Genomic DNA, 61,534 nt, shown 5'->3' with positions numbered 1-61,534 from the left:
AACCACAATGCAGAAAAAATAATAATTACACAAATGATGAAAAAATGTTAAGGGTTGTAATGTAATGATGTAATGATAATACATAGGAAGCAAGTGCAATGTGTTTAAATCTGTCTTAAGTTATAATAATTGTTCCTGTAACTGCTTGTCATTTGTTTTCTTCGCTTCCTCTTATAAATGTTATGTTTTTGTTTAAATTTCCACAGCTACTGCGATTGGTTCTAAACAAATTACTGTAGCTTTAATTTCTAAGGTAATTGTAACATATTGGATATCATTGTAAAGAGAAATGCAAGCTCTTTATGAATATACCTACAGAAAAAAGTAACCGCTCCATAAAAAAAATCGATTTGTTTTCTGATGCTCTTTTGTTTTTATATCACTTGTTTTTTTGAATATGTAGCTTTATTAGAAATTGAAAGCAGAGTATTTTTACTTCTTACACTACAATAATAAAAGAAATACACGCTTGACCATCAAATAAGATGAAAAAGTGAGAATATCAGTGGAAACAGCATTTTAATAACTGTTTTCTAAGCAGAGATATGGCGAAAACACGAACATTGACTGAGTGACGGAAGTTTTTATTTTGGATTTAACTTTTCAATTATATCCCAGAAATAAGTAAAGTAGAAATCTGAAAGCTGAAAAGATCTCAAGGTTCTGAAATATGTTTCCAAACAAGTTTTGGTCGTGGCAATGTAAAGAATTTATCTGGATGATTGGAGTCAGCGATTTACGTGTCATTTTTTTTCAATAAGTTTTTGTGCATTAATTGTTCTTGGCGTCTAGATAGAGGGCGTAGGGTATACGATTGCAGTCGTTTTAGTAAGTGCTACCTTACATCATGTAATAGGTTCGTATGCTTCAGATGCAATTACATACAGCACACGTTGCGTGGACTTTTTTTTAAAATAAAACTACTTTACTCAGGGTTAAAATGCTTTAATACTCGATAAAACCCTTTGACGATTTAGAGTAGTTTAATCCAAGCTGATCTACAGCTTCTGCTATAACTTTCAGGGCGTAACCCAATTGTTCCTTCGAGTGTCCTGCCGAAAGACACACGCGCATGCGACATTCTAAAAATGGAGTAACCGGATATACAACACCCGCACTTGCTATATCTTTTTCGCGCAGAAACCTAATTAAAGCTCTAAAAGGAACAAGTTGATTGCGGGCTGGTATTGACTCAACATACGTACGCGGTTTTTGAGTAAAAACAGCTCAAAATGGGAACGAAAGCCGAGTCATCACGTCCGTAAGTAATCAACCCCATTTGTTCAACTCGACGTCTGAAGTACTTCGAGTTCCTGGATAGGGTGGATATCCGAGTCGTGCCCAGATCAGAACCGTCTTTTCCCATTAAAATTTTGAGGACGTCTACAATGTGGGCCGCGATCGATGGCGACATGGCGAACAGGTGCTTTGATATGTAGCTTTGCGAGCGCATGTAGGAAATGAAGTCCTTGTCACCTGCAATGTAACCACCCGAAGCTCCAAAGCTCTTGGTGTAGGTACCCATTAATATGTCGATATCCTTTGGGTTACAGCTAAAATATTCAACTACACCTCTCCCATTTTGCCCCACTGCACCAATGCTGTGCGCTTCGTCCAGGTACAAATACGCCTTGTACTTCTTTTTGAGTGCGATTATTTCGGGCAGTGGTGCCATGGTGCCTTCCATGCTATACACACCCTCCACGATTATAAAAATCTTCCGCCATTGCTCGTGTCGTGCAGATTTCCTTTGGCCGAAGTGCACGGCTTCTTTTAGGAGCAGCTCGAGGTGAGCCACATCTGTAACGGACGGTGAAAGAGCTTGACTCACTGAGGTTGTATTACCATTGTGCCTGAACACTTTAACTGTCGCACCCGATACTTTGACCCCGACAACGATCGAGGCGTGATTCATTTCGTCGCTCAAAACGAGACAGCCTTTCCCCATTAACGCGGGCAAATGGAGCGAATTTACCACGAAACCCATACCGCAAGCTAGCGAGTCTTCGGCGCCCACGAACTCCGCGGTGAGTCTTTCCAACTCGGCGTGAAGGTCAGTCGTGCCGTAAAGCTGACTCGTCGCTCCCGTCGACAGACCATACTTGTAGATTCCCCCAATGGAAAACTCCGCGCTTCTGCCTCGGTTGTCGGCAAATCCGAGGTAGTTGTAGGAGGCTAGATTGACGCACCTCCTCTTCTCACCGGTATATCTAGAGCAACACTCTTGAGCATGTTACTTACCGAAAGGTGCATTTACCTCGACGTGTTGCCATCGCGTTCCTTCGCCACTATTTCCGGACCCGGAACGCCACAGGTGGCCCCGGTGCCCCAACAATCCCGAACTCTCCTATATAGCAAAAGAATCGAGCGGACCTGTTCTTACCAAGTGGTAAAGCGGTGGGTAACCTTCGCGATTTGTCTCGCGTGCTGCTTGCGGCAGTGACCAGCACGGCGAAAAGTGGTCAGAAAGACCAGAATGTAGTATCCTAAGCTGATGGAGTTTACACTTGTAACAACGAAGGGTGCTTCATGGCCAACCTGCACAGCTAAATCGTGAGTATGCACGTAATGAAAAGACTGGCTTACCTTGGACTTCCAAAATATCCTCAAAAAGTAGACTTCGTACTAGTGATAACAATAATTTGTTCGTAGTGAAGAATTGATGGAACGTCACTTACATGCAGCGGTTATTCATAGGATAACTGCGAAAGATTTATCTGTGTCGGTGCCCCAATATTATTATAGTGGAGGTCGCCGGTGAGGTAAGAGATTGCGAACGAGAATTTGACTAATGTAAGGACACGCAAAAATAGAGGGTATCCTTGTTGTCATAAAACTGGGCAAAGCTACGTATTGTTGTCTCTTGTCTGACAAGTGAATGGAACCAGTTGAGTTAATGATTTACGAATGTTTCACTTACAAAGTTGCAAAAAAATAACGTATAAGTTATTTTTTCTACGAAAGTGTAGAAACTAAGTATATTTAAGATACAAGTGTATAATCAAGTCTTTAAAGCACGCGCAACGAGTTTAAGGCACGACGCAAAGCGGAGTGCCTTTAACGTTGCAAGTGCTTTAAAGACCAATTATACACGTGTATCTTATAGTATTTTTTATTATACCTGCAGTATAATCTAAAAATAGGAAATACAATGAAGTCATATTGACGTTATACTCGAATACATGTCTAATTAAGTGGGCTGGGTTTTCGTAATTTCACGATTGCCATGGAAATGTCACTTGACGTTTGCTTATAAAAATCATCGTCTTTGTGAATTAAACGATTTCCGTTGAAAAAGATAATACACCGTCTATTAAATCGATTGTTGTAAAATCTAAACAAACGTTGGTAGGTGTAAAGTCCAACTCCAGCAAAGCCTATTATAAAGAATATGAAAAGTTGTTTCCATGGATGAATAGGAAGTTACTTACGAATACAGCCTTAAATGCATCCATAATGCTAGCATATATGAAGGAAATGTCAAAGGTATTTAAATCTTCTATATTTTGGTGCATTCATTCAAAACTTTAAAGCAATGCTGCGATTAAAAAGTGGAAAAGATTTGGAAGCATACCCTAAATTACGCGCGTTTGTGAAAGCTTCAACCAAAGGATAGGTACAAAAACCAAAGAAATGTTCTGCATTTACAGAAAGCGACCTAAGAGGATTTTTTATTTCATCCAGATGACAGTTTCAAAAGTCATACTTGAAGTATCGTTACGTAGCAACTTTAAAGCACGTGTGTTTTAAAGGCCCTTTTTCGCACGCATTTGAGTGTTTAAAACGGAGATTGTGATTCAGGTATAATAAAAAATACCTTTTTCTACGAAAGTGTAGAAACACGATTGTTTTTGTAGGTAAATTGATTGTGAAAACAGGTCTTTGAAACACTAGTGCGGCAAAAATATTTTCTGCACGCATTTTCTAGACGCTAATAAACATATGCGAAGTAACTTTGTAATTGTATTGCTTTATTCACAGTTTCGTTATATAAGACAGACAATGGTAGAATTTTCTTTGCCTTCTGCTACAGAAAACGTTCTTGGGGCATGATTCTTGGAGTCAGGAATCGTTAGGTATCAATAAAATTGCATCTTGTTCCACAGCTTACTTACCACAGCTTACTTAGTAAGTAAGCTGTGCTTGTTCTGTGAAATCCGTTACAGTCATTTTACAACGTTCGCTCCGACGGCAAGCTCCAGCCACTCCAAGGACGAGAGCAACCTGTAATTAAATTATGCTTATTTATGATTTAAAAATACAATAAGAAATTCACAAACCTTCATCCTCGCCTTCATCATTACAAATGTTTCATCAGGCCCTTCTCTCAAAAACTTAGCGATTTGTTCTCTTATGAAAACGCTCCTTTCCGAAACGCTGCTTACACTTTTGGGGTAGCAATTCATGCGAAACCGCATTAGCCATTTCCGCAACGTCCGGCTGGGTGCACATACCTTCTTCATCTTCAGTTTCGTCAAAATCTATCTTAACACTTCTTCACTACGCCACAAATTGTTTGACTTAAATTTACGATTTTTCAAACAATTATGTTTTGTCATGGCAACCGGCTTACTTGATCATTTACAATTGAAACATCCAACTACGATCAGACTACACGATTTTCTGCCGTTATCTGACTAGTTTAAATTTCTAATTTCTAGAGAAGAACTTTTCACTTTCGTAGAAAAAATAGTATGAAACACGCATGCCGAAACGGTCATTGAAAAACTCGTATAATAGGAACACTCGCTGGCGCTCGTGTTCCTACATTTATACTCGTTTTTCAATAATACCGTTTCTGCACTTGTATTTCAATGTACTATTCCNTTCATCGCTCAAAACGAGACAGCCTTTCCCCATTAACGCGGGCAAATGGAGCGAATTTACCACGAAACCCATACCGCAAGCTAGCGAGTCTTCGGCGCCCACGAACTCCGCGGTGAGTCTTTCCAACTCGGCGTGAAGGTCAGTCGTGCCGTAAAGCTGACTCGTCGCTCCCGTCGACAGACCATACTTGTAGATTCCCCCAATGGAAAACTCCGCGCTTCTGCCTCGGTTGTCGGCAAATCCGAGGTAGTTGTAGGAGGCTAGATTGACGCACCTCCTCTTCTCACCGGTATATCTAGAGCAACACTCTTGAGCATGTTACTTACCGAAAGGTGCATTTACCTCGACGTGTTGCCATCGCGTTCCTTCGCCACTATTTCCGGACCCGGAACGCCACAAATCAAAGAAATTTGGTTGGTTTTTTAGTTTTTCAATCATATCTTTTTATAGGTTCACTTTACAAAAAATATTGTTATTAGAAATTGTAGAACATCAAATTCTTTATTTCAAAAGATACAGGGCTTGAAAGTTGTCCTTATTTTGAAGATTCCGAAATATCTGTGTATGTACATATTTTAACGAAATTGTATCTCTATAATGATAAGATTTATATGAGAAAATAACTCGATTATGAAGCTATGGTGGTATTAGTTTCCGTACCCTGCGCCCCTATCAAAGGGCATGATAGCGCTTCAACCCCTTGGTCGTAGTTGGTATTTGAATCATTGTGTGATTATGGAGCTTTCGAATACAATTATCAAATAAGAAAAGTGGTCTTACTTCATTTTAAACCCCTTCCATCTCTTACAACAAGGGATGATTACTTCAATCTCCTATTGTAGTGATTGTTCAACTATCTTAGATTATATATATAAGTTCACCTCAGTGAATGATATAGACCTTTTTCACGATCCCCTAAATGCAATAATAAATCAAATTAGATCTTAAGTTCTAATGTTTGTTCAGAGCCCCAGTGCCATGTAATTGGAATTGTATGGTGTCTGGTTAAACAAATAAATAAATAAATATCGCTTTCGAATGTACTTAAATAGTAAACATTTTTATTTGCAATGTGTATTCGGAAATGTGATCATCTAAGTGTGATCGAGCAATCAACAATCGAGGGTTAAACCACTCATTTCAGTTGGGGGTGGAAAGGGTTAAACTGGAACGAGAATATTAGAAAATATACGTAATAAGCGTTGTACTTACTCTCTGACTAACTTATCAATCGCCACAAGGGGTTGCAATATTCATCCCTTCCGAAGGGAGGGGGGAGGGGAGAAGACGAACTGAAGTGAAACAATGTTTTTTATTTCATACGTATATTACAAAGCCCTACAATCTCACAGTGATTCAAATATCCCCACTAGCAAGGGTTGAAAGTTGAATTATTATGCATCCCCTTTGGTAAGGGAGCAAGGTAGGGGGATTTATACCACGATACATTCAAAATATTTTCTCATAAAACTCTTAATTATAGAGATAAAGTATAAAATTTGGTTAAAACATCTACATAGAAATTTCAGAATTCTTAAAAATATAAGCAACTTTGAAGTTCTATATCTTTTTCAATAAACATTTCACAAAAAAAGTAATGTACATCAAAATTATGTAGAATTTTATGGTCTACAATTTCTGAAATCAATATTTTTTTGTAAAGTGAACCTATAAAAAGATATGATTGAAAAACTAAGAAACCAACCAAATTTCAAAGGTTTTGGGGGTGGTACGGGGGAAGCACAAGGGGTGGAAGGTCGAAAACTTAGATTCTTAACCACCAGATGACTATGACAAGCAAAAGAAATTGGAACTACTTCTCATTTTGCAAGTTAAAACCCTCTATTTCCTGGACTATTAATCCTTTGAAATTCCTTCAAAGAAATTATCCTTAGCACGCCCTGTACATAACTATTACGCTTGTCCCTGTATGTATTCTCACTATTTATGTGCCGTGCAGTCCAAGTTAGAATAATCATGGATTGAATAAGCGAACAACATTAGGAGAGAATATCGGCAACAATGAACGTGAATGTTAAAAAGCACCATGTCATTTCAGCGAATTTAATTTGTACATCTTCGTGAAAGCTTTCGTAGTTATCATGGTCTGCAACGTAAAATTTCGTCGTTCTTGTAGCTGCAAATCTTCGCAAAAGCTGAATAGCCTTCGTCGTTCATCAAGGTTATCGCTATCGCAAAACACAAACAAAGCTCCTTTGTCGCTATCGCTTATCTCCCAAGTTTGTTTATTGAACATGTCTCGAACAGTTACAATTGTTAATGGAATAACCCCCCCCCCCCAACCGTATTCTCAGCAAAGGAGGACTTGATTTTTTTAATATTAATCCTAGCAATGTTATGGTAACATGTGAAAAGGTAATCAAATCTTCGTAAGCTGGGCGGTATTCCTACACCCAGATCCCTCCCCCCCCTCCCCCAACCGGCTTCTTCCACGCCAATTATCGTATGAGTGCTAACAGTTGCATTTTTTTCTAGGACATAACACCGGAGGGACTTGGGGTAAGGAATACCCCCCCTCCCCCTCCCGTAGTATCTTCAGTATAGGAGAATTTGACCCCCCCTTTTAATATTGCCATATTACCTACATACCATCCAGACACCCCGGTACTACATTTCCCACAAGAGGTTTCGGTGAAGATTTTTCGCAAATGATAGTCCTAACCACTAGAGTTTATAGTGGAAGGATATAGCACCGGGGGGTTTGGGCGTATGGAATACCCTCCAGTAGTACTGTCAGCAAAGAAGACTTGATTTTTTAATTACTCCTAGAACTGTTATGGTAACCTTTGCGAAAAGATAAGAAAAGAACCAAATCTTTACGAAGGGAAAATATATTGAAATCTTTGTAGGCTGGGGGTGCTTCATACCCCCCAGATCCCTCGGTCTCTCGATTGCAATCATCCAGTTGTCACGAAAACCAATATTTTTTCTGGGAAATTATTTTCTTTTTCGCCACCAAAAAAATGCTTTACTGATTTCTGCAAGAAAAACTTGAACAAGGTACGAATAATTGCATACGATTTTCCGAAGGGGAATTTTTCTCGCTACTCAGCTCGCATTTGGAAACATACTGATGGAACTGATCCTTGAACCCGAAGAAATCGGTCGGCGAAGATTTGACATTGCTGTCTCTTTTCGTTCTAAAGTTAGACGATGAATAGACGGACAGACGGACGGAAATTCCTCTAAAAATTCAAATCCGCCACAACAGGGTAGGTATGTACGAAATGGAGAGCCATGAAAGCAATGTTAATGAAAGAAACTTGTGCTTGTTGAAGAGTATCGCGAAAGAGACCTAAAAAACAAGCGTAAATGAGCGCTAAGAAGGTACAAAGAAGAGCATTTAATGGTAAATAAAGAAAGCGAAGGGGAGAATGATAAGTGAAGTCAGCAAGAAAGCAGATGAAAGAGACGCATTAGGAGAGGATATGATGGAAAAGTTTAGTGGATGGAGGGGTACAGAAAAAAGACGTAAAGGAAGCTTTAAAGGGGACGTGAAAGATGGAGACGCAAAAGGAAAAGATGCGAAATGTAAATGAAAAAGGCGTGAGGCAGTTGCAGAGCATGATCATGAGGTGCTCATGAAGAGGACGTGACAAAGTGTCGAAGTAGGAATGAAAACAGATGGCATGGACAACAGATGTACTAAGGAAACTAAATAGAAGCATCGAGAAAGAACAAAGGAGGCGTTAAAAATATATAAAGGAGACATACAAGAAAAAGGCACAAAGGAAGCGTGAAATTAATTAGTTTCCACCTATGTAATGGCGGATCGTTAATTTCGACAGCCATGATTAATTGTTTATTGGTTAATGTCTTTTGTTACTACCAATCCCAGGCGGTTCTAGGGCACCTTAAAACTGTAGATTTCTTAGCAAAGGCCGACTTGATCTTTTTTTTTAATATTACCCCTAGCATTGTCATCGTAACATTTACGAAAAGTATTCTATACCCCTTGGTAACGTTCTCGCCGAGGTTCTCGCATAAGATGAAAGTAAGTTCGATGGCGTTTTCTCGCTAAGTATCGTATGATCATTAATCCTAACGCTGTCATGGTATCCTTTGCGAAGAGATAACCAAATCTTCGTATAGCTGGGTGATATTCCATACCCCCTATACCCCCTGTACTACGTTGTCCCACAAGGATAGAGTGAGTTGGACGGTGATTTTTCGAAAATTATCGTATGAGTGCTTACTATTAGATTTTTTGTAGAAGGAAATAGTGCCGGGAGGTCTGAGTCCCACCAGCCTAGGGGGAAGCAAGTACCATTTTTGGTGTACACCAAAAATTTAAATTCAAATTAATTCACGTTAATTCAAAATAATTCACGCAAAGTCATGCTAATTCACGTTTATTCAAGTTAATTCTCGTAAATTCAGATTAATTCACGTAAATCCAAATTAATTCACGTTAATTCAACCTAATTTACGTTAATTCAAAGTTATTCACGTTATTTCAGTTTAATTCACGCGTTAATTCAAATTGAATCACGTTAATTCACATTAATTCTCGTTAATTTTAATTAATTCACGTTAATTCAAATTAATACATAGGGGTGTACACCAGACAGATTTATTAATCTTAAATTTTCAGAGCGACATTTTCCGTAGGTAAATTTTTCGGAAGCGAATGTTTCCTAGCGAATTTTCCCAGAACAAATTTCCTTGGAGTTTTTGGGAGTCAAATATTCTAATAACCACTTTATTCGGTAGGCAAATTTTTTAGGAAAGAAGTTTTCCAGGAAGCGCCCGAACATTGTTGGGGAGTGAAATTTTCACGCAACGGGAGGAAAATTCGTAGAGGCGACTATTCCCTGTATGAATTTACGGGTTGAATCTTACAGGGAAGCGTTTTAAAAAGGCAATTTTTTCATAGCGAATTTGCCTTGTATATTTTTTTTGGAGGACAAGTCTTTAGGGGTCAAATATTCCAGGGGCGATTTTTAGAGTGCATAAAATTTTCTGGTAACGAATTATTCACGCAAGTATTATAGCGAAGGTAGATTTTTACGAGCCTTTTTTTATGAGAGCGATTTTTTTTAGCGAATTTCCAGATTTCTAAGGGCGATTTTTTTTACAGGAATCGGCGTATTTTCGAGAAACGAATTTTCCAGGGCAAATTTTATCAGGACGAGTGTTTGTGGGTCAAATATTCCAACGGAGATTTTTTCGAGACTAAATTTTCTGGTGGCAAACTTTTCACGCAAGTATTCCAGGGAACAGTTTACCGAAAACGATTTTTTCGTGTTTAAATTTTCAGGACAAGAATTTTTCCATAGCGAATTTTCCCAGGGCGAGACGTGTTTTTAAGCGTCAAGTATTCCAAGGGCGATTTTTTCGGAGCTAAATTTCCAGGACAAAAATTTGTTATACAATCATTCCAGGAAAGAATTTTCCGGTGCGCATATCCCCAGCGCGACTTTTTCAAGCCTATTTTCCGGAAGCGAATTTTTCCATAGGGAATTTTCCCAGAAGAAATTTTCCGGGAACAAGTCTTTGAAGATCAAAGTGATTTTTTTCGAAGCTACATTTTCAGGATGAGGATTATTCTACAGCGAATATCTCCAGTGAGAAACTTTTCCGGGAACAAGCCTTTAGGGGTGAAATATTCCAAGGGCAAATTTTTAAACGCAACCAAATCTCAAGCGATTTTTCTGGGGATTTACAAGGGCAGTTTTTTCAGGAATCGATGATTTTTAGAAACGAATTTTTCTTAAGGGGAACAAGTACCATTTTTGGTGTACACCAAACAATCAAATTCAAATTAATTTACTTTCATTCATCTTAATTCACGTTAATTCATGTTAATGCAAGCTAATTCAAATTAATTCACATTAATTCTCGTTAATTCACGTAAATTCAAATTAATTCACGTTCATTGAAATTAATTCACGTTCATTCCAATTAATTCAAATTAATTCACATTAATTCTAATTAATTCAGGCTAATTCAAATGAATTCACGTTAATTCAAATTAATTCACATTAATTGTAATTAATTCTCGTTAATTCTAATTAATTCAGGCTAATTCAAATTAATTCACGTTAATTCAAATTAAATCAAAAAAGTGTACACCAAAAATTCAAAGTTGTTTCCCCCTAGCCACCAGCAGTACTCTTAGTGAAGGACTTGATCTTGTTTTATTAATTTACCCCTAGCATTGTCATAGTAAGCTTTGGGAAATGATAATCAAATCTTTGTAATGCTAGGGGGTTTTGCGGGGTAAAAAAGCATTTTCAGAAAACAGGTAATGATGAAGCATCACGTTTTCCTGGGAATGGGTGCAAACGAAGGATAAATAAAGGAAGCGGTGATAGTGGAGGATGTTGAAGTAGTTTTGAAGGCTTACAGGAAATTAAAGGGACAAGCTGAGGAGATACGGGGGAGAAAGAGTTGTGAGGCGCAAACGAAAAGGACGCGACAAAGCCGTGAAGCAAGAGTGACTAATGCAAACAGATAAGGAGGAGGAGACTAGATTGAAGCATCCCTAGGAAAACAAAAAAGGCGTCAAGGATATATGAAGGAACCATGAAAGACGTGCCGTGAAGGGGGCATGAAGAAATCATGAGCATACCTGGGGGAAGGGTCAAAAAGTTGAAAAGGAATCGTGAAGTAGAACTGAAAAGTCAAAGAAATCAGGATGAACACGTAAATAACGAATGAATCTTTCAAGAAAACGAGAAAATGAAGTGTATTTTGGTCCTCTTCAGCTTTTATCTGTTCCCGGGGGAATTTCGGGAAGTGTTTTCGGAGTCTCGACTATAAAACAAAATCACCTTTATTGTCGTTCGTGGAAATTTGGAAAATCCATTCATAGTGCTCTTTCTTCTGCAATCCCAAAGAAAATTTTTCTAAAAACACACCACATTCGGCGAGGTTAGGTTTTCTCATTCAGGTCAGCGTCATCTTGAGGCAGGAATTTTGAAAAATATTTACAGAATCTGAGAGAAAATAACCAAACAGCCAAAAGGAGAAGCGAAAATTTTGAAAAAAATTTAATTTTTTGTGCAAATTGAATCAAAATCCTTCTCCGAAGTTCAGGAGTCATTTCGCGTTTCTTATGTTGAGTTCGGAAATGACTTGCGTCATGGATCAACCGATATGAGTTATACTTTTTTTGTTCGTTACGGTCAATCAACTTTTCCAATTGTTAGAAGCAATTAGTTTAATTAGCGTTACGATTCTGGTTTATATTGCATCCGTTTCTTAACGATTGGAAAGTCCATTAACTATTTACTTAATGCATGATTTTTAATTAATACCGCAAAGTTTTCTTATTTTAGAAATTCCCATTGCGGTTTCACGTCAACTCCTTATTAGGGAACGCTTTGATGCGTTTAGTCAAGAAACAAATCACCCTTTGCCCGTGCGATCGATTGGAATACTTTCAAATTGGAAAATTAGAGAAAATCGGATAGGTCAGGAAAAAAAAGTTTTTATTTGACTCTAATAAACGACTAGCTGTTTACTGGTTGGTTGCCTGGAATACTTTAATCCCAGTGGACCCGCTATTTCCGAAATAATCTTCAAAGCGTAATCCAACTGCTCTTTAGTGTGACTTGCAGATAGACAAATACGTACGCGACACTCCAGAAGAGACGTTACAGGATATCCGACCCCAATGCTCGCTATATCTTTTTCTCGCAGAAATCTGACCATAGCTCTAGAAGAGGTATTAAATGTGGCGTTCACTTCCGATCCAGGATACGTACAGCATTTTAGAGTAAAAGCAGCACAAGATCGGTACGACCGGCGAATCTTCGGATCCGTAAGTGATTAGACCTAGTTGGTTTACTCGGCGCCGGAAGTACTTCGAGTTCCTCGCCAAGGAGGCTATCCGCGCCCTGCCTAAATCGGTACCATCCTTCCCCATGAGAATGTTGAGCACGTCCACGATATGCGCTGCAATCGGTGGGGACATGGCAAATGGGTATTTGCACGAGTAGCTTTGCCTCCGCATATGCGAAATTAACTCCTTGCTACCGGCGATGTAACCTCCCGAGGCTCCAAAGCTTTTGGTGTAGGTGCCCATCAATATGTCCACGTCCTTTGGATTACAGCCGAAGTATTCTACTACTCCTCTCCCGTTCTTTCCCATGGCTCCTATACTGTGCGCTTCGTCAAGGTAGAGATACGCCTTGTACTTCTTTTTTAACGCAATGATTTCGGGTAGAGGCGCCGTTGAACCTTCCATACTGTACACTCCTTCGATTAGTATGAAAATCTTCCTCCAAGGCTCGTACGTTTCTCCCAAGGGGTTCCGTCCATAGTATATGGCCTCCTTTAGCAGTCGCTCCAGGTGGAAGACATCTGGATTCGGAATTTTAGAATAGTGTTAGTTTAAGGTGATAGTTACCGTTGTGCTTGAATATTTTAACCGATGCGCCTGAGACTTTAACCCCAACAATCATTGAGATGTGATTCTGCTCGTCACTAAGAACCAGGCAGCCTTCGGACAGGAGCATGGGTAAATTAAGCGAGTTAGTAGCAAATCCCATTCCACACGCCAGAGAGTCTTCGGCCCCCACGAATTCGGCCGTGAGCTTTTCCAGCGTCCTGTGGATTTCAACCGTGCCGTAATCCCGCGCGGTGGCGCCCGTGGACATGCCGTACTTGTGGATCGCGCCGATGGCAAACTCCGTACTCCTCCCGGAGTTCTCGGCGAATCCCAGGTAGTTATACGACGCCAAATTGAGGCACTTCTTCTTTTCGCCCGTGTATCTAAAACTGAAATCTGGCCTAGAGGTTGTCTCACCCGGTCCGCCAAGTACCTCGGTAGTCCTCCGATTTTTTCAAAGACGCGATGCTTCAGGGCGATTTCCGGTCCGGGAACGCCACTCGTCGGGATGCTCCAGCAATCGACCACTCTCCGGATGAGGAAGTCAGTGACGTGCCTTTGCCGTTGGGCGTAAAGCGGAGGATAACCTTCGCGATTTTTTTCACGAACCACTTTGTGCGGAAATAGGAACTCACTTAGGGCACTAATACAGTTCAGAATATAAAATCCCAAACATATCAGGACGGTCGTAACGAATGGGATACTTTCCATTGCGCAATCTACAATTAAAAGTGCATCAGCTACGAACTCAAACTGGGAAATATCTTCAATTACCGAAGGCACGATAGGTACGTCTTAAAAAACTCATTATTGATCCGTAAATTAGTTGTAGTTCTCCTTCTACTTGAAATTTACTGTCACCTTTACGTACACTGTAAGGTACCCGGGGGTCATTACATTTTCGGAACTTTCTTTGAAATCTACGCACAAAACAACTACCTAGATATTTCGTGCTTCTAGAAGCACTTAGGCCCTCTGCCTATATTTCAGATGTTTCCAAAATTTACACATTTTTGAGGGCATTTCAGGCAGGCGGATTTTTCCAGAACCACAAAGAAATATGGGTTCGTTATATTTTTTTGTTTTCAAGTTATTTGTCTATCGAAATTGGGGTTTTGCTGCATTAAAAAATCCGTTAGTCATAACGAACAATTTAGCACAACTTCCGTAAGTCGTACTGTGACACTATGCCCCAAGAGTTAAATATCCTAAAAATGCCACCGGGTTCACCAAGAAAAAGTAAGCAATTTATTTCTAATCTTTTTAGTAAGTTTGAGCGAGAAAGAGATAATGGTGGTCGTATTTTACCAGTCGGCGCAGTAAGAAATTAGGTGAGTGGTTATATTTCACAGAGAATTGCAGCTGCGAACAGTGAATTCACAAATTTTTAAATCGGGCAAAACTCTAGAAAGTCATAGAAAAATAAGGCAATTTAAGACTTTGGTATCATGAAGTTCATTCTGAACTCAAAATTAAAATTAGAAAAAAACGGATTCGAAACCGTTCCCATACAATTTAATTAAGTGTAAAAAAGAGCAAGACACAGACACTACATGTTTCGACTTGACGTCATCTTCAGGTGTTCTCTAAAAGGTGGAGGTAAAAAACTGAAGAGCGCATATTGATTATTGTGTCCAATCACCTGTCTGGTAGCATGAGGTGAGCCTTTTCAATTTTTAAAAGGCTTTTCAACACCCCAAAACCTTTCCTCCACTATTTTGAGGCTTTCTAGCCTCCAACATTGCTTTTTGGGCTTGGCTTCCAAAGCTCGCCATGTCCCGGAAAGAAACTAGAAATCTCTGGAAATGAGTTTCCAGTGAAACATGAAGCTTTCCAGAGCTTTCAACGTTTTCAAGAAGCTCTCAAAGCATTCTTAGAATCTTTCACACATCTTTTTTGAACGTCTCGGCTGTTCATCATGAATCTGTTAAGCTTTAGTTAAGACTTGTGACTCTCTCGAAAGCTGTAAAAAGGCCAAAGTCCTTTGGGTGCTTTCTAAAGCACTATTACTGCTTTGTAGAGCATCTAACAATTTGTCATTGTATCTGAAAGCTTTTCACAAAACATTATAGCAATCCTCAGGTCGTTTCTCCTGAGATTTCTGGGCTCTACAAAGCATACCAGACTTTTCCCAAGATATTCTATTTTCTGTGCAGACTATTTACAGAACTTGCCAGTATTTTCCGAACCTCCTTTGTACAGATTGTACGTCACTGGATCTGGTTTAAAAAATCCTTTGTATTTAACACAGATTTTTGGCATTCTGTGCCTTTTCCAAGGTGCTTAACCGGAGCCTTAGGTCGCGTTTTCGCCTATCTAGAGATTTAAACAGCTATCTCTACTCGTTTTGTGACTACGTAATGGTTAGCACTCATACGTACCTTGCGAAAAAAACGCCATCGAACTTTAAGCTTTTGGAGAACGTAGTACCGATAGTCTGGGAGGTATCGAATACTCTCCAGCATAACGCAGATTTGATTATCTTTTCGCAATGGCTGGTTCAATGGTAGAGCGTTGGGCTATAAATCCGGAGGTTGGGCGTTCGAACCTGGATTGAGGTGAATTTTTCATCTGTGGCAGAGATGGGAATATCCTTAGACCAGTTTCGGGCAGTCTGCCGGCTGCTCCGAATTAGATTTTCCTGTAGTTTTCCTAACTCGTAAGGTAAATACCGGAGTAGTATAGAACAACTTACGACCTTCTGCAGAGGCACCTCTAAAAAGCATTATGCGGGCCACTCTGTAATTAGGCATAAACCTGTTGAGGGTCCAGAACAAGAGAGGGATAATAAATAAATAAATGACACTACTAGGGGTAATTTAAAAAAAAATGATCTATTCCCCTTTTGCTGGGAATACTACTGGGGGGTTTTTTATACCCCAAAGACCTCTAGGTAACATGTCCTTCCACACAAAAATCTAATGGTTAGCACTCATACAATAATTTACAAGAAAACACCATCGTACCTACTTTACTCTTATGGGGGAACATAGTTACGGGAGGTGTGGGGGGGTTTGGAATATCCCCCAGCAGTACGTGAAATTACAGTTTTTTTAAACTGCGTAATATTAAGTGTAAAATTCCCAATTGTTTATGTTTTTTATGGTATTTTATGTAATTTATGTAACTTGCCATTTTTTTTAAAAAATCGTAATTTTACAGTAAAATTATTAGTAATTTATGTTTTTTACGTAATTTACAAATATTTTTGTAAAATTACCTGTCATTTATGTTTTTTTATGTTTTTTTTTAATATTGCATAAACTTGTTTGAATTTTGTGAGTGTTTGAAAACGAAAACACTTGTTAAATTATATATTTTGGTGTATTAAATAAAATACTCAAGCAGCAGTAGCGTTATTTTACAATCCACATCGCTAGCGGTAGGGGTAATATTTAAAAAAAGGAACGGATCTTTTTTGCTGAGAGTACTGCTGAAGAATATTCCTATTCTACGTTGCAAAAAAAAACGCTTCATTTGAATCATGACATTTCCAATTTTAGAGGTTGTCAGATTGTTCAGAAGAAATTACTGGTTGCTCTACCTTGTTTTGCATGCGCCACCCTGTACTTCTGGCTAAAGTTTAAGCTATAAATTTATTTTGTTGTCTTTTGTTTATTACATACCAAGTGATTACATGAATGCCGTGCACTATTTGCTAAATTAATGTAATTGTACAGGGCAACGAAGGTTTTGTAATTTATAACTAATTACAGTCATATATTGCACTTTAATAATTGTTCTGACCGCACGTTCATATAATTAATTACGCATAAGTACAGCACGATTACATTGTATTTATGCTACGTAAATAAGTTTTCTTCCCAAAGTGCAGTCATTGCTGTAGGTAAATTGGTAACTACTGGTTCTCTTTGTTTATTGCAACCCTCAATAAAAGTTCCTTCAGAAGCAAGCTTGATTCACTTTGCAGATCTAGGTACTTCTATTTATGTTAAATACAGTATGTTCGTTTGTAGAGGTATTCAAAAGGCATGCCTCGAGATTTTTTAATCTTCATATCGTTGAAAAACTTCTTTTCTCTGATTTGAATTTCGCATCCATCGGGAATTTTTATAAGGACTGGATCTTTGATGACTAAATTGTGGTCGGACTCGCATTTTGCTGTTAATTCTTCCGGTTTTTGTGTGAAGATTAGGACCATATCCCGGGTTACCTGTTCTGTGATAGGCTCTTGAAAGTGGACCTCTAGGGTTGGACAGTTTTGGAGTTGGATCCCATCTAGTATTTTGTTTAGGCAATCGTCCTGATGATAGAATTCTTCAATGCAGTAATAATGGTCTTCAATTGCGGAACAAGTTTCGGTTGGGAACAGTTTCCTTGATTGCGCTTGCGCCATGTAAGGGTATTTTGGGACGAATATGGTTTGGTTCTGGATGATTGGGTAATTGTGATAAAAAGAATAGGTTTCTGATCTTAGTATCGGTACATGAATAGCAAATATTATTTTTGTATCTGAAAAGCTAACCTGTGTGCCCAAAAATTGATAATATCATAAACTATTTTTGAATTTCGGTATTTCCGATTGATCGTAAAGTGTACTCAAGTAAGTTAACATTTCTTTTAATTCAAGACCTGATAAAATGCTATTATGTAGCGCGTTAACTTTTGAAAATGTGATGGCGTCTTCCAAATTATCTAGAAACATAATTAAATGTTGACAATCGAAATTAAGGTGCAGTAAAATGCTTTGGACTCTAAGATATTCTTGTAGATTATTTATGGTTTTTTCCACCGTAGATTGGAGCTGTTTCAAGCCAAGCTGAAATATTTCTTGGTTTTTATTGAAGGAGGTGATAATCTTATTATAGTTATCGATTACGCCTTTTGAAAGTGAGATTTGCAATTTCATTTCATCTGCTAATTTATTTTGATTTTGCGTTAAAGTAGCGATTGCATGGTCATAGCGTTCGCCATCGTCGCTATCCAAAGTACCGAAAAGCCATCTACTTACCTTTCCGCCTGCGTTTATTAAACCTTTTCTAGTTCGAAGACGTGGATGTAAATTTTGAAATTTATTCGAGGTTATTTTTATGAGATATTCAGTTCTAGAAAGCAAATTTTCTGATAGTCCGCGATAACTTATATAACTAGTTGCATTAGACTTACTTAGATTTTCCTTAACTATACTGAAGTAACTTCCTATATTTTCTATTTGTGTAACTAAGTGTTCTAAATCTACATAATGTAAAAATGTATGTTTACTATAAACTAGCCTAGCTTTACCTAATTGAAGGGGTAGAATAGGGTTGGTTAGATAGGTAATTTGAATGTCGTTTTGGTCAGTCAGATTGGTTTGAAGTACCAGGAATAGCAGTATCGGCGCTATCTGCTCCATTCGCATCCTGTAAATGTTGTTTACTATCAGATATGGGTTTCCTAGCGCTACTTTTATGATATGTTGTCTTATTGGTTATTAACTTATTTCCAGTTTCTCCTATTAACTGGACCCTTTTGAATTTTGGTAAATTTTGCCTTTGCTTTAAACAACGATAAGCTTCAACTATTGATGAATGAAATCTTTCTACGGGGGAATTTGAGTTACTATTCTTTGGGGTGGTAAAATGCAATTCAATTTTGTATAACTTACAGAAATCTTCTAGGTCTTTATTTTTAAACTCTGTGCCTTGATCTGTCGTAATTTTGAAAGGTAGACCGTGATGCATTATAAAGTTAAATAGGTTCTCCGCACTACTTCGGTTCCTGTTACACTTTTGAGGGGGTATGCTTGTCCATATCTCGAAAATGAATCGATAATTGTGACATATGCGTTGTAATCCATCCGAAATGTATCTAAGTGTACATGTTCAAAAGGTTTGGAAGCAGTTGGTGTTAAATTAAATTTTATTACCAGTGGTTTACGATCGTATTTATTTTTCTGACAAATTTCGCAATTATCGATATAGGATTCGATGTCCGCTGATATTTTCGGCCAGTAAAAGCGTTGCCCGAGTGATTGCTTCATTTCGTTCATGCCTCGGTGACATGTTTTGGTGGTATGATATAATTCCAATTTTTCTTGTTGGTCATTGATATTTTGTATATCTTCCAAAATGTTTACCGTGTGAATTAATTTGTATGAAGAGTTTTTGAAATATTTTTGAAGTGTAGTTGTGAAAGTATGAGCTATTTGTTCGTTTCTGAAAAATATTGCATACTGCTGTTTTGGTTTAATATATTCTTTGAAAAATTGTACAATGTGTGAGACGGGATCTGTGTGCGATATTACCATTTGTAACCTATTATTATCGAATACCTTCTCTACTTTAACCTGAATCCTATCCAAATCTCCACCTGTAACTATTATTTGATTTTTATACATATTTAAGGGCCGTTCGGATATCGGCATGCCTTGGATTGGGTTTTCGGCTGACGAATGTACGGTATCAATTTCCGAATTTCCTTCTTGCTGATTATTGGGGGGATTTATTTGAATATCTGAAATTATTTTAATTTTAGGCGAAGCGTAACCAGGCGTAAGTGGTTGCAAAACTTCCATAATTTCGCTCTCATCTAAATTTGGTAGTATCTGATCCGTATTTTGCAGAAAATCTTCTATGATTTCATCGGAGTCTCCCAGGTTGTTGAAGATGGACTCAGTTTCTAGAGCATTTAGGTCGACGGGATTTCTGGAAAGGGCATCCGCTGCCAAATTACCTTTTCCAGCTTTGTATTTAATCTCATAGTCAAATTCCTCAAGCTTGAGTCTCCAACGTACCAGGCGAGAGTTTGGCTCTTTCATTGACATTAACCACTGTAAAGGTTTGTGGTCCGTATATATGATGAATCTTCTTCCAAAAAGATAAGGTCGGTAATATTTACAACTCCAAACGATCGCTAATAACTCCTTCTCTATGGTAGAATAGTTTACCTCGGCAGGGTTTAGGGTTCTTGATGCGTATGAAATGGGATGATTTCCTTGTGATAAAACCCCAGATATGGCATAGTTAGAGGCGTCTGTAGTTAACTCGAACGTCTTAGAAAAATCTGGATATGCTAGGACAGGTTCAGATGTTAAGATATTCTTGCATGTGTTAAAACTATCCAAGAACTCCCGGGTGTGTTCGACCTTACTATTCTTCTTCAAGCACTGCGTCATGGGTTTTGTAATTTTGGCGAAGTTTTCAATAAATTTTCTATAGTAACCTAACAATTCTAGAAAAGATTTAATTTCTCGTTGAGTTTTTGGGATTGGGTACTTTTGAATGGCTGCTATTTTCTTTTTATTGGGTCTTATTCCCTGTGGAGTAACTACGTGACCTAAAAATTCCACTTCCCTGCATAAAAATTCGCATTTATCGATTTGTATTTTTAAGTTTGCTTCTCGAAGTTTTTGGAAAACCAATTTTAGATTTTGTATATGTTCCTTTAGACTGGTACTTACCACTATAACGTCGTCCATGAATACCATGCAAATTTTATTCTGTACATCCTTTAGAACTTCATCCATCACCCTTTGAAAGGTGGACGGGGCATTTTTGAGTCCAAATGGCATTCTGTTATATTCGTAATGACCGTTTTCCACTGTGAATGTCGTTTTTTCCACCGAATCTTTGTGCATTTCTATTTGGTGGAAACCACTTGAAAGATCGAGGGTTGAGAAATACTGCGCTCTTCCAAGTTTGTCTAGTATGTCGTTGATATTTGGAATTGGGTATCTATCTGAAATTGTCTTCTCATTGACCTTCCGATAATCTACGACTATTCTCCATTTTTGCACTCCGGTTGCGTCCAATTTTTTCGGAACAATCCAAATCGGCGAAGACCACGGGCTGGAGGACGGTCTTATTTTCTAACATTTCGTCGATCTGCCTGCGTACTTCCTCTTTGTGGACATACGGATAACGATATGATTTCGTGTAGACCGGTAGTTCGTCCGTTGTCTTTATTTCATGTTTAATTTTCGACGTAAACGATAATGGGTCTCCGGGCTGGTAGAAAATATCTGAATATTGTTGGCATAGTTTAATTATGTTTGACTTTTCCTCGGAGTTCATATGCTGCGTCCGTATCAAATGCTGGATATTATTATTTCTAACGTTTCCTGAGTTCATTTTATTTCTTGTAGCTGATGAGAACTATAATTTCGCCTTGCCAAATATCAACTGGCACCTTTCTCAAAATTTTTTCATTGGGGTTTAACGCAACAGAAAAGTTTATTTCAAGGGGACGTCGGTATTTAAAGGGTATTTCCAAATTTTGTCCTACTAATTTTCGGTTGACTAGGTCGATATTCAACCCCATGTTTAGTAAACTCATGGAAATCAAAAAGGATAAAACTAATTTCGTAATTTGTGCCAAATTCAGGGAACGCCTTTATATTTGCCTGAAATCGTGTATTTTCGCTGCCTGTGGCGGTTTTAAGTATATTATTATGCTGGTAAATACAATGAGGGTAATAAGTTTCAACAATTGACGGTCTTAGCATAGAACGAGAGCTACCTGTATCTATGAGTAATTTTACGTTAGGCTGTTTAATTTCGATATATGGTAGCGTGCTGGCCGATGCAATATTGATTTCTACTAGGTCTGGTCTTCCAATAGGCCGGGACCGCGAAAATTTGCCCTTTTGTTTTGGATGCCGGCATCGTATTCAGTTGCATCTTGATTGGTTTCGAAATTCTCTCCAGATGTGAAATTATTTTGGATGTCTGTTTCTGCGTGAAACGACCCTTCGGAATGAAATAGTTATTAAGAAAATGCGGTTGCGATTGCATTTGATCGCACTCGTTATTATGAAGCTCCTCAAAAACGAAATTGGGGTTCTGATTATTATATTGCAATGGTCGCTGTTTAGAAAACGAATTAGAATTCCTAGAAAGTCCATACATTGCCGTAGCTTTGGGAAGTTGATGCGTGGGGGTTTGATTTGCCCTGAAGACATTTACGAGCGGACCAAATACTTCTTTATTAGTCGGAAATCTCCTAGGAGGTAATTGTCTTGCACGAATATCAATAGGTTGAGAGGGCCACGATGGTCTGACATAAGATGTCGAAAAGTTAGGTCGATTAAAATTATTATAACCGAAATTTTGATCTCTTCGGGGTGGAAACCTTTCGAAATTTGGCCTGGTTTGTAAGGGGGGATTTTGCGTTTGTCTTTGAAATGGAAAGTGCGCTGGGCTATTAGCATTTCCTACGTTACCGTACAGTCTTTCAAAATTTTCAAATTCCGAAACATAAGCCATTGCATCCTCAAGGGTATCCGGCTTTTTTAAATACATATTATTTTTAAGAGTGCCAGAACAACCTGCTATGAATGTATTCAACGCAGTTTTATCGTGGTAATTTATATGACACAACTTTTCGGCGGTTGTTAAGGACCCATCGTTACTTATTCTTTGCACTACGCTACTTCTAAGTAATTGTAACCTGGTACCAAAATCGAGCAGGTGTTCGCCTCTGTTAGGGCGAACTCTAGTTAATTCTTGGATCAAACAGTCGAGATCTCTTCGATCTGCAAAGCATCGCATAAGGGCATTTTTTAAATCATACCAAGTACAGAGTTCTGATCGATTTCTCACCAGAATTTCAGCTTTTCCTTCTAGTTTTCCCCGTATACATTGAAAAATGTGCTTATCTAATTCATTATCGTTAAGTGAACTATACGCACTAATAAGACTTTCGCATCCGTCAATAAATTTGGTTAACGTATTGGCATCGCCATCATAAGATTTAATACTTTCTAACTTAGACTTGAAAAAACTCCAATTAATTTTATCGTTACTTGCGGTCTGCATTTTACTACTTGTACCTGCAGTATCGTTTGTACTAGTTTCGCTTAATGTGAGTACCTACCGTATTTAATTTTTCTACTAACTCTTCAATCTTACTCATAAAGGAAATATGCAATTCCTATACTTATATATTTAAATTATCTTGAAAAAATGTATTGGTAATTGAAATTGATTTAATTTTGTCTTCAATAGACTGATAAAGCTCTCAATATTCCTTGCGTAATCATTAACGCCTACCTATCCTAACTAAGTACCTTAAGCAGAGGGTTAGTAAGGGCGAAAGGAAATGGCACTTACGTTTCCGTGGTCTCCGTTTCCTTCCCGATTGCTTGTCTTAGATGCTTGTAGTCGATGAAAGATGAATGGATCGATTCCCTTAGGTTCGTTGGTCCTTTTGAGATTGTGTTTATGGGCTTGAAATCCCTGGTAGCGAAATTTGGTCACTCGATGGACAGTTCAAAAATCACTTCCACACAATCCTACCGACTGCGCCACTTATAGATTCGCCGAAACGATTCTCGTTTTTAAAAAACGCGAAATTATACAAACTATCGACTTTATTGAAAAGCGTACAGACAAGGAATGAATTTTAAGTCATTTTACATTAATATGAAATTACAATCTGTTGATCTTGCTTTCTCGTTTCCTGGGAAAGGCGGTGCTGATTCCACGGTTCTTATGGGAAACGGCTACTTAACTAAAGCCGATCGTCCTTATCGAAAGTTTATTAACACGAAAAAACATGCCATGTCTTTTGACTACTTGTTAATCGCACAATTTTGTACACTGGTTCAATCATGGCCCTACTCCAATTCAGACCCACAGACGCTTCACGATTGTAGACACAATAGATGTGTAAATTCTGTAGAGACTCTAACGGATTATTTTGATTTAGCTTTTGTAGACCCTTAAGTACGTACATTTTGCGTATATTCTATGGATTCTGTAAGTTTGTTTGGTATATTAATTGAGCAGTACTTTTTTGTATTAATCGAAATACCATTTACGACATGGCCTTCCATTGTATATATTGTGTAACAGTTAAAAAAACCCGTTAATTATCGCAACTTTGTCTCACATTAGAATAACAATGGGTTGAAACGGCGGCGTATTAAACTATTTCGTAATTCTTTCATCCAAATTTGATTATCCATTGTATTATATAGCTCAAATTCGATTAATTATCACATAAAAACAAGATACACGATACAAGAAATTATTCAAAACGCGGAAATGAACTATTTAGAAATCGTAATATTGTCTATACAAAATTGATGATATGCCTAATATGCGCACTTGCATTATTATTATTATTATATTATGGAAGCTCGTCGAGTTGATTTTGTGATGTAATGTGTGCTGCTTATCGTATACCCCACCACCAGTACTACACTTATACTCGCTTATACTTATAAGTATTGTAACGGAAACGCTCCAGACATGACGTCGCCTTTGGCGCTCTGGAATTTTCTAGGCGCGCGATAGTGGGAATGTTTGCAACGTATCTGGTAATTACGCGAATGTTCTGGACTTGCTTGCGTGTATAAATGGTTGCGGACCGAACATCGCGGCAGTTTACTACCGAACGAGATCGAGTACGAATGAAACATAGAGCGCGGAAATATAAATTGCGAAGTGTGTGATATAAATAGTCGATACAAATTGTACAGTTTTTATAGTGTTTTAGTTTTGTTTAATAAATATTGATATAAATCGAACCCGAATTTATAAATCACGTTACAGTATTTTCCTGATGCGAGATTACCATGTCTATCTCCCAATAAGGGTGAGTGTGCTGTGAGAAACCATAAATTGTATGGAAAAATTTTTTATTTGAGGCTGTTTATTTTCTACACCTCTCGATGAAACTCAACCCGTTAGCTAATCACTGGAGTTATGGAATAATCCTTCCATGAATAACAGTACCATATTATATAGAGATCAGGTAATAATGATTAAATACATATACACAAAAATAGAGCACGCACGGTGTCGTTAATTAAATTATAGCTTTTAGTACTCAATGAATCTATTACTTCGAGGAAGTTTGGAATAAAACAATCCAAACTCATTTGAGGCCTTTGCGATGACTTCCAGAACGTAATCGAGCTGCTCCTTGGTGTGACACGCTGAAATACAAATTCGCAGACGCCCCTCTAGGAAAGGCGTAGCAGGATAACCGGCACCGACAACGGCGACCTTGTGTTCCCTCAAGTTTCTAACCATTGCGCTAAAAGAAGACAGTAACAAGGGAAATCTATCGATTGAAGACGTACGCCATTTTGGAGTAGAAGTAGCAGAGTATCGGTACCACTGGCGAGTCCTCGCATCCGTAAATAATGAGTCCCATCTGTCGTAACTTGAGCCGAAAGTACTTGGTGTTTCTGGCCATAGTTGAGAGTCGAGTTTGGCCTATGGTCGTGCCGTCCATTTGCATAAGTATTTTAAGTACCCCCACAATGTGTGCGGCTACAGGGGGTGACATGGACCATGCGTATTTCGACGCGTAACTATTCGACCGCATATGTGAGATGAACGCCTTGGACCCTGCGATATAACCGCCAGCCGCTCCAAAACTCTTGGTATACGTACCCATTAAAATATCAACATCTTTGGGGTTACAACCATAATACTCAACAACGCCTCTTCCACTTTTTCCCATGGCTCCAATACTGTGAGCTTCGTCTACATACAAATACGCCTTATACTTTTTCTTAAGAGCAATGATCTGCGGTAATGGTGCGAATGTTCCTTCCATACTGTACATTCCTTCAACTATTATAAAAATCTTCTTCCAAGGTTTGTAATCCCCTACCCGATTTTGGCCGTAATATACAGCCTCCTTCAGTAGGAGTTCTAGGTGGTCGACATCTAGAAAACATCGCTTCAGCTTTTGTACTTTTGCGTAAACATGTACCATTGTGTTTGAACACTTTTATCGTAGCACCCGAAATTTTCGCACCCAGAATAATTGAGGAATGGTTCTTTGCGTCACTTAATACAAGACACTCCCTCGATATTATAACGGGTAAATTAAGCGAGTTGGTCGCAAAGCCCATTCCGCAGGATAGTGAATCTTCTACTCCCAGAAACTCGGCGGTCAGTTTTTCCAGCTCGCTGTGGATATCCAGTGAACCATACAAAAGGCGTGTGCTTCCCGTCGACAGTCCATTCTCGTAAATTGCCTTGATAGCAAAATCCGAGCCTCCTCCGCAATTTTCCGCGAACCCAAGGTAGTTGTACGAAACCATGTTGATGCATTTCACTCTACGTCCCGTAAATTTAAAACTGAAAGATGTTATTAGTAATGTCCGGAAAACTAAAGGGATTTACTTAGAAATGCAACCCTCCTTCTCAAACACGCGCTGTTTCAAAACAACTTCGGCGCCTGGTACACTACAAATTGGGTTCGACAAACAATCTCGCAGCCTTCCGAGCAAGTAAAGCGATACAAACGTTTCCAATCGACTGTAAAGTGGCGGGTATCCCACACGGTTTTTTTCTCGCGTCAATTGCGGAGGCCGTACCAGCGCACTTAGCGCACCCACAAAGATCAAAATGTAAAATCCCAGATGAACGAAGAAGCACGATATAAACGAGATGGTATGCATTTCGTCGCTCTAAAAGCTACAATGGTCTCAAACGATAATCAACATTGAATTTTATAATTTGTAATCTACATTAGTTGTTCTCACATAAAATTAACTCGAAATGTAACAAGCCTCTCACGGTTTGAGAAGGTTTTTTATTGAATAAAATTAAAAACATTGAGATGGTATACCTTGTGCATGAAACGAGTCGTAGAAATATTTTACAACCATGGTCTCCAATCCTTTATCACCTAAAACTCTACTGTTTTATTTAAAAAATTATCTTCCAGAATCTCAATAGCCGATGAGTTGCTGTTGAGACATATTTTTGCGTTAGTTATTTAAATTGTTTATTTAGAGGTCCACGAGTAGCAGTCATATCTACGTCATTTAATTAACATTTTCTAACAATTAAGGAATTACGTAAGCAAGGAATTTATTATTGATGAAAATGAAAAATAGATCCTCAGTGGTACTCTTAATCTTCGTATAGCTTTCCCATAAACCCACTGATCGTTGTCATTCTTCTTCTTCCTCGCCTGGAATCCTTTCCACTCTTCTTTCTAACACCTCCTTCAACCAACAGTCATTCCTTAATACATGCCCATTCTAATTAACTTTTGTTTCTGCTATGGTGTTCGGCAACTTTCTTTTCTCCACTATTCTCGACACCACATCTTCATTACTAACCCTTTCTCCTCTCCATAAACATATCGGCTAACCCCTGGGGAGTAGTATATCGCATATTATCTCAAAAGCGAGCTTCCTTCGACCCTTGTTCCAATATCTGCGACGGTGACAGATACACTGTCTCCGGACGGCAAACAACAGACAAAATTTTAAATATCCCCTTTCCTGACGACGATCCCTCCACGCCGAAATGCGTTTCCGACAATTCAACGACTGGTGGTCACTATAGGCAGGACATCCTTGCACAAGCGCCAAAAATCCCCAAAGCAAAGCTCCTGGACTGGACGCAATTCACGAAAACATACTAAGAACGTTACCCCTGGAGACTCTTTCTGAAATTCTCCTCGTACTATTCAATTCCTGTATAAGAATCGGCTACTTTCCTGTCAATTGAAAAACAGGAAGGTTCTTCCCACATTCCTTTCGTGTTCATCCTCGTTGCCAAGCATTCTTTCCCCAATTGTATCTCTCTATCCCGTCTTTCCTCACATCTTATCGCCCTACGCCTCTACTTCCACCCCCACATCTCTCGAACAGGTACTTTCTTGTTCTAAAATCAATCTTGAACCCCCGCTTTCCAATTCCCCACGCCTGTCTCATCGCCTCCACGCCCGTTTTCCTTAATTCTCTTATCTGCGCATTTACTTAATTGTTTCTTTCCATTTTGTACCCTAAATATTTAATTTCTTTTGCCCAGAGCTGGGCAGAATACTTTCAAAAAGTATTTGAATACTAAATACTTTTACGTCCAGCACAAGCGAATACTAGATACAGATACATTGAAAAGTATTCAAATACTTAAGACTTTAAAATGTATTCGAATACTTTCAAAGGTATTCGAATACTATTCAGAAGTATTCATTAATACTATCATACAGTAAAAAGTATTCAAATACTTGTCACTCAAATACATTAAAAATTTAAAATAGTATACTAGATAAAAGGCTTAATACTACTTAAAAAATCAAGTTATTCTTTGTATGGGGTTAGCTTTTTTTATATTTCTATTGCTATATACAAATTTAAGGGGAGTAAAAGCGTATTATTATTATTATATTATTATATAGGAGCTACCTACCAGGACCTTTCTTATTCCAGTTATATCCTTAGGAATACCTACGTGTACCAATTTTCAAAGCGATCGTACGTCGTGCACATGATACGTACGCCTTTCTGAAATTAATCCTAGCGATTTTGGAACAGATCCATTTTTGACCATCCGTTTGTCCGTGTGCATGATAGCTTGTTTAGAAACGGGCGATCGCTTTGAAAATTGGTACATATGGTCTTAAGGATATAAGAAAGGTCCCTATTGTTTTTAAGTTACGTAGACTATCGAGTTCGGTATTCAGATGTATCGGATTTTTATATTTGATTTTGTGACAATGGAAACTTTCCCTAAACATTTCTAAATTGTTCTCAAATATTTGAATAACTTAAAAGTACTGCCTTTTTTTGAGGCCGGAAAAAAAAATTGTCTGAGACCGACCGGCAAACAAAATTGCTTATAGAATGTGGCCTGTAGAATCCATAATTTCAAACAGTTCCAAGATTGGGCTACTAGTTCAAAAGTTACAGCCCTTTGAATTCTCTTTCGAAATTGGTTTCTAGTCCATAACTTTTGATTGAGAAATCTAATCGAAAAAGTACGAATCGTCTGGATTCTACGCATCAAAATTAATAAGAAAAAGTGTTTTCCCGAGAAATGTTGGAGTAGACGATTTTTGGTAAAAAAGGGAAGGTTAAGTATTCAAATACTATGCGAAGTATTCGAATACTAGATATTTGTGAAAGTATTTGAGTTACAAATACAAATACTGCTTCCATGAAAGTATTTCATTACAAAGTATTTGAATACTTTAAAGGATTTGAATACTAAAAAGTATTTACAAAATCGAATACTGCCCAGCTCTGCTTTTGCCACTACTAGTCTTTCCTCTCTCATTTTCAACTTTTCTATATTTAACCTCTCAATACTGCTCCATTCTTCCCATCGTTTCCTTCATCTGTTCGACCTCTGTTGCCATGATCACTACTGCGTCGTGCGAGTATCCAGGGGCCATATATTTCTTCTTTCCACTACTATCTCTCCCTCGGGATACTTTTTCCATGTCTTTTAAGTAGACATTAAATCAGATCTTTTCTATTCTTTCTGTCAATTTTGTCTCTCCATATACGAGTAGTTCCCTGATTGTGCCCTTTAACTTTTTGTCAATTTTCCCATTTTCCCATCTTCCATACGTTTCCACTCTGTCCGCGAAAACCTGTCCGCCCTTTTTTACCAATTCCTTTTCCAATAATCTGTGTAATACACATATGCAGTCAATCGATTCCTTTCATTTTCTGAAGCTCATTTTCTTCCAACATCCTCTTCTCTTCCATTCTTCTTTCTAGTGTTTCGTTCCGTATCATTGCATAGATTCTATATGCCGTAGTCATTATAGTATCTCCCCTTTAATTTCCCACAAAATCTTTGTTCCCTCTTTTGAAGATTGGCGCATTTAAACCCCCTTCTTTCCGTACATTGTTTACTAGATTTCTCATCCTTTCCTTGACCCCCATCTGTGGCGAAAATCTAAGCCTCCATTTCGTATTTCGTCTCTCCTTGTCGCTTTCTCTTTTAAGTCTTTTTAATTTCTGCTCAATCTCTTTTGCTATCTCATGTCCTTCGACCTCCTCTCTTCCTACCTCTTCCATAACTTCCTCTTTGTCCTGCTTTCCTTGTAGTAACTTGACGAAAAATGTTGATTCCATTCTCCTACTCGCATTTCCCTCCCAGTTGTTCTATTTCTCGAATGTTTATCACCTTATAAAAATCCTTTTCTGTTTTTATTTCCCTGATTTGCCCTTCGTATTATTTCTGTTTCTCCATCTTTTTTTCTTTGCATATTCTTTTGTACTTTTTTTCTGTTCTCCCAACTTTTTCTCCTGTATTTCCTCTCCTCTTTTTTCTCCATCATTCTTCTATATCTATGTATCTCTTCTGCACACTCTTTGCCCCGTCACTCTTTTCTTTTTTCCCCCCATCCCTTTCAGTTATTTGTTTCCACATTATTGTTTTATATTATTCCACTCCTCGTCTGTATTTCACCTTGTTGCTCTAGTTTTTCTTTATACAGTTCCGCCGTGTGTCTTGTCCCTTCGCCCTTGCGGCTTTAATTTCTGGATCTTCCTATCTTCCCTTTTAGACTCAAGTTTATCGGTTGGTGACCCGATTCTATGCTTGTTCTTATCTTGAATTCATCTATTTCTTTCAGTCTTTTTTTGTTTACAATTATGTAATCAATCACCGACCTCCTTCTTCCTTCAATGTATGTGAATTTCCCGTCCCAATCTCCCCCATCCCTCCATATTTCCGTTTAAAATTCTCCAACCTTTCTTGTGTAAAATTCCAGTAACACATCTCTTTCTTTGCTTCTCTCTTTATCTCTTGATTTTCTATCTTGGGTTTCTCTTCTCATCTCTACCCATTTTCCTTTAATTCCTTTTCTGGCATTAAATCTCCCGTCAGTATTGGCCCCTCCCTCTCCCTTTCGTGTACCATATTTTCTATTTTATTGTTTATTCCTTCTGTGTTGTATGTTGTAATCATTCCCACTTTCGCCCCTCCGCTACTTCTACTCGCCTGGCCTGTGTTCTTTTCTCCTCTTTCGTTTCGTACCCCCATTCCCTTATCTCTTTTTAACCCTAGCACATGTGAGATGAACTTCTTTGATCCCGCGATGTAACCGCCACCCGCTCCAAAACTCTTCGCATACGTACCCATTAAAATACCAACATTGAACATCCTTTGGGTTGCAACCAAAATACTCAACAACGCCTCTTCCACTTTTTCCCCTGGAATATAGTACATATCTCGGTAAATATGAATTTTTTGAAATAGCAATACACCCTTTCATTTGCATAATTTAATAGAGATTTATAAAATAATGATATAAACAAATTTTCAAAAAAATTATTATAATATCAATAACATTAATCTAGATATCCTACACCAAAATAAAACAAAAGAATGTGTATGTTGAATGAAAACCATTTGATTGCTAATTTCATTTTGTCCACAAGGTTTAATAAGAAACGTACACGTTCATTTGTTTTATTTTGATGTAGGATATCTAGATTAATGTTACCTATTGATATAATTATATATATTTTTTGAATTTGTATTAACTTGTACTATAACATGTTATATCATCGTATAGAGAAATGAGCCTAATGAATAGGTATACTGCCATTTAAAGAAATTCAATTGTTTTTAGTTCCTCAATAGACCGCCCCCTACTCTATATTCCCCACCCATAAACAAACCAATCTGGTACCTGGACACCAAAACTATGGAATAATATTTCCGAAGGTGGCACTGGGTGCCGTAGTAAATTATTCAGATACAAATGATATCACGAAATGTAAAATATTTAAAGCTATATTATATGACACAGTATCGTAATTGTTTATAATAGCAATATAAGTTAGTACTTAATCAACTTATTACTACGAGGAAGTTTGGAATAATTCAGTCCAAACTGATGTGAAGCCTTCGAGATAACTTCCAGAACGTAGTCGAGCTGCTCCTTCGTGTGACTCGCTGAAATACAAATTCGCAGACGACCCTCTAGGAAAGGCGTAACAGGATAACCGACACCGATAATGGCGATATTGTTTTCTTTCAATGTTCTAATCATGGCGCTAAAAGTAGACATTAACAAGAGATTTCAATCGATTGGGAACGTACGCAATTTTGGAATAGAAATAGCAAAGTATGGGTACCACTGGCGAGTCCTCGCATCCAAAAATAATGAGTCCCATCTGTCGTAACTTGAGCCGAAAGTACTTGGTGTTTCTGGCCAAAGTTGACAGTCGAGTTTGACCTATGGTCGTGCCATCCATTTGCATAAGTATTTTAAGTACCCCCACAATGTGTGCGGCTACAGGGGGTGACATGGAGCATGCGTATTTCGAAGTGTAGCTATTCAACCGCATGTGTGAGATAAACTTTTTTGACCCTGCGATATAACCGCCAGCCGCTCCAAAACTCTTGGTATACGTACCCATTAAAATACCCACATCTTTGGGTTGCAACCAAAATACTCAACAACGCCTCTTCCACTTTTTCCCCTGGAATATATACATATCTCGGTAAATATGAATTTTTACGTTTCATTTGCATCGCTAATGTAATACTGAGAAATTATAAAATATTCATAACAAGGTTTGTAATCCCCTTCCGACGTAAATACAGCCTCCTTCAGTAGGAATCGAATCAAACTTTTGCGCATGTACCATTGTGTTTGAACACTTTTACCGTCGAAATTTTCACCCCGAGAATAATGGAGGTATGGTTCTTTTCGTCACTTAACACAAGGCATATAGCAAAACGGGTAAATTAAGCGAGTTGGTAGCGAAACCCATTCCGCAAGATAGCGCGTCTTCCACTCCCAGAAACTCGGCGGTCAGATGAATATCCAAGGTACCATACGAAAGGCGTGTGCTTCCCGTCAATTCTCGTAAATTGTCTTGATAGCAAAATCCGATCCGGCGAACCCAAGGTAGTTGTACGAAGCCATGTTGATGCATTTCAGACCCGTATATTTAAAACTGAAAGTTACTGTTAGTAATTTCCTGAAACCTAAAGGGGGTTCTGGGAACTGGTACAAACTGGGTTCGCCCAACAATCTCGTACCCTTCGTACAAGTAAACGGTTTCCAATCGGAAAAATAGCAAAGTATGGGTACCACTGGCGAGTCCTCGCATCCAAAAATAATGAGTCCCATCTGTCGTAACTTGAGCCGAAAGTACTTGGTGTTTCTGGCCAAAGTTGACAGTCGAGTTTGACCTATGGTCGTGCCATCCATTTGCATAAGTATTTTAAGTACCCCCACAATGTGTGCGGCTACAGGGGGTGACATGGAGCATGCGTATTTCGAAGTGTAGCTATTCAACCGCATGTGTGAGATAAACTTTTTTGACCCTGCGATATAACCGCCAGCCGCTCCAAAACTCTTGGTATACGTACCCATTAAAATATCCACATCTTTGGGGTTACAACCAAAATACTCAACAACGCCTCTTCCACTTTTTCCCATGGCTCCAATACTGTGAGCTTCGTCTACATATAAATACGCCTTATACTTCCTCTTAAGAGCAATAATCTGAGGTAATGGTGCTAATGTACCTTCCATACTGTACATTCCTTCGACTATTATAAAAATCTTCATCCAAGGTTTGTAATCCCCTTTCCGATTTTGGCCGTAATATACAGCCTCCTTCAGTAGGAGTTCTAGGTGGTCGACATCTAGAAAAGATCGCTTCAGCTTTCGTACTTTTGCGTAAACATGTACCATTGTGTTTGAACACTTTTACCGTAGCACCCGAAATTTTCACCCCGAGAATAATGGAGGTATGGTTCTTTTCGTCACTTAACACAAGGCATCCCCCCGATAGCAAAACGGGTAAATTAAGCGAGTTGGTAGCGAAACCCATTCCGCAAGATAGCGCGTCTTCCACTCCCAGAAACTCGGCGGTCAGTTTTTCCAGCTCGCTGTGAATATCCAAGGTACCATACGAAAGGCGTGTGCTTCCCGTCGACAGTCCATTCTCGTAAATTGTCTTGATAGCAAAATCCGAGCCTCCTCCGCAATTTTCCGCGAACCCAAGGTAGTTGTACGAAGCCATGTTGATGCATTTCACTCTGCGACCCGTATATTTAAAACTGAAAGTTACTGTTAGTAATTTCCTGAAACCTAAAGGGGTTTACCTAGAAATACAACCCTTCTTCTCGAACACGCGCTGTTTCAAAAGAACTTCCGCGCCTGGTACACTACAAACTGGGTTCGCCCAACAATCTCGTACCCTTCCGTACAAGTAAAGCGATACAAACGTTTCCAATCGACTGTAAAGCGGCGGGTATCCCATTCGGTTTTTTTCTCGCGCCCATTTCGGAGGACGCACCAGCGCACTTAACGCACCCACAAATGTCAAAATGTAAAATCCCAGATGAATGAAGAAGCACGATATGAACGAGATGCTGTGCATTTTGCCGCTGTAAAAGTGACATTATAGTCTTCAATGAGAATTTAAATTGTCAAATGTTAATGCGTGCATGGGAATTGCTCCATCTCAAAAATCTACAATTGTTCATTGTCCCCCAAGCAACTCATTAACATTTAATTAACACAAAAGTTAATAAACTTCCCTCGTTTCGTGAAGGTTTGCTTTTATAAAATTAATACCATTGCGATGGTACACCTCGTGCAGAAATTTTCAGAAACATGGCCTTAACTTTTATTTCAAAACTGTGGTGCAATGTTTACCTTGAAACAAATATTGTTATCTCGGTTATCTCGATTGTTGATTAAGAAGGTTATGGGTAACCAATTGAATTAACTTTTTTAATGATAGTTAAACTTTTTTTTCTTCACTATCCTCGACAACACATCTTTATTCCTACATTTACTTCAACCCTTCTCCATAACCACATTTCCAGACTTTTTACTCTTTCCTTTTCCTCACCTAAGGTCCACGTCTTAGCTGCATATAGAAAAACATACCTCTAGAATTTTCTTCAGCTCCATTTTATTAGCAAATAATATCTTTTCCTGTCTAAACGCCGTTTTAGCCATTCCGATTCTTGCTTTTATTTCTCCCCATTCTTCGGTTACTTCTGTTCGTTCTTCTGTTGTAAGATTACAAACATTTCTGTCTATTTTATATATATAGAATTGATCATGTATATTTATAATAGTGAATTTTCCCATTTTTCCGATCAAATTTTCGCATGTTTTGATATCCTATGTCCTATTCCCAGTGAACACTAATCCAGCGAACCAAAAATCACTTAAATCGGTCCAGCCGTTCTTCAGTTGTAAGATTACAAACATTTCTGTCTATTTTATATATATAGATTTGATCATGTATATATTATATAAACGTGAATTTTCCCATTTCTCCGGTCAAATTTTCGCATGTTTTGATATCCTATGTCCTATTCCCAGGGAACATTAATCCAGCAAACCAAAAATCACTAAAATCGGTCCAGCCGATCTTCAGTTATAAAAGGATACAAACACATTTCGGTCTTGATATTTTATATATTTAGATTTGATCCTGTTTTATATATAATTGTGAATATTCCCATTTTTCCGGATAAATCGTGATTCGTGGATAAAGGATTGTAGATATCTAGGTATCCAAAAAGATAGTATGCAAGTAAAAAATAAATGGCATTAATGGAATCTAGCCTCATACGGTTCGTCTTACGTAGGTAATAGTATAATTAACAGAAAGTAGAAATAATCGAGAACCTGAAGATGCCGAAGAAACATCAACATTTTTGCATAACATCGTCGATTAGTTTTGCCCCAAACATCAAGAGTGACGAGTTTATAATAATTTTAGCCGCACAGTGCTCCGGTAACGTATGCTTGATGCGTTTAATTAAAATGGTATTAATATACAGGTTCTCTTAAACTGATAATAAACTATTTTAATATACCTGAAACCCAGCAGGAACCATCGCCAAGGCAAGAAAACGACCAGCTTTGTCGGTTACGTAATTAATATGTAGGCAGTATTAATTTTAGACTTCTTGAAAGATTTTGTTATAAATGCCTTAGAAAGATGCGGACGCTTTTTATTTCGTAGGGTGGACGTATGTGTAGAAAAACATTTATTTAAGGATTGAAATTTCTCCGTAAAAAAATTACAACTATAAATTTCAGTTTCTTTCAACACGGTTATGTTAATGAGCCACATTTATATTGGAGTCCTCACAATTGTCAGATTAACCTAATTTTAACGTTGTTAAGATTAAGATACCGTAGCGTAATATGTTTAATTCTTCAAATTAAGTTAATACGTTGGATTTTGTTCTTCTTGGCACGATTTTGGTGAAGTAATCTCCCTATAAAGACAGTAATAAAGTGCAATGCTGGACAATTTCCAAGGATATTTACCATACAATGTTCATTAATAATTATAACGGTCTTTCGTCACAATTTGAAAATATGGAATTACAAAAAAAAGCGCAAAAAATGTAAGTTTGCATAGAAAGAGATCTAAACCATTACTAGTGCTCTAGATTTGGTTTAGAAAACGTCCAAAAGCATTAAGTTTGTGTATTCCAATAGAATAGTATGCGTTGTCAATGGAGTAAAGATGGAAAAAGGAAAAGAGAAAGAAAGTACGAAGGAATGTTTAAAAGAAAACCTACAAGTAGAGGTAAACGTAAAAGAGGCGGCAACAATTGAAATAGGAAGAAGCAAAGTAATAGTCGGGGAACTAACATCGGCAGAAAAGACGGAAAATTAAAGGTAATGAAGAAAGAGGGATACAGAGAGAAATTAGAGAGGTGGATGAAAGAGAAAGAAGTAAGATGAGGATATAGGAAATTCAGAATGGAAGACGAAGAATACAGATGGAGTAAAGAAGAAAAGAACAACAGAGAAGGATAAAAGACACAGGAAAGAAAATCAAGGTATAAGAAAGGCAACAAGGGGTGAGAGGTGTTACTGAAGTTGAGGGAGGTAGATACGAGGGTAATTGAGGCAAAAAAAGAAGGGATATACAGATAAAAGCTTTTGTGGAAACGTAAAAAGCTTTCAGTGGTCTTACTTCAAAAGCTTTACGAGTCTTTAAAGGCGTCTAAGAACCTTCAAGGCCCCATCTTTTAGGGGTACTTATTTATATTTTCTTATTTGTGCTTGAATGTCAAACCTTGGAAGTCTTTTAAGGTTTTACTGATCTCTAAGGCGGCATTCTTTCACTTGATTTTATCAAATTACTGTAATTAATTAATGAGCTGTATTTCTCTAATATCCCGCAAATTAGGCGGAGGCGACGGGCGCATTGCATAACATTCGACGTTACAAGCGAAGTCCAAAAAGAACGGCACAAACGCGAACGAAATAACAAATATATCAAGTCCCCAACAAAGGCGTTAAATCGCTATCCCATAAAAGTTCGAAATTGGCGGAATCACAATTTATCCTTTACAAGTTGTACTACAAAATAGCGTCCATATCTTACGATAATAACTCGTCCGATTTTTCTTTGCTGTTAATAAAGCCGTCACTATGTATAATCGGACCCGACGGACCCTTGAGCTTGGGTGCCGAGCCCCAGGGGGCGACACATTCTCGTTCATAAATCATTTACGTTATTATACATAAAGGCGACCAGGTGTATTGGGCGCTTTTTACCGCGTGTATATCCCCATGTACGTCAAAATGGAATAACTCTATTAACGAGTGAAAAATACTTTTTATCAGTAATATATGTAGATGTGTGAAGTAATTAATTTTTAAGAACGGACTTTTAGCTGCATATTGAAAAGTGAGATGCCCGTTTCTTTCGAATGTGATTAACTTGTAGACAAGCACATTAGATGTAGAAGCGCTTTAGCCAGCGCCTATTTATTAAATATTTATGTTTGATTTGCATCTCTCCGAATACATTCTTAATCCTTTTATAAATCAACGTCGAACTTTATTGCGAGTTGTAGGTAATCTACAAATTAACTCAAAGTGCGTGGTTAGTATAAATGGAAAGGGAACATATTTAATATGCTACGGTTGAAAGAAGAAGGGCATTTTTGGTATACATCAAGATAGGAATTCGATGTTCGATATAACGAGAACAGGCAGTAATTATAGAAACGTCGGCAAAAGAGTGTAACCCCAAAATACGTTAAATCTTCAACCTTACATACTCAAACCTTACCAAACCCGATCGTAGTCATTCCGTCATGGGTGAAGACGTGCCAATTGCTGCAACTGGCGAGGTAACTGGTGGTGTAAACCCTCGTGGGGTTTTTATCTTCTTTAGTTCTTTCGGTGGACCAATATACTGATCCAAGACGAGAGAAAAGTTGTTGGAGGTCGAGTGTTCGAACTTGGGTTGAGGTGAATTTTTCATCTGCGGCAGAGATGGGAATTTCCTTATATCGTCTAAAAAGCAATATGCGGGTCACTGGGCGTAAGCCTGTTAAGGCCCTAGAACAAGAGGGACAATAAATAAATAAATAAATAAATAAATAAATAAATAAATAAATAAATAAATAAATAAATAAATAAATAAATAAATAAATAAATAAATAAATACATAAATAAATAAATAAATAAATAAATAAATAAATAAATAAATAAATAAATAAATAAATAAATAAATAAATAAATAAATAAATAATCTCCTATACTTGAAAAAGTGAGACCGAAAATCCTTCCACGGGTTTGATTTCTGATTCCGGTTCATGTACTTGGTGTATATGAGAAAAATGATGGTGCGACATTTTGTGAGCATTTTTTTTCTTTTTGTTAACTTTGTTTCCGTGATTATGGAGAAAATCAATAAAAACCACCCAATGCTCGAATGCTCCCAAATCTTTAGTTTGGATTGCGGTGGCAATAGATGGTGGCGAAAGATGTGATAAATAAGATAAATAAATAAAGACAATTTTCTTTTCGTGGTTCAAAAGAAGGCAGTGTTTAACCTTCCTTTTTTACCAAAAATCGACTGCACCAAAATTTCTCGGGAAAACACTTTTTCTTATTAATTTTGGTGCGTAGTGAAATCCACTGGAAAGGAAGAAGAATTTCCATCATCAATTTTAAATCCAGGTTTACTTTTGAATTTCCATGTATTGTAAGGATGGTGGAGACGAGGATCACTTGGTTGCAGTTTCATTTTCCGGAGTGAAAAAGTGAGACCGAAAATCCTTCCACGGGTTTGATTTCTGATTCCGGTTCATGTACTTGGTGTATATGAGAAAAATGATGGTGCGACATTTTGTGAGCATTTTTTTTCTTTTTGTTAACTTTGTTTCCGTGATTATGGAGAAAATCAGCAAACCACCCAATGCTCGAATGCTCCCAAATCTTTAGTTTGGATTGCGGTGGCAATAGATGGTGGCGAAAGATGTGATTTAATTCTATAAGAAAATTTTTTTTCCGGGTCGATCTGAGACAATTTTCTTTTCGTGGTTCAAAAGAAGGCAGTGTTTAACCTTCCTTTTTTACCAAAAATCGACTGCACCAAAATTTCTCGGGAAAACACTTTTTCGATTTCTCAATCAAAAGTTATCGATCAATTTCAATTCAAAGGGCTGACTGAACTAGTAGCAATCTTGAAACTGTTTGAAATTATGGATTCTACAGGCCACATTCTATAAGAAAATTTTTTTCCGGGTCGATCTGAGACAATTTTCTTTTCGGGGCTCAAAAAAAGGCAGTGTATAACCTTCCTTTTTTACCAAAAATCGACTGCACCAAAATTTCTCGGAAAAACACTTTTTCTTATTAATTTTGGTGCGTAGAATCCAAAACAATTCGTACTTTTTCGATCAGACTTCTCAATCAAAAGTTATAGACTAGAAACCAATTTCGAAGAAAAATTCAAAGGGCTGTAACTTTTGAACTAGTAGCCCAATCTTGGAACTGTTTGAAATTATGGATTCTACAGGCCACATTCTATAAGAAAATTTTTTTCCGGGTCGATCTGAGACAATTTTTTTGCGGGCCTCAAAAAAAGGCAGTGTATAACCTTCCTTTTTTACCAAAAATCGACTACACCAAAATTTCTCGGGAAAACACTTTTTCTTATTAATTTTGGTGCGTAGAATCCAAAACAATTCGTACTTTTTCGATCAGACTTCTCAATCAAAAGTTATAGACTAGAAACCAATTTCGAAAGAAAATTCAAAGGGCTGTAACTTTTGAACTAGTAGCCCAATCTTGGAATGTTTGAAATTATGGATTCTACAGGCCACATTCTATAAGAAAATTTTTTTTCCGGGTCGATCTGAGACAATTTTTCCTTCGGGGCTCACAAAAAGGCAGTGTATAACCTTCCTTTTTTACCAAAAATCGACTGCACCAAAATTTCTCGGGAAAACACATTTTCTTATTAATATTGGTGCGTAGAATCCAAAACAATTCGTACTTTTTCGATCGGATTTCTCAATCAAAATTTATGGACTAGAAACCAATTTTGAAAGAAAATTCAAAGGGCTGTAACTTTTGATCTAGTAGCCCAATCTTGGAACTGTTTTAAATTATGGATTCTACAGGCCTCATTCTATAAGAAAATTTTGCGGGTCGATCTGAGACAATTTTTTTTCGGGGCTCAAAAAAAGGATGATGGAGACGAGGATGATTTGGTTACAGTTTCTTCCTCGGGTTTGATGCCATATTTCTGATTACGGTTCATGTACTTGATATTTGTGAGGAAACTGATGCTTCGACATTTTGTGAGCATCTTTTTGTAAACTTTGTTCCTGTGATTATGGAGAAAATCAACAAGTGAGACTGTTCGAAAGAGGAAACGTCTAAAGGTAGAGAGTCCTTCAAACACTATACAAGCACATATTATTCAAAATCTCTGGGTTGCGGTGGCAATAGATGGTGGCGAAAGACGCTGCTCTCATGTGATTGCCAATATCTCCTTCAGGTAATTATTTAGCGCAGGTAATGGCTAGGGTTTTTATTACCTTTTTAGCGCATTTCCACACAAAAAATGCGCTATTGTGGCCACTTTGTCTGTCCGTCCGTCCGTCCGCTCGTTTTGCGACGCTACTAGTTCTTTAACTTAAGAGCTATTGTTCTACTTTTTTCGCTATTTGGTTCGTTATGGTGTCGAGTCTTGTACCAAGGAAGGAATTTTTTCTGTACCGCTTACAAAAAAAGTTATTGTAAAAAAAACAAAAAACCGTTTTTTACATGTTACATAATTTTACACTTTTGCCGTTTATTAACGATCCTAGAGATCGTTTATAATTTTGCATTGCTATCTGTCGCCTGCCGGTTGGTCTCTCCGTCTGTTCCTTTGTCTGTCTGTCCATCTATCTGTCCGTGTGAACGATAACTTAGTTTAGAAATGTTCGATCGCTTTTACATCTCCGTTAGTTATGAACTGAATTGCATGAAATTCAATATGGGCATAGCTTTAGCCATATAATACGCAATGCCAAAAGTTGAATCGGATCGATTCAAAATTCACAGTGCCCTTTTCGCATCTCGACCATTTATAAACCGAATTGCAAACTTTTTTACTTATAAACGTATTTGAATGAAATTTGATACATAGGCACTTGGAATAAAGGAAAATCAAACGCCAATTTCAAAATTTGGTTTTGCGCATGCGCAGTGCCAACTTTTTTATCTATGGCACCATTTAAGTGAAATTTGATACTTAGCCGCTTGGAACAAAGGAAAATCTAACATTAGTTTTAAAATTTAGGTTTGCGCATGCGCAGTTCCAACTTTCTTATTTAAAAAAGCATTGAAATGAAATTCTTCTCATAAACTGAAATTGAAGTAGCACGTCAACAATGGATTGCCCATGTGCAACGCTATCTTTCATATTTGTGGGCGGATTTTTACGATTTTAACAGAAGTTGCATCTTACAAATGGGAAATGAATGCAAGTGGAAATGCGCTTTATGTAAATCGTTTACGATTACTTTTTAACTTGTTCTGTTCTGTTTTCGTTTTTGCACTAATACATTGCTTAATCAGTGATTTATGGTGCCCATCAGAGTGCTTTTGTTTCTGGTGATTGACTCGTCTCAATTAACATATCACAGATGCAAGTATCCTATTACACAATTATCCTCGTTTAATTTTTCTTAAGTCTCTCGCAGTAATTACAAACTGAAAGTAGTAAAACCGCCTTCGGAATCCACAATATAGATTTAATCAATTTAAAAGCAACCGCACGGTATAGATGGTGATCGTAACTTAAACTTAGGTGTTAAATATGTTACATTCTCAGGTGTCAGAGGTCACAGTAGGACATCAATCATTATATTATAGCTAATAATAGTGGTCAGCCGCGGGCCGCTAAACCTCGACTCCAATCGTGCACGAACCTTAAAGATTTAATAACAATGAAATGCAATAACTTTATCGACTCGTGATTTTCTACGGTCACCTTTTTTCCTACTCCATTTTAAGTAAATACGTTTCAGTATCGTTTTATAGAGCGATCGGGCGTCAAAAGTCGTTCATTGCCAATCGTTTGGACGAAGAGCTTAATGATCATCAGCGGAATTCAGCAAAGCCGCATACTTGAAATCCGTAAAAGAACTATAAAGGTGGGTAAGATTATGTTATAATATTATGTTATTAGATTCCTTGACAGTTTAATGTAGTGTGAAATATGACCGAAACATCTAAACGCCAATACCATTATTTGTTTCCATCAGCTAAATTATGCGAGCACCGCTTAGCGATGATGTTACATAATGTAATTTAATCCTGATACGTTTACGTCAAGTGTTTTGTGCTCGGACAGCCGTAAGTCAAGCTTAATAATTGAAATACCTGTGACTTATGAGACGGGAAACTGGCGGCTTTTACCTTTAGAATATTAACACGTCTGTCTTTTAATGCCTTTTGGTGCTCTAACCAATTTACGAAGATGTGAGTGAAATTAATTAGGTATATACGTGTTGGAATATTACTTCGGAATTTTTCGATTCTTTCTTGTAGATTTATGGTGATGACATGAATTGCGAGGCTGAGTATGGTGTGCCTTTTTTCTTACTGAAAACCACGCATCCAACAAAAACAGCCGAGGTAAAAGAACTGATTGAATGCGGAATAGGAGAATGTGGCTTCAGTGGTTTCAGATTCGGGGTTGGGCCATGATTTCAGAATTTAGGGATCAGCAAGGCTCGAGACGTTGGAAAATTGAAATTTTTTCAAACCTCCGTGTTAAAGAGGAATGGTCCGTTTTGATTGTTCATGTTCAGAATACCAAAACACATCGGCCAAGAACTCTTTACCATTTTGAATGCATCTGGAGGAATCGATTATACTGAACTGATAAAAAAGTACACAAATTTGCGGTCAATCAATTGCAAAATATGTCCGTGAAGTTAGCACCTCAAATTCCGGATTTATATTCAATTTGCCGTATACTAATTAGTAAGTTATTAGTAAGTATTTGTAGGCCAAGAATCTAAATTTGTAAATGAATTTTTGAATTTATATTAAAAAAAACCATTCTGCGGCTAACTTCTCGGCAGCCCCATTATTTTCCAATATCTGTAATTGTAATTTGTAGTTGCATTTTTATAAACACTTATATAGGGATGTTGTTAACTCTTTTAGCGTAATTATTTAACAAACATAAATATTTGATGCGACTGTAAAAATGAAAACCCTTACACTGGACAACTGATAAGAAAGATTGCATTTTTTACTAAAAAAATTCATAACTTACAAACGACTAGGGGTTGCATTTTTATAAACACTTATATAGGGTTGTTGTTAACCCTTTTAGCGTAATTATTTAACAAACAGAAATATTTGATGCGCCTGTAAAAATGACAACCCTTACACTGGACAACTGCCAAGAAAGATTGCATTTTTAACTAAAAAAATTCATAATTTACAAACGACTAGGGGTTGCATTTTTATAAACACTTATATAGGGTTGTTGTTAACCCTTTTAGCGTAATTATTTAACAAACAGAAATATTTGATGCGCCTGTAAAAATGACAACCCTTACACTGGACAACTGCCAAGAAAGATTGCATTTTTAACTAAAAAAATTCATAATTTACAAACGACTAGGGGTTGCATTTTTATAAACACTTATATAGGGTTGTTGTTAACCCTTTTAGCGTAATTATTTAACAAACATAAATATTTGATGCGCCTGTAAAAATGCCAACCCTTACACTGGACAACTGACAAGAAAGATTGCATTTTTAAATAAAAAAATTCATAATTTACAAACGACTAGGGGTTGCATTTTTATAAACACTTATATAGGGTTGTTGTTAACCCTTTAAGCGTAATTATTTAACAAACATAAATATTTGATGCGCCTGTAAAAATGACAACCCTTACACTGGACAACTGCCAAGAAAGATTGCATTTTTAATTTAAAAAATTCATAATTTACAAACGACTAGGGGTTGCATTTTTATAAACACTTATATAGGGTTGTTGTTAACCCTTTTAGCGTAATTATTTAACAAACAGAAATATTTGATGCGCCTGTAAAAATGACAACCCTTACACTGCCAAGAAAGATTGCATTTTTAACTAAAAAAATTCATAATTTACAACGACTAGGGGTTGCATTTTTATAAACACTTATATAGGGTTGTTGTTAACCATTTTAGCGTAACTATTTAACAAACGGAAATATTTGATGCGCCTGTAAAAATGACAACCTTTACACTGCCAAGAAAGATTGCATTTTTAACTAAAAAAATTCATAATTTACAAACGACTAGGGGTTGCATTTTTATAAACACTTATATAGGGTTGTTGTTAACCCTTTTAGCGTAATTATTTAACAAACATAAATATTTGATGCGCCTGTAAAAATGACAACCCTTACACTGGACAACTGCCAAGAAAGATTGCATTTTTAATTAAAAAAATTCATCATTTACAAACGACAGGGGTTGCATTTTTAAAAACACTTATATAGGGTTGTTGTTAACCGTTTTAGTGTAATTATTTAAAAAACAAAAATATTTGAAGCGCCTGTAAAAATGACAACCCTTACACTGGACAACTGCCAAGAGAGATTGCATTTTTAAGTAAAAAAATTCATAATTTACAAACGACTAGGGGTTGTTTTTGGCGTAATTATTTAACAAACAGGAATATTTGATGCGCCTATAAAAATGACAACCTTTACACTGGATAACTGCCATGCATTTTTAAGTAAAAAAATTCATAATTTACAAACGACTAGGGGTTGCATTTTTATAAACACTTGTATAGGGTTGTTGTTAACCATTTTAGCGTAATTATTGAACAAACTGAAATATTTGATGCGCCTGTAAAAATGACAACCCTTACACTGGATAACTGCCAAGAAAGATTGCATTTTTAAGTAAAAAAATTCATAATTTACAAACGACTAGGGGTTGCATTTTTATAAACACTTGTATAGGGTTGTTGTTAAATGCGGAATAGGAGAATGTGGCTTCAGTGGTTTCAGATTCGGGGTTGGGCCATGATTTCAGAATTTAGGGATCAGCAAGGCTCGAGACGTTGGAAAATTGCATTTTTTCAAACCTCCGTGTTAAAGAGGAATGGTCCGTTTTGATTGTTCATGTTCAGAATACCAAAACACATCGGCCAAGAACTCTTTACCATTTTGAATGCATCTGGAGGAATCGATTATACTGAACTGATAAAAAAGTACACAAATTTGCGGTCAATCAATTGCAAAATATGTCCGTGAAGTTAGCACCTCAAATTCCGGATTTATATTCAATTTGCCGTAACTAATTAGTAACCCTTAAGTACAACTGGCCAAGAAAGATTGCATTTTTAATTTAAAAAAAATTCATAATTTACAAACGACTAGGGGTTGCATTTAATAAACACTTATATAGGGTTGTTGTTAACCCTTTTAGCGTAATTATTTAACAAACATAAATATTTGATGCGCCTGTAAAAATGACAACCCTTACACTGGACAACTGCCAAGAAAGATTGCATTTTTAACTAAAAAAATTCATAATTTACAAACGACTAGGGGTTGCATTTTTATAAACACTTATATAGGGTTGTTGTTAACCCTTTTAGCGTAATTATTTAACAAACATAAATATTTGATGCGACTGTAAAAATGAAAACCCTTACACTGGACAACTGATAAGAAAGATTGCATTTTTTACTAAAAAAATTCATAACTTACAAACGACTAGGGGTTGCATTTTTATAAACACTTATATAGGGTTGTTGTTAACCCTTTTAGCGTAATTATTTAACAAACATAAATATTTGATGCGCCTGTAAAAATGACAACCCTTACACTGGACAACTGCAAGAAAGATTGCATTTTTTTAAAAAAATCATAATTTACAAACGACTAGGGGTTGCATTTTTATAAACACTTATATAGGGTTGTTGTTAACTCTTTTAGCGTAATTATTTAACAAACATAAATATTTGATGCGACTGTAAAAATGAAAACCCTTACACTGGACAACTGATAAGAAAGATTGCATTTTTTACTAAAAAAAATTCATAACTTACAAACGGCTAGGGGTTGCATTTTTATAAACACTTGTATAGGGTTGTTGTTAACCCTTTTAGCGTAATTATTTAACAAACATAAATATTTGATGCGACTGTAAAAATGAAAACCCTTACACTGGACAACTGATAAGAAAGATTGCATTTTTTACTAAAAAAAATTCATAATTTACAAACGACTAGGGGTTGCATTTTTATAAACACTTATATAGGGTTGTTGTTAACCCTTTTAGCGTAACTATTTAACAAACAGAAATATTTGATGCGCCTGTAAAAATGACAACCCTTACACTGGACAACTGCCAAGAAAGATTGCATTTTTAACCAAAAAATTCTGATGCTAATAATGAAATGATGATATTTGTAAACCACTTTATTAGTACTTACAGTCCAAATCACGCTCTGGGGGATAACTTCACGAATGTCTCAGAACATAGAGAAACGGTTAAAATTGTTTTGCATCTTAATAGTAATTAGTAAGTTGTATGTACAGGGTGAGTCAGCGATTGCGCGAAGTAACTTAATGCCTTGAAGATAAGATTTATCGATAGATTGCTTTTGTATTATGATATGGTTGAATATTCTCCACATTGTAAAAATATTTGGAATTATACAGGGTGCGCTCCCAAAGTAGGGCGCCAAAATGGTACATTTTTTTAAATAGCACCCCCTGTATTTGAATGCATTCTTGAATTCTACGTGTAATTGTACGTCGCAGAAGGAGAAGTGTATCCTTCAAAGTATATAAATTACTCAATTTTCTTAAAAATTACCTAATATAAAAGAGGCGAGAGAGTTCTTTTTGAAGCAGAATTGTACAGTCGCTATTGACCCTTTTATGCATAATCGATAAATATAACATAAATTGTATGAGGCTGAGTAGAACTTACTTACATCTTCCAAAGTGCTACGTGAGTTCGAATTTTCCGTTAAAAAAAACATCCCTACAAAATACACAAATGTATTAAATACGGTCACGGAAAATTACGTAATTTAAAAAGTGTGAGAGTGATCTCTTTTACGCGGAATTATAGACTTGCTAGTGACACATAAGGCATAAGCGGTCATTGAAAGAAAACATACTTCTACTAAAGGTTAAAATATATTTTAAGCTGAAGTTTATCTATAGGTCTTGGATTAGGCCCTCTCTGATCTTTATAAAAAATGTCCTACCCCAAGATGGCGCACTCTTCTTAAGGGGTGCGAAGACAATTCTAACAATAACATTTGCCGTCATTTCCAATTTATTTCTATGTATTTCCATTTGTACACTATTTTCGGCTATAGAAATGGGTTTTCTCCAAAGTATCTCTGCCCCATAATTTTTCGCTATTGCTTTTAACAGGAGAGTGCTCTTGAAATGAAGAGACAACAATTGTAACTAGGAAAATTGAATGTGCGATAAAATTCGTGTACCTTTCTTGTAGGCGACGCCATAGGGAAAGTAAATGAAAACTAAAACAGCGGTCATATAAAAAAGAAAGTTTGGCGGAACTATCCGTTACGATCTCGGCGAATAATTTTCGTGCAACCAAAAAAAAGCGAAAAGCATGATTGAATAAATCAATTTGAACAAAATCAATGGATCGCCAACTTTGTACAGCGAGACGGCCCTAATCGAATTCGGTAATCTATTTTAACAAGTTTAAAAGTACAATACAAATTTAATTTTATTATGTACCATCAGGTTATTATAAAATTATAATGCGCTTCACCAACGAGGAATTTATCTTTTTGCATCTTTTTCGCCGTCGGTTAAAATAATCCATATTAAATCTCATCTTGTTAACCCATGCCTAACATTCGTGGCTACATAATGTTTCGCAGGGTATAATATTAACAATATTCTCGCACGCCCAATCGGTAAATTACTACGCTATAATCGAAATTTCATTTTCAAAAAGGTGTTTAAGGGACTCCCAGATTATTATTTATACCAATAAATTTTCAGGTCGTATTCTTCACGTTTACCGCTCGCGTCCCTATCTAACCAATCTTTTACTTACGGACACGATCTCGTACACGATGCGCTTAAAACCAATTTAAATGCAACCGATATATTGATTAGCGTGATGTCCGTTAACTACGTCCATTTCCAATAAGATTAACGGCGAGACCTCCATAATTAATTACGGCGAACAATAGAATAATTTATAATTACGTAATTTGAAATGTGGCGGTTATAATTTAAAATAAAGTGTTGGAATTAATTGATTTGTGCTTTTCTATGGGATAGCTCAAACACCCATTTTCATGGTTACCACCACATTCTTTATTGGCTACCACTAAAAATCGCATTTACCTTCACCTGCTTTCGGTAGTTGCCTTGTTGAGATTATGATTTGAGTGTAGGTGACAATTGATAAAGGTTTATGGGGAAATTTGGTTCATAACCAAATTATGTTGGTTAGACTGTGCGTCTTAAAATCGGCCACGGTCATCCCGACGATTTCCATCCCGGCGACCATCTACTTCCCGGCTTCGGTTATCCCGGCCATCTAATCCCTGCGTCGGTCGCCTCGGCAATTTAAACTCTGCGATCGGGGAGATGGAAAACATTTAGACGAGATAAACATATGAAGTAAATTCATGTTTATTATATTGAAACAATTCACCGGAATTAAGTTTTCTTATTTGTAATTGTGTAGAGTGTGATTTTTCCTTTGTAGATACAACACAATCTGAATATAGGGGCTGTAGTATCAAATTGAAATTATGCCACTTATAGGTAGGTAAAGTTTTCTGGTATCTACCTGCGTAGGTAAACGGTAAAACGTAATTTTCAAAAAATATTAAAATTTTCCAACAAGAAGAAAGCTAAAGGAATTGATGGAAGCTACACGAGTTGAATCCGATGCCGATCTGCTTGAGGAACGACTGTCGATAGGAAAAGCTGCTGTGCTCTTAAAAGGGTTCTTCTCGGAATGTTGAAGTTAGCAATAGAAAAACCTGTATTAATTAGTTCACGTTCCACATCTCCCACTTTCTATGAGGGCTGAAATTTTGAATACCTATGCGTGAACTATTAGGTACCTTTAATTTAACTACATCATGTACTAGTGGTTTAAAATCGTTCCCTGAATAAATTCATGGATTAGTTTGAAATGGAAGTGCGAGCTGAAAAGGTAGTACCTATATTATGAAAGGCGGCACCAAAAAACAATATTTCAAAGTTCAATTACGCCGCAATACACGCTTGAGCACATAATAGTCGTTCCTCTGATTGTATTAGCTATTATCTTCGTGATAAATGTTACACACTCGAAATTTATACAACTATCATTACAAGATTTAAATTATTTTGGGCGTGCTATATTGTAATGTTTATCACTTTGAGATTTTAATGCATTAACTCGCCTTCTTAAGCGTGTGAAAATGTTACCTCCGCAATTGGGAGTTAAACGAGTATAACGGTTTGCATTCATCAAAAGGTACTTTTCTGCATTTTTATTTTAATTGCTTAGCCGTAGTGCCGTAGTAAGTATGAAGACGGAAAAAATTTGAGGTTTATGAATCGAATCGTGCAGGAGACGTTTGATCAAACTACAGAGCCCTGAGAAAATGACATTCCCTGTCAATTTTAAATTTTTAGTGTTGCGGAAGCTCTGTTTGGCCACTGTCAAATAAGTAAGTACTCATATAAATTGAACTGTTTGAATATATGTTGAAAATAATCTTGTTCCAGCTCCAGTTCTTTACATTGACAAATTTCTTATACAAAATTCCCAAAAACGGTCGACTCCTGTTTTTACACAATACAAATAACTTACATTTATCTTAAATATAATCTATCAAGGAAACAAAAAATTTTGGTGTACAACAATAATTACAACCCCCACAATTGAATATTGCTATGTAGACAAGAGGAAATTTTATTTAAAATTACGAAATTTTACATTTGTTTCCTTGATAGATTATATTTAAGGCTCCTACAATCATCCCTAAAATCGCAATTTAAAGCTGAATTGCCCTTCTGTTTTAAAATTCTTCTTGTCTACATAGCAATATCAATTGTGAGGGTTGTATAATTATTGTTGTACACCAAACATTTTTTGTTTCCTTGAGAGATTATACTTAAGGGTTTTCCAATCATCCCTAAAATTGTTACTTACAGCTGAAATGCCTTCTCGTTTTAAAATTTCGTAATTTTTAGTAAAATTTCTTCTTCTCTACATAGCAATATTCAATTGTGAGGGTTGTAATTATTGTTCTACACCAAAATTTTTTTGTTCCCTTGATAATTTATATTTATGGGTCCTACAATCACCCCTAAAATTCCGCCTTAAAGCTGAATTGCCCTCCTGTTTTAAAATTTCGTAATTTTTAATAAAATTTCTTCTTATCTACATAGCAATATTCAATTGTGGGGGTTGTAATTATTGTTGTACACCAAAATTTTTTGTTTCTTTGATAGGTTATATTTAAGGGTTCAACAATCATCCTTAAAATTGCACCTTAAAGTTGAATTGCTCTCCTGTATTAAAATTTCGTAATTTTAAATAAAATTTCCTCTTGTCTACATAGCAATATTCAATTGTGGGGGTTGTAATTATTGTTGTACAACAAATTTTTTTGTTTCCTTGAAAGATTATATTTAAGGGTTCTACAATCATCCCTAAAATTTCGCCTTAAAGCTGAATTGCCCACCTGTTTTAAAATGTCGTAATTTTTAATAAAATTTCCTCTTGTCTACATAGCAATATTCAATTGTGGGGGTTGTAATTATTGTTGCACATCAACATTTTTTTGTTTCCTTGATAGATTATATTTAAGGGTTCTACAATCATCCCTAAAATCGTAACTTAAAGCAGAATTGCCCTCCTGTTTTAAAATTTCGTAATTTTTAATACAATTTCCTCTTGTCTACATAGCAATATCAATTGTGGGGGTTGTAATTATTGTTGTACACCAAAATTTTTTAGTTTCCTTGAAAGATAATATTTAAGGGTTCTACAAACATCCCTAAAATTGCACCTTAAAACTAAATTGCCCTCCTGTTTTAAAATTTCGTAATTTTTAATAAAATTTCCTTTTGTCTACATAGCAATATTCAATTGTGGGGGTTGTAATTATTGTTGTGCACCAAATTTTTTTTGTTTCCTTGAAAGATTATATTTAAGGGTTCTACAATCCTCCTTAAAATTGCTCCTTAAAGCTGAGTTGCCATCCTGTTTTAAAATTTCGAAATTTTTACTAAAATTTCCTTTTTCTACATAGCAATATTCAATTGTGGGGGTTGTAATAATTGTTGTACACCAAAAATTTTTTGTTTCCTTGATAGATTATATTTGAGGGTTCTACAATCATCCCTAAAATCGCAACTTAAAGCTGAATTGCCCTCCTATTTTAAAATTTCATAACTTTTAATAAAATTTCTTCTTGTCTACATAGCAATATTCAATTGTGGGGGTTGTAATTATTGTTGTACATAAAATTTTTTTGTTTCCCTGATAGATTATATTTAAGGGTTCTACAATCATCCCTAAAATCGCAAGTTAAAATTGCCCCCCTGTTTTGAAATTTCGTAATTTTTAATAAAATTTCCTTTTGCCTACATAGCAATATTCAATTGTGGGGGTTGTAACTATTGTTGTACACCAAAATTTTTTTTGTTTCCTTGAAAGATTATACTAAAGGGTTCTACAATCAACCCTAAAATTGCGCCTTAAAGCTGAATTGCTCACCATTTCGTAGTTTTTAATAAAATTTCATCTTGTCTACATAGCAATATTCAATTGTGGGGGTTGTAATTATTGTTGTACACCAAAATTTTTTGTTTCCTTGAAAGATTATGCTTAAGGGTTCTACAATCATCCCTAAAATTGCGCCTTAAAGCTGAATTGCTCTCCCGTTTTAAAATTTCGTAATTTCTAATAAAATTTCTTCTTCTCTACATAGCAATATTCAATTGTGAGGGTTGTAATTATTGTTCTACACCAAAATTTTTGTGTTCCCTTGATAATTTATATTTATGGGTCCTACAATCACCCCTAAAATTCCGCCTTAAAGCTGAATTGCCCTCCTGTTTTAAAATTTCGTAATTTTTAATAAAATTTCCTTTTGTCTACATAGCAATATTCAATTGTGGGGGTTTTAATTATTATTGTACACCAAAAATTTTTTGTTTCCTTGAAAGATTATGCTTAAGGGTTCTACAATCATCCCTTAAATTGCGCCTTAAAGCTGAATTGCTCTCCTCTTTTAAAATTTCGTAATTTTTAATAAAATTTCCTTTTGTCTACATAGCAATATTCAATTGTGGGGGTTGTAATTATTGTTGTACACCAAAATTTTTTGTTTCCTTGAAATTATATTTAAGGGTTCTACAATCCTCCTTAAAATTGCGCCTTAAAGCTGAATTGTCCACCTGTTTTAAAATTTCGTAGTTTTTAATGAAATTTCCTCTTGTCTACATAGCAATATTCAATTGTGGGGGTTGTAATTATTGTTGTACACCAAAATTTTTTTGTTTCCTTGAAAGATTATGCTTAAGGGTTCTACAATCATCCCTAAAATCACTACTTAAAGCTGAATTGCCTCCCTGTTTTAAAATTTCGTAATTTTTAATAAAATTTCCTCTTGTCTACATAGCAATATTCAATTGTGGGGGTTGTAATTATTGTTGTACATCAATTGTTTCCCTGATAGATTATATTTAAGGGTTCTACAATCATCCCTAAAATCACAACTTAAAGCTGAATTGCCCTCTCGTTTTAAAATTTCGTAATTTTTAATAAAATTTCCTCTTGTCTACATAGCAATATCAATTGTGGGGGTTGTAATTATTGTTTTACATCAAATTTTTTTTGTTTCCTTGATAGATTATATTTAAGGGTTCTACAATCATCCCTAAAATTGCGCCTTAAAGCTGAATTGCCCACCTGTTTTAAAATTTCAGGGTTTTTAATAAAATTTCCTCTTGTCTACATAGCAATATTCAATTGTGGGGGTTGTAATTATTGTTGTACATCAATTGTTTCCCTGATAGATTATATTTAAGGGTTCTACAAGCATCCCTAAAATCACAACTTAAAGCTGAATTGCCCTCCCGTTTTAAAATTTCGTAATTTTTAATAAAATTTCCTCTTGTCTACATAGCAATATCAATTGTGGGGGTTGTAATTATTGTTGTACATCAAAATTTTTTTGTTTCCTTGAAAGATAATATTTAAGGGTTCTACAAACATCCCTAAAATTGCACCTTAAAACTAAATTGCCCTCTTGTTTTAAAATTCCGTTATTTTTAATAAAATTGCCTCTTATCTACATAGCAATATTCAATTGTGGGGGTTGTAATTATTGTTGTGCACCAAATTATTTTTGTTTCCTTGAAATATTATATTTAAGGGTTCTACAGTCCTCCTTAAAATTGCGCCTTAAAGCTGAATTGCCCTCCTGTTTTAAAATTTCGTAATTTTTACTAAAATTTCCTTTTTCTACATAGCAATATTCAATTGTGGGGGTTGTAATAATTGTTGTACACCAAAAATTTTTTGTTTCCTTGAAAGATTATGCTTAAGGGTTCTACAATCATCCCTAAAATTGCGCCTTAAAGCTGAATTGCTCTCCCGTTTTAAAATTTCGTAATTTCTAATAAAATTTCTTCTTCTCTACATAGCAATATTCAATTGTGAGGGTTGTAATTATTGTTCTACACCAAATTTTTTGTGTTCCCTTTATAATTTATATTTATGGGGTCTACAATCACCCCTAAATTCCGCCTTAAAGCTGAATTGCCCTCCTGTTTTAAAATTTCAGTAATTTTTATTAAAATTTCCTTTTGTCTACATAGCAATATTCATTGTGGGGTTGTAATTATTGTTGTACATCAATTGTTTCCCTGATTAGATTATATTTAAGGTTCTACCAATCATCCCTAAAATCACAACTTAAAGCTGAATTGCCCTCCCGTTTTAAAATTTCGTAATTTTACTAAAATTTCTTTTTTCTACATTAGCAATATTCAATTGTGGGGGTTGAAATTATTATTGTACACCAAAAATTTTTTGTTTCCTGGAAAGATTATGCTTAAGGGTTCTACAATCATCCCTAAAAAATTGCGCCTTAAAGGTGAATTGCTCTCCTGTTTAAAATTTGTAATTTTTTAATAAAATTTCCTTTTGTCTACATAGCAATATTCAATGTGGGCGTGTAATTATTGTTGTACATCAAAATTTTTTTGTTTCCTTGAAAGATAATATTTAAGGGTTCTACAAACATCCCTAAAATTGCACCCTAAAACTAAATTGCCCTCCTGTTTTAAAATTTCGTAATTTTTACTAAAATTTCCTTTTTCTACATAGCAATATTCAATTGTGGGGGTTGTAATTATTGTTGCACATCAATTGTTTCCCTGATAGATTATATTTAAGGGTTCTACAATCATCCCTAAAATCACTACTTAAAGCTGAATTGCCCCCCTGTTTTAAAATTTCATAATTTTTAATAAAATTTCCTCTTGTCTACATAGCAATATCAATTGTGGGGGTTTTAATTATTGTTGTACATCAAAATTTTTTTGTTTCCTTGAAAGATAATATTTAAGGGTTCTACAAACATCCCTAAAATTGCACCTTAAAGCTGAATTGCCCTCCTGTTTTAAAATTTCGTAATTTTTAATAAAATTTCCTCTTGTCTACATAGCAATATCAATTGTGGGGGTTGTAATTATTGTTGTACATCAAAATTTTTTTGTTTCCTTGATAGATTATATTTTAGGGGTTCTACAATCATCCCTAAAATTGCGCCTTAAAGCTGAATTGCCCACCTGTTTTAAAATTTCGTAGTTTTTAATAAAATTTCCTCTTGTCTACATAGCAATATTCAATTGTGGGGGTTGTAATTATTGTTGTACAGCACCATTTTTTGTTTCCTTGATAGATTATATTTAAGGGTTCTACAATCATCCCTAAAATTGAGCCTTAAAGCTAAATTGCCCTAACGTTTTAAAATTTCGTAATTTTTAATAAAATTTCCTTTTGTCTACATAGCAATATCAATTGTGGGGGTTGTAATTATTGTTGTACACCACAATTTTTTTGTTTCCTTGAAAGATTATACTAAAGGGTTATACAATCATCCCTAAAATTGTGCCTTAAAGCTGAATTGCCCTCCTGTTTTAAAATTTCGTAATTTTCAATAAAATTTCCTTTTGTCTATATAGCGATATTCTATTGTGGGGGTTGTAATTATTGTTGTACACCACAATTTTTTTGTTTCCTTGAAAGATTATACTTAAGGGTTCTACAATCATCTCTAAAATTGTGCCTTAAAGCTGAATTGCCCTCCTGTTTTAATATTTCGTAATTTTCAATAAAATTTCCTCTTATCTACATCGCAATATTCAATTGTGGGGGTTGTAATTATTGTTGTACATCAAAATTTTTTTGTTTCCTTGAAAGATAATATTTAAGGGTTCTACAAACATCCCTAAAATTGCACCCTAAAACTAAATTGCCCTCCTGTTTTAAAATTTCGTAATTTTTACTAAAATTTCCTTTTTCTACATAGCAATATTCAATTGTGGGGGTTGTAATTATTGTTGCACATCAATTGTTTCCCTGATAGATTATATTTAAGGGTTCTACAATCATCCCTAAAATCACTACTTAAAGCTGAATTGCCCCCCTGTTTTAAAATTTCATAATTTTTAATAAAATTTCCTCTTGTCTACATAGCAATATCAATTGTGGGGGTTTTAATTATTGTTGTACATCAAAATTTTTTTGTTTCCTTGAAAGATAATATTTAAGGGTTCTACAAACATCCCTAAAATTGCACCCTAAAACTAAATTGCCCTCCTGTTTTAAAATTTCGTAATTTTTACTAAAATTTCCTTTTTCTACATAGCAATATTCAATTGTGGGGGTTGTAATTATTGTTGCACATCAATTGTTTCCCTGATAGATTATATTTAAGGGTTCTACAATCATCCCTAAAATCACTACTTAAAGCTGAATTGCCCCCCTGTTTTAAAATTTCATAATTTTTAATAAAATTTCCTCTTGTCTACATAGCAATATCAATTGTGGGGGTTTTAATTATTGTTGTACATCAAAATTTTTTTGTTTCCTTGAAAGATAATATTTAAGGGTTCTACAAACATCCCTAAAATTGCACCTTAAAGCTGAATTGCCCTCCTGTTTTAAAATTTCGTAATTTTTAATAAAATTTCCTCTTGTCTACATAGCAATATCAATTGTGGGGGTTGTAATTATTGTTGTACACCACAATTTTTTTGTTTCCTTGAAAGATTATACTAAAGGGTTATACAATCATCCCTAAAATTGTGCCTTAAAGCTGAATTGCCCTCCTGTTTTAAAATTTCGTAATTTTCAATAAAATTTCCTTTTGTCTATATAGCGATATTCTATTGTGGGGGTTGTAATTATTGTTGTACACCACAATTTTTTTGTTTCCTTGAAAGATTATACTTAAGGGTTCTACAATCATCTCTAAAATTGTGCCTTAAAGCTGAATTGCCCTCCTGTTTTAATATTTCGTAATTTTTAATAAAATTTCCTTTTGTCTACATAGCAATATCAATTGTGGGGGTTGTAATTATTGTTGTACATCAAAATTTTTTGTTTCTTTGATAGATTATATTGAAGGGTTCTACAATCATCCCTAAAATTGCACCTTAAAGCTAAAATGCCCTCCTGTTTTAAAATTTCGTAATTTTTAATAAATTTCCTTTTGTCTACCTAGCAATATTCAATTGTGGGGGTTGTAATTATTGTTGTACACCAAAATTTTTTGTTTCCTTGATAGATTATATTTAACCTTTGGAGGGTTAGCAGTAATTTGGAAAATTGGATGGTGGAACATCTTTATTTGGTTACTCGTTGAAAGTGAATCTCGGAAGATGGTTGATGAAATCGGCACTCCAGGTGCCTCCCCATTTATTAGTTCCTATTGGTTTATTTATAAGAGAAACTACCCATGTTCGGTAGTATGGCAATGTCAAAAATTACCCTTATAAATTAAGGTTGGCAGCAAAAGAAAGCATAATTTAATTGTCTTTGACCTTTTTACCGGTTGCCGATTTATTTATAATTTTATTAGCGCCTTGTATAAACAAATCAGGTTCATAGTTTTGTTTTTATAATGTAACTTTGCAATCTATAAGATTGACAAGACGCCTTTTACCAATAGGTAGTTCTCTTTATTGGCATGTCGGAGATTCAATGAATATTACCAACATTTTAATTCAACTTTCCCATCAAAAGGCATGGCCAGATGTAGCGCAGTGATTTTTGTAGTACAGGAGTACTGATTTTTTATCAAAATTAATACTCTACAATCTACATCATGGGCAGTATATAATTATAAAGTAGAACCTAAAGGAAAGGGAGCAACATTTTATAGAAACTAAAAATATTGTATAATAATGCGCTCCTAAAATAATCGTTCTAGGTCCCACTGAGATTATTGTTATGTAAAATCAATGTACAAGTAATGACCAAACTAAATTCTTTAACGTGCCGAATCTTTCACACATCAAGACCTGCGCGTGCATAAAGAAATAAATAAATTGAAAGAAAATACGTATTCGCATGAGAATTTCGTGATAATTACGCGAAATAACGAGCGTGTCGGTGTGTAAGCATGTATTAATTCGCCTTTATTTAAAACCCCAGGTATGTTACCGCTAATCGCAATCAAATTTATGGTTATAAAACCATCTTAAATTTAATTTCGTAATTGTAGCGTTTTGTTAGTAAATTCCGAGCGAGTCTAGGTTTATGGGGCAATTACGTGTTCGGTGTTTCAATGTGGACAACTGGCGCCACCTATTTTACTCGCGACGTAGCTATCCACTTCCGGTTTTCTGCACTTTACTAACGATCTTTATTTGCGTGCAATTCGAATCCGAATGGGAAGCATGCTCGACAGAAAACTGAATGCTATATGTAACGCGAAGGGTTGAGTTTCATCCCCAAAGTAATGTATGGGGTGCGATCTATGAGCAGTAGTGGAAGCACGGGAATCCTACAAATACACTAAAGTTAAACAGACTTGCTGAAAAAAAGGGGGAAAAAAAAGTCACAAAACCATTTCAGCATTGAATTACTTTCGGAAGAAGTAGATCTGAGTACGACAGCACTAAACCAATGAAAACTGTTTCGCAAAAAGCCGGAATCTGGTCAAAATAATTTATTTACTATATTTTTCTGAAAATTGTGTCATAAAATTGTGTTTTATAAACTAAAAGGTGAAGCCATTTGGAGCCACTATTGTACAACTATTTTTTTTCTGTATAGCTATTTTTTTCTTCACTTTTTTGTTATTCTTCGATCAAATTGTTCATTTATAAAATGTTCAAATAAAGACATTATTTATATACGAACTAATTACAAAAAGTTACAACTTTCATGTAAAATCGTTCTGATTTCCTTGGTCTATGAAAGCTACCCCCCAAGGACCAGAAAAATATGTACAAAATTATCTACAAAAATTACAGTAAGTACCTAGAAAATCTACAGATTCTATATAGTTACTATACCCAAGATTTGCAGAACCTACAAAATCTACAGAATAATTTGGGATATCTATGCCATATGTAGATAGATCCAGAATATATAAAAATCTACAGAACCCCGTACTGCATCTTCAGTACATGCAGTCAACAACTTGCATACCCTCTAGAATTGTAAATTTGAATGATTCTATAGGATCTACAAGTCTGCAAAAGTACAGAAACAGTCTACATATTAAATAAGATGTAAAAATTAATGTACCAACAGGATATATCGTATCTATAAAATCTACAGAATGTACAGAACCTAGATAACCTAAATTCATGACCTATTTATCAGCTTCAAGGTCCACATTCAGTAAAAACCTACATAATACACATAATTAAAAAATAATCCCCCACCAGGAAATTTAATTACAACTAATTAACGCAACGAAATACAACAACATGCATAATTTATAACAGCGCAAACTATTTATTACTTCGGTGTTGAAATTGGAACTGACCGGAAACACAATTCGATTTGCTTATGTAGCAAACAACATTCTTTCTAGAATGTTCTTGAGTGCTCAAGGACGCTTCAGATTGTTCTAGAACAAACACGTCATATTTCCATGAAAGATTGTGCCACAACCGCCTTCGTTTTTTATCGCCGATTACTAATCTTTCATGGCGCCTCGGTGTGTATCGGAATTTCTGGAAAATTCACCACTATAATAATTTACACACTGTACAGAATCATCTATACATTATATTATATATCATATATCGTACAAGGTCTAACTAATTAACAGAACATCTACATAGCTTACACGATCCACATAACTAAAGGACCAATCTAATAATCCATAAAGAAGACCAATATGATAAACCGATAACCAAATTAGTCTACAGCTTATTGAGGATCCGCAGAATTGAATCAATGTTTATAATATTTAAACCTTCAGACTTCATTTTAGGGGCCCGATTTCAAAAATATTTTTGGGGGCCCTTTCCCTTACGTTTAATTTAACCCCTTCGATTTCAAATGACAGCCATCTCACCAATATAAGTGAAATCACCCCAGAAGATTCGGATTCTGTAACAAAGATGGCACCCCTTTCAAAAAAACTTGATTATTAGGACGATCTACAGGAATTGCTTGTAAAGGCTTCAAAAATTGATTAATTATAATATAACCAGTTTATTTCTTCGCCGTTCAGCGTTTTTTTTTGTTTTCTCGTAGAGGTCACACTTTGGCATTTTCGTCCACTCTGAGAGGTCTGATTTCAAAACTTCAAATACCATTGGCGTATATACAGACACCGCGCTGGAGATACATTAACCTTTAAATACAATGCTGTCATTTTATAACAGTGCCACAAGTTTTTTATCAACAATTTTTAAACAAGGCTAGTATGTATATTGCGATCCCCATGGAAGAAATTTATTACTTATTTATTTATTTATTCAAAAAAAAAACTTTGCAGAACAACAGGCAATGCCCAATAACTGACAACCTTGATAGCGTCTCCTCTCTTCAACCTAAAGATAGCCAACAAGGAAGTTCAAGACTCAAGTACAAGAGCGATGACTCTTCGCCTCCTCCAAAGATCGCCCGAAAATGATTGTTACAGTTTACCATTACCTCGATTTTAAGTTGTTATAATGAAGAAAAGAAATTTCTAATGTAATTATTTTTTTATTTTTTTTGAAAACTTGTCAATATTCACAGAGCTGTATCTCTTGAACTAATTGGGTTACAGATCTCGCACATAGCTCGTCTTTTAGGTAATTTTCTCTACTTCAAAAGTGATAATAACACACTTCCTCTTCAGATCAATCCTTTACTTCTTTTTTTTGCGAAAAACTAAAAAAAGTTACAAACTTTCTCGAATTTCACCCTGTATATCAGCTGGCTCACGTTTCTGAGGGTTGCAAATCTAGATTTACACTGTCTAGGTTGTCTCTAACAACATATTAAAAATGCAAGTTTACAGTATTTTTTGCAATGTTTAGTGTTTAAAATGACTGGCCTATACGTAGGAAATAGTGTCTTGATTTAGCTTTGCTGATTTTGCATTTTGAAATTTGTATCATTTTGTTTTCTGCGTTCAGTCAGGGTCCTGTTGATTTTGATCGAAATTTAATTGTCAAGTTTTGTGTAATATTTGTGCCATAACAAAAGGTAATGCACTTAATTTTAATTGTAATTCTTCGTTTTATGGTAGACCTACTTGTAACCAGCTGTAGGTAACCCCTGAATTTGTTTGTTATTTGCTTGTTTCACTTTAAACGTTAATTTTAAATTTATTTCTTTAAGATTGCCCAGTTATTAATGTTCTTTCGATGTTTAAACTCGTTTAGTTTGATTAGTGACTTCTTTCTGTATGAATCTGCGTTTTTTGCCGTGCAGAGGTAAATGCTGGAGTATTAAAATTACTTAACGACATTCATCTCAAAATACAACTTCAGTCTAAGGTTACCGTAGCCGGGACCTTCAGATACCTTCTGGATTGAAGAAGGTCCCGCTAATTAACAAAGTATTTCCAGGCCTGACGAGAAGGGGGGGGGGTAAACGGGGGGATTTCCCCTGGGCCCGGATTTTGAAAAGGGGCCATTGCATGGTTTTTTGGGAATAAAATTTTTACATCCATAAAGCATATCTACCAATTTCACTAAAATAACATATTTCATATTATGAGTCCTTGATTAGTAGAATAAAGTAATGTGGAATAGGTAAGTTTAAGCACAAAAAAGGGGCCCGTGCTTAACAACCCCCCGGGCCCCAAGTTTATCTCTACGGCCCTGAGTATTTCATGTAGGTACTTTATGTAAGAGACTTCGG

General features: G+C 36.1%; 2 protein-coding genes and 2 pseudogenes across 2 annotated transcripts; all 4 read right to left on the bottom strand.

Moving 5' to 3' along the window:
- Positions 1 to 789: 789 nt before the first annotated feature.
- On the bottom strand, positions 790 to 5,185 carry LOC116178308 (annotated as a pseudogene).
- A 7,094-nt stretch (positions 5,186 to 12,279) lies between these two features.
- Positions 12,280 to 14,017, bottom strand: LOC116179383 (serine palmitoyltransferase 2-like). Its single transcript, XM_031499173.1, has 5 exons — positions 13,961 to 14,017; positions 13,620 to 13,905; positions 13,205 to 13,575; positions 12,561 to 13,158; positions 12,280 to 12,511 (listed from the first exon to the last, which is right to left on the bottom strand). Exons 1-5 carry the CDS (start codon positions 13,992 to 13,994, stop codon positions 12,295 to 12,297), a joined length of 1,506 nt encoding a protein of 501 aa, XP_031355033.1. The 5' UTR covers positions 13,995 to 14,017; the 3' UTR covers positions 12,280 to 12,294.
- A 10,595-nt stretch (positions 14,018 to 24,612) lies between these two features.
- On the bottom strand, positions 24,613 to 29,975 carry LOC116178307 (serine palmitoyltransferase 2-like). The gene is made up of 5 exons (XM_031497773.1): positions 29,910 to 29,975; positions 26,275 to 26,561; positions 25,859 to 26,229; positions 25,218 to 25,812; positions 24,613 to 25,171 (listed from the first exon to the last, which is right to left on the bottom strand). Exons 1-5 carry the CDS (start codon positions 29,973 to 29,975, stop codon positions 24,955 to 24,957), a joined length of 1,536 nt encoding a protein of 511 aa, XP_031353633.1. The 3' UTR covers positions 24,613 to 24,954.
- Positions 29,976 to 31,690: 1,715 nt separating this feature from the next.
- On the bottom strand, positions 31,691 to 34,253 carry LOC116178306 (annotated as a pseudogene).
- Positions 34,254 to 61,534: the final 27,281 nt, after the last annotated feature.

Source organism: Photinus pyralis, unplaced genomic scaffold (assembly GCF_008802855.1).
Source record: "Photinus pyralis isolate 1611_PpyrPB1 unplaced genomic scaffold, Ppyr1.3 Ppyr1.4_LG8, whole genome shotgun sequence".
Classification (NCBI taxonomy): domain Eukaryota; kingdom Metazoa; phylum Arthropoda; class Insecta; order Coleoptera; family Lampyridae; genus Photinus; species Photinus pyralis.
This window is presented reverse-complemented; position numbering and strand designations above follow the sequence as displayed.

Bases quoted from the DNA above. Each gene is read 5' to 3' on its own strand.
- LOC116179383 (XM_031499173.1), bottom strand. From the start codon at position 13,994: ATGAGTTTTTTAAGACGTACCTATCGTGCCTTCG. The intron at 13,159-13,204 runs GTAACTATCACC...TTCCGAATCCAG, and splicing joins TAAAATATTCAAGCACAACG to ATGTCTTCCACCTGGAGCGA. The intron at 12,512-12,560 runs GTACGTATCCTG...TACCTCTTCTAG, and splicing joins TGCTTTTACTCTAAAATGCT to AGCTATGGTCAGATTTCTGC.
- LOC116178307 (XM_031497773.1), bottom strand. From the start codon at position 29,975: ATGGAATCAACATTTTTCGTCAAGTTACTACAAGGAAAGCAGGACAAA. The intron at 26,230-26,274 runs GTAAATCCCTTT...AACATCTTTCAG, and splicing joins AAGGAGGGTTGCATTTCTAA to TTTTAAATTTACGGGACGTA. The intron at 25,813-25,858 runs GTACATGTTTAC...GATGTTTTCTAG, and splicing joins AAAAGTGTTCAAACACAATG to ATGTCGACCACCTAGAACTC.